General features: G+C 61.4%; 3 protein-coding genes across 3 annotated transcripts; 1 reads left to right on the top strand and 2 right to left on the bottom strand.

The window, feature by feature from the left end:
* Positions 1 to 26359: 26359 nt before the first annotated feature.
* SH2D6 (SH2 domain containing 6) lies at positions 26360 to 32260 on the bottom strand. Its single transcript, XM_065397623.1, has 13 exons — positions 32176 to 32260; positions 31994 to 32046; positions 31305 to 31386; positions 30740 to 30853; positions 29980 to 30008; positions 29171 to 29222; positions 28966 to 29041; positions 28474 to 28504; positions 28288 to 28312; positions 27748 to 27797; positions 27310 to 27393; positions 26751 to 26909; positions 26360 to 26476 (listed from the first exon to the last, which is right to left on the bottom strand). Exons 1-13 carry the CDS (start codon positions 32258 to 32260, stop codon positions 26360 to 26362), a joined length of 957 nt encoding a protein of 318 aa, XP_065253695.1.
* An 11605-nt stretch (positions 32261 to 43865) lies between these two features.
* LOC135873729 (N-acetylglucosamine-6-sulfatase-like) lies at positions 43866 to 57156 on the bottom strand. The gene is made up of 13 exons (XM_065398366.1): positions 57007 to 57156; positions 51350 to 51409; positions 50545 to 50748; positions 49331 to 49396; positions 48636 to 48734; positions 47496 to 47660; positions 47034 to 47116; positions 46398 to 46516; positions 46003 to 46106; positions 45570 to 45671; positions 45140 to 45250; positions 44465 to 44572; positions 43866 to 44009 (listed from the first exon to the last, which is right to left on the bottom strand). Exons 1-13 carry the CDS (start codon positions 57154 to 57156, stop codon positions 43866 to 43868), a joined length of 1515 nt encoding a protein of 504 aa, XP_065254438.1.
* Positions 57157 to 57833: 677 nt separating this feature from the next.
* POLM (DNA polymerase mu) lies at positions 57834 to 64917 on the top strand. Its single transcript, XM_065399591.1, has 11 exons — positions 57834 to 58015; positions 58757 to 58937; positions 59163 to 59252; positions 59488 to 59658; positions 60221 to 60292; positions 61475 to 61595; positions 62040 to 62172; positions 62463 to 62565; positions 62814 to 63047; positions 63478 to 63561; positions 64831 to 64917. The coding sequence occupies exons 1-11, from the start codon at positions 57834 to 57836 to the stop codon at positions 64915 to 64917; spliced, it is 1458 nt and encodes a 485-aa protein (XP_065255663.1).
* Positions 64918 to 67350: the final 2433 nt, after the last annotated feature.

Genomic DNA, 67350 nt, shown 5'->3' with positions numbered 1-67350 from the left:
GCAGGCGCAATGAGAGCCTCCCCCACGCCTGGCAGAGCTGCGACCCTCCCGCCCGCTTGCCGGGAACTTGGAACGGGAAATGTGGCTGCTGCGCGTGCGCAGTGTGCCTCGCGCGCTAAGGAAGCAGGAGGCCCGACCCGCTCTGGCGCCCATCTTAGTTTACTCCTTGTCCAATCCCCTGACCATTGTGACCCCCCGCACGCACACACCTCTCCTCCGGCTTCTCCCGCCGAGCGACCCCGCCATATGCCCCATAGCCCTGTACCCATGTGCCACATACCCTGACGGGCACCACCCTGCCGTATACCCCCATAGCCCTGTACCCACGTGCCCTGTACCCTGCCAGGCGCGGAGCTAATGTAGCATCTGCACTCGGTGACCAACCCACTGCCACCCAGCCCCTGCCTGGGACGTGACACCGCCTGCCCTGTCATCTCCCTCCCCACACCCAGGCACCCTCCACTGCCAAGGGGCAGTTGCTGGAGAACCCCCTGGGCCTGGCCGCTGGGATCCAGAGGGGTCTGTGGGTGCCTGGGGCGGAGTAAGGCCCCGATCCCCAGGATCTAGGCTTTCATGGTGGAAGCACAGCTTGGGCATGGCAGCGAGGCCGTGGGGGGCAGTGCCCAGCCGAAAGCCACCTGTTGGGTTGAACTTGGGTCAGTAGGCCTCCCTCCTCTTAGGGCAGGATCAATGACTCAGACGCAGGGGCAAGGCAAGTTTCCACCTGTGGAGGGGATAGGAGGAGGAGATGGCCTGAAGGGGGAGGGAGACTGTCCACAGCCTGAGCAGCTGCAGAAGATCCGGGCCCTGTTTATAACCTTATCACACCGCTGCAGCCCGGATGAGCCCTGTGACCTGTGTCTCTGAATTCAACACAGCGGTCACCTGGGTTGCACTGGTAGAACTCAGTGGATTGCATTTGGCCTGAAGACCATATTTTGGTTTCATCATGTGACATATGGGGCGAGCCAAGGGATTCCGGGTGAAATGCACATTAAAGGGCTGTGATCTGCATTGCTCTAGCACTTGTCCCCTGCTGACTTCACTCCTGTGCTTACTCACACACAAAATCCCATTGACTGGCCCTTTTTATAAATCTCTGGACCAGCCGAACAAATAACGTGTCTGGGCAAAGATAAGGCCAGTTTCTCACGAATTCATGAGGCTTCCACCCATAACGGATGACAAGGGGGACACACAGATACAGTCATTTCCACTGCCACACTCGTACACACAGAAACCCCAACTGGAGTTATGATGTCAATATTTACATCTCAGGCAGTATTTTTTTTTGAAAGTCAGATGTTGTCCTGATGGCAAAAATATTCAAAATCCAGCCAGAGATGAGGTTTAGGGCCAGGGCAGCCAAGTGGCTCCTCTTGCTGACCTATCCTTTCAGTATTTGACCTGCATCCCTAACTTCCAGGGACACTGTCAATTAGGCTGTGATGGGGTTTTTCAAAAGCACATATTCATAGAAATATTTTAATGTCATTTTTTAAACATAGAAATGAAATGAGTTTTTAAGGCAGGGTTTACCACACACAGCCTGGCCGGGCTCCGGACTGAGAAAGCCTCGTGCGGGCTGGAAGGGGTGAGCGCTTTCAGTTTGTTTGTTTGATATGTAGCTCAGGGCCTTCTGCTTCCTTGTTCAGCATTAGCGACAGTTGTGCCAGGTGAGCGCTCTGGTCCTTGCCCAGCGGCCCAGCAGGCACATGGAGCAGTGGACATATTGCCACCTTCAGGGACGAGCCGGGGGGATTTTCCATAATAGTAATAAATGTTGACGTTTGTGCTGGTAAAAGGGCTCTGCTCTCTTTATCTCCACATCAGGCCAGCTCTGCCAGCAGCTGCTGACCTTCCCAGCTGCTGTGCTGCCAATATCCCTCAGCCCTGACCTGGAGGAACCACAGAGGGATTCAGCATCCTGGTTGAGACTGCCAGGTGGAGTCCTGCTATGATGGTAGTGTTTGAGATGTGGGCACCTGTCTGCTAAGAACTGGGCTGAGACCCACCAACTCCAGAGCCACCAGAGACCTGCCAGCCATTCCCACCCTGGGCTGGACTGGAACCGGTGACCTTCAGGCAAATGTCTCTAAAAGCTCATGGCTGATCTCTGGAGCTTCCTAGTAGCTCAGCGGTTCTGCGGGCGACACCTCACCGGTCTCTCTTTAGGAGGAATGGGCATCGCTCATTGCTGAGCAGAAAGTCCATCCCGTTGGTCTTACTGAGCCCAGGGGGGATGATTCCCACCATGGTTATAACCTGTTTTGGAAGGATGGAGTGGGGGGAGGGGGAGAGCCACAAGAGTGATTAAAGAATAAGCCTTATAGCGATAGACTCAAGGAGCTCCATCTATTTAGCTTAACACAGAGAAGGTTCAGGGGTGACTTGTATCTACAGGGGGAGCAAATATTTAATACTGGGCTCTTCAGCCTCGCAGAGGAAGGTCTCACACAATCCAATGTCTGGAAGTTGAAGCTAGACAAATACAGACTGGAAATAAGGTGTAAATTTTTATCAGTGACAGATAATTTACCCAGGGTCGTGGTGGATTCTCCATCATGGACAATTTTTAAATCAACGCTGGATGTTTTCTAACAGATCTGCTCTAGGAATTATTGTGAGGGCAGTTCTCTGGCCTGTGTGATACAGGAGTTCAGACGAGGTGATCAGAAAGGTCCTTCTGGCCTTAGAATCCGATCTTCCATCTCCAACCCCTGCCATTATCCCGTTCTGGATTGTGGCTTCTAGAAACTTCTTTGGGCCAGATCCTGCTCTTGCTGAAATGTAAAGGGACTTTTGTCACTGATGCCAGATGGAGTAGAGCCACACCCAGGACCCATGTTTGTTTAAGTGTGTGAAGTATGCAATGATTTTGCCACTGGGAGAAGTGAGAGCTGGCTGAATAGATGTCATGATTATCAACCCCCTATTGATATCACAGATAGAGAGGTCAGATAGATTTCAGCAGTAGTCTATACCTAGCTAGCTAGATCCCCTGCATGTGATGGCTAGATTCCTCTGTTAATAGATCGATCAATCAATAATTCCCCCATATGAAATAGATAGAGCCCCTGTGCGCGATGGACAGACCTCTGTTAATAAATAGATCTGTGACGCTGCCCAGTAGAGGATGGGCTGCAAAGAGAATAAGGCATCTGCTACTAAGATTATAAGCAATGCCTCTGTTAGTTCAAACGGTGAAGGACAGACCAGAGCTCCACTCCCTGCGCCCTGAGTGAGTGGGATCTCTCCAGCCATTCTGTCTGTTGGCTGCAGAGGCTGGCTTTGCTGGGAGGACGCCCCTGGGGAGAGAGGGAGCTTATATCTCTTCCACCACCTAACCTTTCCCAGAGCCCTCCTGTGAGTGACTCAGCATTCTGGGTGCTCAGAGCGGGTCTGGACAGCGCTGTGATGAGAGACAGGTGCAGCCTGCAGGATGCAGAGATAGAAAGCAGCCGGCATCGCTCCTGAATGCTAATGGGATTATTTAAAACGGCATTTGCCAATAGGAAAGCAAAACACGTCTAATTGTTCGGAGGCTGAGTGACTGCCGACGTTTCAAAATCACATGAGGGTATAATCTTGATATTGTAATGGCTGGCGTGTCCCCTTCTGGAGAGACTCAAACCTGCTTGGCTGTGTGCCACCCTCCTATCCTGCCGGCAGCTTCTGGCCAGGTTCTGGTGGCAGGGCCGGGGCTGTGCTTTTGAAGCAGGGGCGAGTTCTGTCCCCGCTGTTGCTGTGATGGTCTGGGCAGCTAGTCTGTGACGCCCATCAGCGGGCGAGGGCCAGGAGGCACAGGGCAGGCGGGGGGTCACAGTAACAGTGGGCACAGACGCCCCCTTGAGGTTGATGGAATTGGGCAGGGGAAATCTCCAAACCAGGAGCTGAGCGTGCACACTGCAGAGATGGCACCAGAGATTATTAGGAGCACCTCACACCCTCGCACGCCCCTGCTGGGCAGTAGGGCTGTTATCCCCATTGTACGGCCAGGGACCAAGGCACAGCGGTCACACAGGGTCACACAGGAAGCCTGTAGCAGAGCCAAGGACTGACCCTAGGTCTCCCAGCTGCTAGGCTACCACTGTAACCACTGGGCCATCCTTCCCCTCCCCAGCTGGAACAAGGCTGGCACTGTCAAGATTTCCCAGGTAGCGGGCTCCCAATTCTCCATGTAGGGTTGCCAGTTTTGGTTGGACGTATTCCTGGAGATTTAATCACATAATCTTTAATTAAACATTCATCTTTAATTCCTGGAAACTCCAGGACAATCCTGGAGGGTTGGCAACTATATCTCCATATCACCAATGCCTAGTAAATTCACCCAATGGGGCTGGTTGGGGTTGAAGGGAGGAAGGGGTAAGGAGATGGGTAATTGCCACCATCTATTCCTTAGTGACACTCATGGGCCACGTCAGGGACGGGCATCATCCGCTGAAGCTGGGCCAGCCCCCATGCTGGGAAGGGTTAATCCTGGATGGCCTCAGGCCCAGCTCCCTTTTGTGGACATCTTGGTCGTGTTACACTGTCCTGCATGATGCAAGAAAGCCAAAGTCTTACCAGTGCTGGAGCCGACCCAACACAGCCCAGCAGGTCACAGCGTCCCGCACCCACGCCCAGGAGCGAGCTATTCTGCCAGCACACAGGTGCCTCCCAGGCCCTGCCCCTGCTCTCGGGGCCTCTGGAAAGCTGCAAGCCCTGCTCTCGCTGGAGGTCAGCATGGCCAGGCGTAGGCAGTCTGGGTGGCTCCTCCGCCAAGCTGATGTAAGAGTCCGTGGCTCTTTCCATGGGATGGGAGGGGCTGGGCCAGAGCCTCTTCACCATGGAGTCTGGGAACTTCTCAGGGCTTTGCAGGTTGAGGGTGGGAGGGACCCTGCGATCCTATGGGGGCAGCCCCTTCCTAGCCCCTTTGATGGTCTGTGCAGCGCTGCCTCCTAGTGAGGACCCTTCCCCAATGTCCTCTCCTCCTCCAGCCCCTGCCGGGCTCACACAGCAGCATGGAGCCCTATTCCCGATGGGTTGAGGCAGCACCTAGGTTTGGGTTAACTGCCCATCTGTGCTTCGAATGCCCAGCTCCCTCCCCCCGTGCGCCTGCCGCTCTCGCCTTCCTCCCCGTGGCTCAGGCAGCTGGCAGGGAGCACAGAGAGTGACCCGGCGGCCTCTGGCACAGCTGGGGACAGGGGGAGCCAGCACTGTCCCAGGAAGGAGGGCATCAGTCAGTGTTAATCCCAGCCAGCAATTCCTGGATGGCTCTGTGCAGAGCGTAAAGAGCAAACCCCTTTCAGGACTAGGAGCGGAGCTAACAAGCTCTGACAAGACCCAGCAGCTTCTGTTTGCTCTTCATTAACATGGCTTAGGCTCACACAGGGGCTTGGCCCGGTGGCCTGATCACAGCCCCAGGAGCCAGCAATAAACCAGGGGTGCAGATCCGTAAGGGACACGGTGGATTCACCGTCACTTGGAGATGGGGTGTCTCTTTCTAAAAGAGCTGCTTGAGTGCAGGCAGAAGCAACAGGCTGGGTGAGGAGCACTGGGCTGGGTTACGCAGGTGGTCGGATGGGATGAGCCAAATAGGCCCTTCTGGCCTTACCATTTAGGAATCAGGAACTAACGAGTTCTAATCCCAGCTCTGATGGCGTCTCTTGTGAGAGTCACAACGTGCCCTATCCAGGCCTCAGTTTCCCCACTTTTAAAACCGGTTGAAGGCTGTTACAAGGATCAAGGCGTGAGTGTATCTCCCACACTTTGAATTATGGCACACCACGGGTGAACCGTCAGAGGCGTTATTTCTGGATCTTTGTATCCAAAGTAGTGTGCAGAACTTGGATGTAATATTTGCATACAGGTATGATTTAGTAGTAAGACTTTGAAGAGTTATTGGTACCTAGGAAGTGTTATTTCGTGCTTTGAAGCATACTGAGGATTCTTTGCATGCTGGGTATTAATGCTCACCCAAGTATCATTATTCACTTCACTCACTCAATATTTGCTTTATTTCAGCCTCTTGGAAAGGGCTTACGCTTCGCTGCATGGACTGAACCATCCACCAGCTTCCTTGTAGTTTCGGCGCTTTCCAAGCCAGGTGCCTTTGCTAAGCACGTGATACCCTCCCACCAAGAGGCCGATCCACATCTCTGAGCCACACAAGGAGTCTTCCACCAAAACCACGGAAGACCAGATGTGGCATTCCTGATGTTAAGCCATTTCCGGCCTTGAGACCATCCCCAGGAAGGGGCACTGACCCACTTTCTGGGTCAGCTTCGCAGCACAGAAATGATGAGTCTGTCACCCAGTCACCTTCCTCCTGCCCCTCAGCTTCCTTCTGAGCTCCAGTGGGCTGCACAGCCTCCAAACAACCTCCAGCTTTGCACTGTGGGACGCTTCCCCTTGTGAACCGCACTGAGGAGACACGAACAGCGGACATCCTCCCCACTCCTCCTCACAAACGCCGATTCACCCAGACCTGGAGCTGAAGACCTTGCCCCAGGCGCTGGAACCAAGAAGTACCGCCGGCTCCGGCGCCTGGTAAACGCCTGGCACAGTGGGTGGGCATGGCTTCGGACTGGAGCTGCCACCGCAAAGCATCCAGGCAAAGGCTTCACCTCGGTGATCAGCGCCAAGGGGGTTATGCCGGGGAAGAGGTGAATGGGGTGGGGAACAGGGAGGAGGAGTCTGTCTGGTGCAGGGGGACTGGGAGGAAGACTGGGGATGGGGATGCTCATTCAGAGCTCTGAGGTCTTGGTGGATTCTGGCCCCATTGAGTTTTAATCACCCTAATGGCAAATGCAGCATCCTAACGTGCCTGGAATTGGGCTGGCATCACAGGCCTGATCCATAGCACACCGATGTCAATGGTGGTGGCGCTGGCCCGGTGCTTGTTACTCCCAGGGCAGGTGTCAGCGGGTGGTGCCTTTGCACAGTCTTCCCAGTTCTATTTCTTAGTGTGCGAGCGAGTGATGAGTCTTGGGAAGATATGCTGTGTTGTGGCTAGCGTGGGGCTGTGCAAGGTCCGGAGCAGAGGGAGCTGAGCGAATAGCAGGCATGGTCGCGCTCTGCTTTGGACACCAACAGGTCAGTTCTTGAGGCAGAGTCGCTCTCTGGGAACCCCACAGTCAGATCCGCAGAAGAAGCAATTGCCCTGCATGGTGTTTGTCCATCAAACAGCTCGGCCTGCTTGATACATTTACACAGGGGATTCTATAGTGGGGCTGCCTGCGACAGCAAGGAACTGGGCACGATGACCCAGAAAGTCCCGTGCCATCCTCTGCTCTGATCTCCGTGTAAATATACACGGGACGTCTCGAGTATAGCCCAGCTTGGCATCACGGATGTCTCCGTCACTGGGAAGCTGACCTGCAAGGCCCCGGACTCTTGCAGGGCAGAGGGGCGAATCCGATGCTGGTGGCAGAAAAAGGGGCAACCTCTCAGTCCGAGTGGATCCCAGAGAGTAGCATAGTCCCCAATCCAGCCATGGCTGTGGAGAGGGAGCGGGTGTTCTCCCGTCTGATTCCCAGGGGAAAGGAGATGGAATTCCTAACATCCTAGGAGATTAAGGCATTGAATTGGGGGGCAGGGGAAGTGCGCTCTCTGCCCCTCCAATAAGCCCCGCCCACACAATAAGCCCCACCCAAGGAAGTCCCCAGAACAAGACGCCGGAAATAGGAGTGTGCGGCTCTTGGGCTCCCATCGGTGGGGCGTGGATCTGCCCATGGGCTCTGCCAAGCTGCTCGGCTCCTTGACTGGGAAAACATAAGCAGTGGCCACCCCCCGTTCCACATGGTGCCACCTTGCGACCCGCCCACTCCTGTCCCACCTGCGGGATGAAATCGTGAACAGTGCTGGCCATCGCTGGGCACCCAAGTGAACCCCGCTCCGAGGTACATGGGCTGGCTCGCACCCCTCCCAGCAATTGTCCCAGGCTCTGTGCACACTCAGGCAGATGTCTTGGCATCGGTTCCACGCAGGTCACGTTTCTGAGGCTGTCGTCACAGCTAGAGGCTGGTAGTGTTTTAAAACAAAAGCTGAGGCTCCATGGAAGTCCCCAGCAGCAGGAGCGGGCTGCTAGTCCATGGTGCTGCCACATACCAGCTCAGTGCGAGCCCTCCCCCCTGAGTGGGGCAGCCAGGACCCCCGCTCTGCAACTGGGTGACCATAGGCAAGTCACTTAATTTCTGCCTCAGTTTCTCCAGCTGTAACATGAGGGGCAGTATGGTCCAGTGGCCTGAAACTCATGCCTGGCTCTGCCACTGAACTCCTGCAAGACCATGGACAGGTCACGTGCCCTCACTGTGCGTCAGTTTCCCCTTTATCGTGTCTATTTAGACTGTGAGCTCTTCAGGGCAGGGACCAGCTCTCCCTCTGCGTCTGCGCAGCTCCAGGCACGATGGGATCCTGATCTACGCCGATACTTGCCCAGCTGGCAGGGCAGTGCCAGTAAAGCGCTTTGAGATCCCGAGATCCAAGCGCAGAGCTTTGACGATCACATTCCTGGCTCTGGGAGTGGGGCACTGACAGTCAAGGCAAAGGGAAATACGACAGCTCCCATTTGAACAAGTAACCATAACCCAGAGGATCCTCCCAGCTGCTCCTGTGCCCAGGGGCGGCTCCAGAGTTTTTGCCGCCCCAAGCAGCCCCAAAAAAAAAAAAAAAAAAAAGCCGCGATCGCGATCTGCGGCACTTCGGCGGCAGGGCCTTCACTCCGAGCGGGAGTGAGGGACCCTCCGCCGAATTGCCGCCGAATAGCTGGACATGCCGCCCCCCTCTGGACTGGCCGCCCCAAGCACCTGCTTGCTAAGCTGGTCCTGGAGCCGGCCCTGCCTGTGCCCCAGGTGCCTGGGCGGGCCCCAGTCCAAAGAGCAGTCAGCTGAGGAGCACAGCTGTGCCTGCTCTCTTTGACGGGCTCTGTTGATCTGTGAATCTATTATTAAATCAAATAAGGCCAGAGAGGCTAATTATCAACCTGAGTGTGTGGCGCCTCAGCCAGTCAGAGCCTTCCTGGATTCGCACCCATTTGCTTATGGTGTCTCAAGGAAAAGAGCAGTGAGTGTATTAGGCCCTGGCTTAGCAGGAAGAAGGCCAAGACAGAGGCCCTGAATGTGCAGCAGGCCCCACTGGGGGTTAGCAGAGTGTTTTGAACCTGGGGCCTTTACCACCAAAGTGCTGATCTCTGCTGCTTGAGCTAAAAAGGGGAGCATATTAGCCACCAGCAGTAGTAGACTGTTATCCTCACTGTGACCAGGCAGACTTTACAAGCAGGCTATGCATGTGCAGCAGTGAAGGCTTCCCCGACACCATCTTGCCAGCATAGCTTCCACAGTGCTACAGAGAGATCCATTCCTCTGTGGGTGCTCCCTTTCACTCTGATTGCTCTGCTGACATCGGCCGCTGGGGTTAAGAGCTGGAACAAGGCTAGCTTGGGTGGGACTGGCTTGCCAGTGCCCCACTGAAATCCTGGGAACTGATGAGTGGGTGGCAAAGTAATAACCACCCCAGCTCTTCTCATCTCTCAAAGCTCTTTCCCAAGCTGGTCAATATCCTTACCCCTCTTTTACTGAGACCCAGCAAATCAGGGACAGACCCAGGACTAGCGTCCAGGTCTTCAGAGCACTACCCCTGTGTGCTAGCTACTAGGCCATTTATAGCAGACCCGTTGCTACAGCATGCTCAGCCTGCCAGCGACAATGACACTGTGCTCACAGCTTCCTCCCAAAAAAGCATGTGCCAGCCTCTGACTCAAAGTCCCCCCCTTGCTTCGCAGCAGGCCCTTGCGGTCGCCCGTTGCTCCTGGGGACAGCTGCGGAAAGGGAAAGCACCGAGCACCCCTGGTGCAAACACACAGCCACGTGTTTTGCACACCGACGTTCACAAGTGCCTTCCCCAGAAGCGCTCCCATGACCATCTCCGATGCTGTGGGTTGGGGAGTGGGAGAGCGCCTGGGAGGTATCTGTGGACATGGAAAGGGGGGTCAATTCAGTGAACCAATTGTTCTCCCAACTGTGCTGCAGAGCACAAGGTAACTGCCGCGTAGGCCTAGTCTGCCCTGGGAATTTTCCCTGATTCCAACCATTGATCCAGCTGCACTGTTTGCTCTAGTGCTGCACCTCCCTGCTTGAATCCGGAGCAGGCTGCAGCAGTGCGGCCTAGTGAATAGAGCACTGGACTGGGACTCAGGAGAGCTGGGTTTTATTCCCAGTGCTGCCACTGGCCTGCTGAGTGATTTGGGGCAAGTAAATCACTGCCTCACTCTCTGCCTCAGTTTCCCCATCTGTGAAATGAGGATAAAGATCCTGGTCTCCTTTGTGAAGTGCTTTGAGATCCGTGGCAGCTGTGTGCGGGGCTGCGGCAGAGCCGCTGCACTGGTGGCTGGAATCAGGGCAAATCCGTGGGGCAGACTGGGCCTTAGAAACCCACAGGAGCAGAGGGGCAGAGGCCAGCCAGGCCGGCAGTACAATGGGGCAATGACACTGAAGCGGGAGGTGGCGTGGATCCTGTGACTCCTCTGCAATCGTAGGCTTTACATGGGCCGAGCAGACCAAGCTGGGATAAGTCACAGGCCAAGGGGCCCAGGGGGCTGTAAACAAGGCTGGGAGGACGTTCCCTCCTGTCCTGGCCCTCGTTGCACAGCCCCCCTGGGCTGGCTGGGGCTGGCTGATAGCGTTGCACTTCCGTTCTCAGTCGCAGCGCCTCACAGCTGCGCAGGGGGCAGCCGGATGTGGGGCGAACAGGATGGAATTCGACAGCCCGCCCCGATGGAGAGCAGCAATTCCCCTCCCAGACACGGTCACCCCAGGACTGGTACTCTGGGGCATGACCCTGTCCCCATGTCCAGGCCACAGAGCCCAGCCCAGCCCCGGCCAGGGAGCCCTGCATCTTTAGCTCAGGCTGCGGCAGCTCCTGCTTTTCCCTCTGGAGGTCTGGGGAGAGTTGGCCGAGCTGTCGGCCGCTGCCAGGGAGGGCGTGGTGGAGGCACTAGGAAGCCAGCCGGGATTCTGGCCCTGTGAAACACCCTGCTGCCGTTTCTGGGGCACCAGCAGGGTTGCTAGCACAGACTGGACTCGGGCATCTCTGCACACACACACACAGCCCCACTCTATGGGGCCTCAACAGTGCTGCCCCGGGAGCCCTATGGCCAGGCTGGGAGATATGGGGAAAGCCCTGCCCAGCCTGCATTGGCTCTGAGGGGCAGGACCATGGGGCTCCCCACAGGCCCACTACTACAGAGGGGAATGGGTGGCACAAGCACATGGCAGGGGCTTCTCCACGTCTCCCACGCCAGGAATCGGGCAGGGCCAGAATCAGAGCTCGGGCTGCCCTGCAGCTGTGCAGTGTTTGCCAGCCCCTGGGACGAGCGCCGTGCAATCCCCAGCAGACAGCAAAACCTGGGACCGATCACGAAATGGGAACACCACTAGCTCTTGGCCAGTCTCTCAAGCCTTCCACCCAAGGATCCGATAGCACTTTGCCAGCATAAGCTACTCCTATGCCACAGACCTAGAGAGACCATATTCACCCAGCGGTGAATGCAGCCACCTCTGGGGCAGAACACAGCAGCTGGTTTTAATGTGGCCCAGCAACAGGAAGAAGATTGCTGGAGCTAATATGACCAGCAGGGTGGAATTCGGGTAGATGGGCTGGACCATTCCAAGCTGGGATTGGCCAGGACACTGGAGTTCACACCCCAGTTCTCGGTGTGTTAACAATGGGGGGACATCTGTTTCATGGCTCATAATAAACCAGCCTGGCTGGTAACGTTACTGATACGTTGAGGGCTGATCAGGTCTCGGTGAATGTCCGGCACCCCACACACATGCCTCACTTCTGGAAAAGGCACCCCTCCCCCAGGGATCAGCTGTGAGCCCCTCCAAACCAGCTGGAGGGACTCTCCCCGGCACGGAGCTATGGCCAGCGTGTCCCACCCCCATCACAGCTACCCCGGCGGGCAGGCTCAGGGGACCCACCCCTGTCCCATTGCATCAGTCCGCTGGGAGTACCTGGCCCCGCCCCCATCTCCGGGCCGGCCCCCTGATGCCACCTCCAGCCTCAGAACGTCATGTTCCGGCTGGGCCATGTGGGTTGCCAAGGCAACCAGTGATTTCAAATGCCATCTCAGGCGAGCCTGTGGGAGCAGCCCAGGAAGGGGGGAGGAAGTGGGATGAGATGGGGGTGGGGTGGGGGCTGGAGATGGGCACCAAGGGCCTGCTATTGTCGGCCCTGCCTCTTGCATGTGCCGCGGGTCACATTAGTCCAGGGCTGCAGCTAATCCTGTTAGTGCCTGCGAAATAATTGCATTACAAAACAAATGGCCGGTGCTCAGCCCACTGCCGGCTCCCCCGGCATTGGCATTTGGCCCAGCCCTCATTAAAGGCCTGCCTTGGCCCTCGCCTTGTGTTAGCGGCCAGCTCCCTGCAAAGCCGGGGGGAGACTCTGCCCCCCCGGGAGCCAACGTCACTGACGACACAAAGCATTTGGGGGATCAGGCCTGATGGGGTGAGGTTACTGCTGAGCCGAGGCTGCTGACCGCATTCAGGCAACCCCTCCTCAGGGCAGCCAGGACTCCTGGGTTCGATTCGCAGCTGGACCCTGGCTCGCTCGCTGTGAGGCCGTGGCAGGATCCCCTTCCAGAGCACCAAGCCTAAAGCACAGGCCTAAGCGAGCTAATGCCTCCCCTCCTGGCTCCCCGAGCGCTGTCATGTTTCCCCTGCTGTGCCGAGCAGCTGAGTGGATGCAGGGTGTGACAGGTTGAGGATCAGGTCAGGTATTTTCTTTGACACAACCTTGTTTATGTGCAAAGTCCTGGTTCCCCAAACACGGGGGAGCCAAGCCGCAGGAGGGTCTCGCTTTGCTTACAGCACCAAGACTTTTTTTCTCTCTCTCTCTCTCTCTCTCTCTCTCACACACCGCCCCCCCTCTGATCAACCAATAGCTCTTGTACGCCTCCATCCGGCTCGTTCACATTTCTGGGCAGCCAGGCGTTTGCCTGTGTTTTGGGTTTGGAGACCACTCTTGGGCCAAGGAAAGTCCTGACCTGGCCCCTGGGACCGAGACGTACAGTTATTTCAGTCATTTGTCCTGACGGAAAGGCACGGCGGAGGTTCCACCCAACCCATAGCCACAACAGTAGTGCTAGTCCAGGCCATGTCTACACTACAAGCGCCACAGATGCAGTGATGCTGCTGTAGGGTTGACCCTTCCCACGGCACCGGAAGGGGTGGTTCCACTGATATAGTGAATCCAGCGCTCCGAGAGGCAGGAGCTAGGTCGCCAGAAGAATTTTTCACAGCCGAGTGACATAGTTGGTTTAATTTTTAAGTGTGGATTAGGCCCTGGGGGTACCTAAAATTAGGGTCCCAGGCAGGACTAGCCCGTGCCACCACAGCCTGTGCTGCTGCCGCTGGGACTTTTAGCAAGCTGTCTCCAACGAAGCTCGCTCAGGGACATCTCCACACGCACCAGTCCCCCCAGCTGATTGCCGTGCAGACAGACCCATTGAGAGCCAATCCCTGCCCCAGAGCTTTCAACCTACACAGAGATGAAGGGACTTGCCCAGGGTCCACCAGTGGGTCGGTGGCAGATCCAGGAATAGATGCCAGCTCTCCTGATCCCACTCCAGTGGCCTGGCCTGAACTCCGCTCTGAATGCGGGGTGGGGGTGGAGTGTGACTGTGTCTGGCTCTGGATTCCTGGCCCTCAATCCGATAGACTCCAGCCCTGGGCCTCCGAGGTCTTTCTGTCTGTGGTCGTTATTCAGGCTAATGGGTTCTCTGTTGATTGAGACGTGCAGGGGAAGCGGGTGCTGAGGCTGCCTCTGGTAGCTCCCAGAGCCCCTTGCAACACGCTGACCATCTTCTAACCATCCGGAAGCCTCTTTGGGACCAGAAAGCAGCCAGCAGCCTGTTTTGAACTGGACAAATCCCACCCAGTACACGGCGCAGGCCCCAGGATCCCCTATTGAGCAGGTTTAAGTGGGGTCTCAGCTTTTTTCTGGCCTTCTGCCCAGAGGATTTCAGCCCTGGTGTTTGCTTTCCCTTTGTTCACAGGGTGCTGTGGGAAGGGGGGAGGAAGTGGGATGAGATGGGGGTGGGGTGGGGGCTGGAGATGGGCACCAAGGGCCTGCTATTGTCGGCCCTGCCTCTTGCATGTGCCGCGGGTCACATTAGTCCAGGGCTGCAGCTAATCCTGTTAGTGCCTGCGAAATAATTGCATTACAAAACAAATGGCCGGTGCTCAGCCCACTGCCGGCTCCCCCGGCATTGGCATTTGGCCCAGCCCTCATTAAAGGCCTGCCTTGGCCCTCGCCTTGTGTTAGCGGCCAGCTCCCTGCAAAGCCGGGGGGAGACTCTGCCCCCCCGGGAGCCAACGTCACTGACGACACAAAGCATTTGGGGGATCAGGCCTGATGGGGTGAGGTTACTGCTGAGCCGAGGCTGCTGACCGCATTCAGGCAACCCCTCCTCAGGGCAGCCAGGACTCCTGGGTTCGATTCGCAGCTGGACCCTGGCTCGCTCGCTGTGAGGCCGTGGCAGGATCCCCTTCCAGAGCACCAAGCCTAAAGCACAGGCCTAAGCGAGCTAATGCCTCCCCTCCTGGCTCCCCGAGCGCTGTCATGTTTCCCCTGCTGTGCCGAGCAGCTGAGTGGATGCAGGGTGTGACAGGTTGAGGATCAGGTCAGGTATTTTCTTTGACACAACCTTGTTTATGTGCAAAGTCCTGGTTCCCCAAACACGGGGGAGCCAAGCCGCAGGAGGGTCTCGCTTTGCTTACAGCACCAAGACTTTTTTTCTCTCTCTCTCTCTCTCTCTCTCTCTCACACACCGCCCCCCCTCTGATCAACCAATAGCTCTTGTACGCCTCCATCCGGCTCGTTCACATTTCTGGGCAGCCAGGCGTTTGCCTGTGTTTTGGGTTTGGAGACCACTCTTGGGCCAAGGAAAGTCCTGACCTGGCCCCTGGGACCGAGACGTACAGTTATTTCAGTCATTTGTCCTGACGGAAAGGCACGGCGGAGGTTCCACCCAACCCATAGCCACAACAGTAGTGCTAGTCCAGGCCATGTCTACACTACAAGCGCCACAGATGCAGTGATGCTGCTGTAGGGTTGACCCTTCCCACGGCACCGGAAGGGGTGGTTCCACTGATATAGTGAATCCAGCGCTCCGAGAGGCAGGAGCTAGGTCGCCAGAAGAATTTTTCACAGCCGAGTGACATAGTTGGTTTAATTTTTAAGTGTGGATTAGGCCCTGGGGGTACCTAAAATTAGGGTCCCAGGCAGGACTAGCCCGTGCCACCACAGCCTGTGCTGCTGCCGCTGGGACTTTTAGCAAGCTGTCTCCAACGAAGCTCGCTCAGGGACATCTCCACACGCACCAGTCCCCCCAGCTGATTGCCGTGCAGACAGACCCATTGAGAGCCAATCCCTGCCCCAGAGCTTTCAACCTACACAGAGATGAAGGGACTTGCCCAGGGTCCACCAGTGGGTCGGTGGCAGATCCAGGAATAGATGCCAGCTCTCCTGATCCCACTCCAGTGGCCTGGCCTGAACTCCGCTCTGAATGCGGGGTGGGGGTGGAGTGTGACTGTGTCTGGCTCTGGATTCCTGGCCCTCAATCCGATAGACTCCAGCCCTGGGCCTCCGAGGTCTTTCTGTCTGTGGTCGTTATTCAGGCTAATGGGTTCTCTGTTGATTGAGACGTGCAGGGGAAGCGGGTGCTGAGGCTGCCTCTGGTAGCTCCCAGAGCCCCTTGCAACACGCTGACCATCTTCTAACCATCCGGAAGCCTCTTTGGGACCAGAAAGCAGCCAGCAGCCTGTTTTGAACTGGACAAATCCCACCCAGTACACGGCGCAGGCCCCAGGATCCCCTATTGAGCAGGTTTAAGTGGGGTCTCAGCTTTTTTCTGGCCTTCTGCCCAGAGGATTTCAGCCCTGGTGTTTGCTTTCCCTTTGTTCACAGGGTGCTGTGGGAATGGATCAGACCAGGGGCCCATCGAGCTTGGTATCTGGTCTCCGGCACTAGCCCATCCCAGCTGAGTCAGAGAAAGGAGTAGGAAATCTCCATGGAGCCAGGCTTCCCCCCAGTGTCCGGCACCCATAGAGAGGGCTGGAAAAGCTGGTGGAGCAGGGAATGACGTACGGTTAGGGGTCAGGCCTTCCTGGCCTAGTGCAAACCTGTACAGAGGTTCCCCGTGTCTATGATAACAGCCAGATCAATACGTAGCAGTGTGGGGGCAGAGCACGGGGCAGGACAGCCGGAGATGTAGATTCACATCCCATCTCTGCCACAGACCAGATTGGGACTCGGGAGATCTGGGTCTGTTTCTGTCATTGCTGTGCTGGGTGACCTCAGGCAAGTCCTGTCCCTGCTCTGTGCCTCAGTTTCCTCATCTATAGAGGGGGACTAATGACAATGATCCACCTTTGCTCCCTAGGAGGGAGATGGCAGCTACTGGGCTATGTATACACAATGAATAGTCCAAAATTAGGATTTGTTTTGCTGTGGAAATCCCCAGCAGCACCTGAAAAGCGTGTCAGCCCACTCCACCCCCCACCCCCCCGCAAGGCTGGCATTCCTGGAGTGCGTGGTGCTGGCGTCATGATGGCCCTAGCAAGTCCCGGCACTGGGTGGGGGGAGGTATTGTGCAGTCCATCCTGCCCCAGTGTGGAATGCAGGTGTCCAGGAGCCAAGGCGCACGGCTCAGCTGGTATTGATAGAGCTGGGTGGGGGCGAAGCGGGGGTGCAGCCTCACCTGGCAGCCCAATCCAGAGTGTTCCTGCCTGCCGGGGAATGGGTGTGGGACAGCCCATAATATTGGTTATCTGAGCCCCAGAGCCCAGGGCTTATCGGGGCTGGTTATTACGAGAGGGGCATGGACAGAACTCCGGAGCCAACCCCAGTGGGAGCTAGTGAATGTCTCTGCCCCACGATGAGCTGGGCCAGAACCCTGCCCCCACCCCTGGCAAGGCCGCGGTGCAGCTCAAGCATTCTCACTGGCTAGAGCAGCAATGGCCAGTGCCCCTGCTCGTGCTCCAGGGTCATGGGAGTGAGCCTGGCAGAGTCTGACCCAGGAGCAGCCCCCCCAGGGGTAAACAGCCTGGGGCAGGGAGCCCTGGGGGGTGGGTTAACCCCTGCCATGCTGGGCTGGGCTGGGCTGCTGGGCATTTATTGGGACCCAGGGGGCAGGAGCCCAGCGCATCGGCTGATCCCCGTGCTCTCCCTCTCTCTGTCCCATCTGGTAGCCCCTGTTGCCCTGGTCTCTGTGGCAGTTAGCTTAGGCTCCAAATTTGGGCTGGTAACCAAAGGGGCTTTCCCAGCCATGCGATCCTCCACACCCTGGCCTGAGCTTTCCCACTGGGCTGGGCAAGCCCCACCCCAGGCCCACCCCTGCACTGCCCCCTGGGGCAGGACTGGAGAGTGAAACTGACCAGGGGGGACACAGTGTGAAACTGACCAGCCTCTGTGAAATGCTCCTTCTGCCTCTGCTCTCCCTGAAACTAGTGCAAATTGGGGGGGGGGAGGGGCAGTGGAGTTTCACAGGTGCAAAGTGGGGAGAAAAGAGAATCGGGGCACAGCGTCCTGGCTCCCATGAGAGTGGCCCTGCAGCTGAGCTCCGCCCCAAGCTCCGGGGCTCATCTCCTGTCAACTCCTGCTCTCTCCCACCACAGCTCGCTGCTGCTTAGAAGGCAGGAGCCCTAATGTGGCAGACATCATCCTCCCCCCATCCCTGGAGCTCCTCTGCCGGTTTCCCTGCTGCCCTGCACCTTGTGCAGCCGTCAGCGTCAATCCACACCTGCCCCCTTGCCCTGTCCTGCTCACCCCCTTCCCTTCCATGGCCCTGCTCCCTTCCCTTCCTTCCCATTTAGCTGATCTCCTCCTAGCTAACCCCCCACCCCCTCACATCCTGTTTGCTGCCATCCCTTGTTCTGCCGATGCCCTACCCCAGCCTCCCCCCCCTGCAGCTGTCTGGTCGGTTTAGAGCCAGCTCTCGGGGCCGGAACTGTGGGCACCCCTCTGGGGTCGTGCAGTGCCTGGCACAAGGGGGTCCTGTGATTGGCTGGCCCCAGACTCTGCTGTTGTGGGTAAGAATGATATGTAGGTTTAAAACACCAGCAGATCAGGACAGGATTGCATGTTTGGGTGCAGGATGGAGGATCAGGCCCTTGGCGTCTAGCCCCCTTCAGCAGGTCCCTTTGGGTCACTGGTACCTGAGGGCACCTCGCAACCCCCCTGCTGAGTGGGTCACAGAGTGTGCAGCCCAGGGGTTACTGCAGGGCAGGGCGTGGGCCTTCCGCAAACACAGGTGCTCCATTTGCAGAGAGTGCTGGAAAGTCGTTCGGAGCATTACATAATCCTGGCTCGGGTTCCTCGTGGGGATCTGCCGGCGGGTTGGGCGGGCGGGCGCTTGCCCTGGCGGCTGTCGGTGTGTAAGGGCTCAGCTGTTGTTCTCCCCAGAGACAGTGAGGAGCTCATTGGCCCAAGGATCTAGGTGTGTTTGTTGTTCAACATCCCCTGCTTGCTGCCCAGCTGCCTCTCACCTGCCTGAGCTGCCTCATGGGGCGGCCAGCGTGGCCTGACATTCCGGCCAGGGCACATTATCTCGGGAGAGCAGGGAACAGGCACGGAAAGACGGCCGCAGTTTGCATCATCCTGGGCTCCCAGCGATGTGGAGCCCGGGTGGGGACCTGCGCTTAGGGGTGGGGGGGACTGGAGACCGTGTGGGAAGCTGTGTGGGTGCTTAAGCCTCGTATCTGCAAAACGTGGCTAGAAAGCGCAGGTGCCAGAACAAGCTTTTCTGTCCCTGCTGGCCCTGCTTCATGCCGGCTGCATGGCCACTCCTGGGCTCTGTTCCCGGCTCAGATGCTGACTTCCCCACTCCGTGCCTCAGTTTCCCCAGGGACGATGACCCTGACCCACTTTGTGATGGGAGGTTGTGAGACTCAATGTGCCAGTGTTTGCAAAGTGCTTTGAGATCCCCGGGCCAAAGGATGGGCGGAGGGTGACCAGGGCATGATCGGCTCCCGGCGTCCCTGGGGCCTGTGTGGGAGGCAGGAGCCACCTGGGTGGAATCCAGCCATGCAGTGAAGCTCAAGGCCAGCTCGCCAGATGGAAGGCCTGAGTGACACTGAAACTTCAGATCTACCCAGCTCCATGGCTCAGGGCATGGGTTCTCCAGCGCTTCAGAGCCATAGTGTAGACAGGGCCTAAGAGTTGCCAGCTGGTCCCAGCCATTGTTCGGTTTAATCCCGTAGCCCCGAACATGGGAGGTGGCTGAGAAGGTGCCTGGGGAGCGTGTGTGGGGCTGGGAACATCACTGCTCTCAGATCCTGGCCTTCTCACCCCAAACTCCAGGAGCAATTTTAACTGGAGCCAGCGATGGTAAAGGGGCCTCATTCTGATCTCGCTCAAGCCGGAGTCAATCCAGAGTTACTGTCCTGAAGCAGGGCAAGTGAAGGAGGATCAGGCCCAATGGGAGCTGGGATACCTCCCAGATGCATTTCAGCTCCCTGCCCCACTAAGGTCTCTGAGAGCAGGTGCAGCCGGCTCTGTCCCTGGGAAGCTGCCCTCGCTATGTGATATCTCAGCTGCCCAGAGCAGACGCCTGCCAGGGAGAGAAGGCGGGACACACCCCCTGCCATGCAGCTCCTGATAGGGAGGGAAGGCCAGCGTCTGTCTGCACCCTGGCTGGATATGGGAGTGAATGTGCGTCAGGGGCTGTGTGCGGCAGGGGGATCCCTCTGACGGTGCTCGGGACCTGCTGCCAAACAGAGGCTGTGACCTTTCTGGGGAAGGTCCTGGTGAGCTGATACTCACCCTCTCTGATCCCTCGTCTCCCCATGCCTGGGGCGGGGGGAGGGCAGGGCTGTGCCGGGAGAGTGGAACAGTCTGTCGCCCTAGGGCTCTGGCCCATGTTTCCTGGCTGGGTGGTTTCAGGTCTTTGTGCATCAGTGAGAAGGATCAGAGCAAAGGCCCAGGCACCAGGACGCACCAGGGATCGGCCAGGCCCAGGCACCAGGTCACATGAGGGACTGGCCAAGGCCCAGGCACCAGGACGCACCAGGGATCGGCCAGGCCCAGGCACCAAAGAAGACACACCTGAGCCCCTAGGACTCAAGTGGGAGGCATGTGGTACATGGACCTTGTGACTCTCACCCAGGCTGCTTAGCTCGGCTGTAACAGAGAATCTGTCGAGGGCTAGTGACCAATTCGTGGACATCTGTGGTGGGAGCCCACATCCTTCCTCCACACATGGCCCCGGGGCATGTGGCAGCAGCAGGAAAAGAATCCAGAACCCCCTTGCTTCCACGAGAAGGAAGGAGAATCACTACCAGCTCTCTGCAGTATGGGGCCTAGGACACACATTGCCGCACACGACATTTGCTGCGTCACAGCAAAGCACTGGCTGTTTGGGGGGACAGACGCTGACTGCTGATTGGCCGGAGGGAGGCGGTCACACGTTAAGTGGAGGCTCTGTGTGTCATATGGCAACAGGTGTGAGGGACCTGGCCCAGCCCCACCACCTTCCTTTCCAGTTGGCTCAGCGGAATGCAAGCTGGGAGGCCTTGCCTTGCAAGGCTGCTGAAAAGGGGCTATTCTAGGCCGGCAGCCATGCCCTGCACCTGACCCCGGCAGCTGTGGCGTGTGGGAAAGATCCTTCCTAGTCAGTCCTGGGAGAAGGGGCTAAAAATAGGATGACTGTGGGAGCCAGAGTTCCGGAGCCAGTGGGATGCAGGGCCCTGGAGCTGTGGCCGGAGCTCAGGCGCCAGATCCTCAGCTGGTGCCAATCAGTTCCGTTGAACCGGATCTGCCACAGCGGCTCAGAAATCCACCCGGCCGGCCCAGCAAGCCCAGGGCCTGGGGCCTGACCCTGCTTCTTGTTTCCTATGGGCCCTGGGGCCGAGAACAATCACAGCACAGGGCCCCCGGCCACACCCCCGACCCACCCCCTATGGCCCTGGGGGGCAGGGAATAGCCCCAGCGCAGGGCACCCCAGCCACGCCCCCGACCCACCCCCTATGGCCCTGGGGGGCCGAGAACAATCACAGCGCAGGGTCCCCGGCCACGCCCCCGACCCACCCCCTATGGCCCTGGGGGGCAGGGAATAGCCCCAGTGCAGGGCACCCCAGCCACGCCCCCAACCCACCCCGTATGGGACCAGGGTCCAAGAACAATCACAGTGCAGGGCCCCCGGCTACGCCCCTGGTCCACACTGGGAACAGGGCCCTTCCTCCAGCTCTGCACTGGCCAGGGAGGACCCCGCCCAGAGGCTGCTCCCCCCCGGCTCGCTGCAGGCAGGCGCTGGGCACTCGCCTCACAGTTTGCTGCTCCGTGTGCCGGGCGAGGGACCAGCCCAGCCGGGAGCTGATGCAACCTGCCCCTGCGATTGGCCTGTTTGGTTCCTGCCTGGCATGGCTCCCAGCCCCGCTCTGTTTGCATTTCCAGGAGCACCTGGGGCAGTGCCGGGCCGTGGGCCCTGCTCCCGGCCTCCCCCAGCACAGGAAAGCGGCTGGGAGGGCTAGTGGTTAGAGCAGGGAACTGGGGCAGCCGGACGCTGGGATTCGGCTCCTATTTCTGCCACTGTCACCCCGCACCTCAGTTTCCCCATCTGCGATAGGAGGCCAATGACACCCCCCGTGTGAGGAGCTTGGTGCTGGGAGGGACGAGGGGCTGGGGGGGGAGCCGGGCCTGCTAGCGGGCGCAGGACTTGCCGCACTTGGGCACCTTGGCCTCTGGGATGGCAACGGGCCGGGAAAGCCACAGCTGAGCTGTTGGGGGAGGGGAACGGGGGCTCTGGTCTGAGGGACCCTCCCCCCCCAGGCTTATCCAGTGCTGCGCTCCTGCGGGAAGCTGGCGAGGGATGGACAGCCCCAGGCACAGAGCAGGGGCAGCGCCAAGGCCAGCTCCCCACACTGCCCTCTGCCAATGTGCCCCAGCCCAGCCCTGCTCTGCTGCTGCAGCTGGCAACAGGGGGCCAGTTAGTGCCTACGGGCCGGAGCTGAGAACGGCCAAACTCCCCTCCCCCCCCACGGTGGCCAGGGCTCCTCCATGCCATCATTCATGGCGGTTCCTCTCATCCCCCGCACTGGGCAGCGGTAAGAAGCCCCCAGAATCCTCTGCTCCTGCTCTGGCACTACCTGGGTTATATCCCAGAATCCTCTGCTGCCTGCCCTGGCACTACCTGGGTTATATCCCAGAATCCTCTGCTCCCTGCCCTGACTGTGACGGGTTCAGTCACAGAGACTCCCTTGGGACTGTCACCTGACGTGCTGAATTTAACTCTGAGCCCATTTTCCCTGCCAGCTTGGGACTCCAGAACCCTGTCTTGTTGAGCCAGACACGCTAGCCTGCTACAACACAGACCCGGGGTCTGAACCACGCCCCCAAAGCTGAAGACTTAAGTGAAAACGGCTCAGCAAGTCACCTGTCTCCAGCACCCAGACACCCAGCTCCCAATGGGATCTAAATCTGTTTTACTCTGTATAAAGCTTATACAGGGAAAACTCATAAATTGTCTGCCCTCTATAACACTGATAGAGAGATATGCACAGTTGTTTGCTCCCCCACCTATTAATCACTTACTCTGGGTTAATTAATAAACAAAAGTGATTTTATTAAGTATTAAAAGTAGGATTTAAGTGGTTCCAAATAATAACAGACAGAACAAAGTAAGTTACCAAGCAAAATAAAACAAAACAGGCAAGTCTAAGCCTAATATATTAAGAGCCTGATTACAAATAAAATCTCTCCCTCAGAGATGTTTCAATAAGCTTCTTTCACAAACCTGACTCCTTCCTAGTCTGGGCCCAATCCTTTCCCCTGGTACAGTCCTTGTTAGTTCCAGCCCAGGTGGTAACTAGGGGATTTTTCTCATGACTGGCCCTCAGGTATGCAGTGGAGGCTTGCAGGTAAACAGAGCCATTTACAGTCAATCGTCCTAGTTAATGGGAGCCATCAAGGTTTCAAACCACCATTAATGGCCCACACTTGCAATAGGACCAGAGAGTTATATTTCATATTTCTAGTTTCAGATACAAGAATTATACATTCATACAAATAGGATGAACACACTCAGTAGATTATAAGCTTTGTAATGATACCTTACAAGAGACCTTTTGCATGAAGCATATTCCAGTTACATTATATTCACACTCAGCATATTTCCATAAAACATATGGAGTGCAATGTCACGCCTGCCCTGGCACTGCCCGGGTTATATCCCGGGTTCCTCTGCTCCCTGCCCTGGCACTGCCCAAGTTATATCCCAGAATCCTCTCTGTGCCATGCTCCCGGCCCCAGCAGTGGGTGATAGATCTCACTCCCAGCCTCCAGCCCCTCCATGGCTGTGGCCAGAGGTGAAAGTAAGCTGGTCCGGTCCGGTCCGGTGTACCAGCAAGAGCCAGTACGCCGTGCCAGACCGGACTGACTTCCCCAGGCTGGCGATTTAAAGGGCCCGGGGCTCCCTGCAGCGGCCAGAGCCCTGGGCCCTTTAAATTACCTCCCGAGCCCCGCTGCCAGAGCCCCGGGGTAGCAGCGGCAGAGCTCTGGGGGTGATTTAAGGAGGCCCCGCCTCTTCCGGTTGAGGCCACGCCCCCTGCTCAGTAAGCCCTTTAAGTTACTTTCACCCCTGGCTGTGGCCTTGTCCCCGGCCTGGCCACCCAGCAGGTCCCACTTTGGCCCCTTGTGCCAGCTCCCAGGGAGGCTCCTAATGGGACTATGGCACTAATGCCTGCCCCCCCCCCCCCCCCCGAGCTTGACAGTGGCCCTAGGTGTCGTGGGGAACACTGCCCTGGTGTGAGCGCAGTCTGGGCACAGTCTTTGGCTGGCAGCTGGACAGTCCCCGTGAATGGAGTAGGGGGGACAGAGAGCTGGGGGACAGCTAAAGTGCGGGGTGCATGTGAACAATCGCACTGCATGTGAACAATGGCTGCGTGTGCACACGTGTGAACAGTCCGTGTGTGTGTGTGTGAGAGAGAGAACAGTCGCAGGGGTGCATGGTCAGTGTTGCTGTGGGGGTGTGAACAGTCACAGGGGTGCATGGACAGTGTTGCTGTGGGAGTGTGACCAGTCGCAGGGGTGCATGGACAGTGTTGCTGTGGGAGTGTGACCAGTCGCAGGGGTGCATGGACAGTGTTGCTGTGGGAGTGTGAACAGTCGCAGGGGTGTATGGACAGTGTCACTGTGGGGGTGTGAACAGTTGCAGGGTAGGTGTGTTCAGTGCTCATCCTACCCTATTGGCCTGGGCGCGTCCTGGAGGGGAAAGGCCCTGGCACGGTTTGTCTCCGCCAACGCTCAGCCCCGGCCAGGCTCCGGCTGGCCCCCATGGCATGTGCTTGGCTCGGCTGCAGCCCCCAGTCAGGGGCCTGGCGGGTTTCCCTGCCCCCCACCCCCGAGGGGATGGGCTGCTCAGGCCGTAGGGCCCGCCCCTGCCTGCCCCCTTCGAGCCAAGTGATTTCCACGTGCTGCACAGCCAGCCGGGGAGGGGGGCATGCGCCAGTGCCCCCACATGCAGCCACCTCTGGGGAGGGTGTACGAACCGACTCCACTCCACCGACATGCAGCCAGTAGGGGTCGTTTTCCCCACACCATCTGCACTGCCCCCAGTGTGGTGCTAGGGGGCAGGTGCTGCCAGGGGCCAGAGGCTGACGCAGGGGGCGGGGGGTTGCAGAGAGGACCTGGGGGCGCTGCTGCCCCCCGGTCATTGCAGGGTCCCCGGCTCAGCCCAAGGTGAGAGGAAGGCCCCCAAGGCAGCGGGTCCCCCGGGCTCCCCCAGAGCTGGCTGGGGCCTGCCAGGGGGCCCTGCCCCGCTACATCTCCCTGCCCCAGGCTCTAGGGGCCTTGCCCAGCAGCGAGAAGCCTGGCGGGCATCATGCGGGCTGGGGGGGGACAGGGCCTCCGCTAACGCCCCCAGGCAAGATGAGGGGGTAGGGAATGGGCTCTGGGGCAGGGGGAGATGCTGGATCCAGAGGCAGGGCCCGGGGGCTCTCTGTGGCCAGGGGAAGGAGCTGGGGCCAGGGACACCCAGCTCCTGGACGCCGAGGGTCCCTGGTGGTTTGTGTGGGCATTGCGTGGGGCTGCCCCACTCCGGCCCCCTTGGGGTCCCAGCCCGCAGCCCCTCTCCTGCCGGCCGCGAGCCCAGGAACGGGGGGGGGGGGGGAGGGGGGAGGGGGCGCGCGCTGGCCATGAGCCCAGGAATGGGGGGGGGGGCGGGTGCATTGTCTGCAGAGAAGGGGCTGCTGCACCCCCCCCCCCTTGTAGCTCATCACGGACTCTAGTGACTGGGGCCCCGATGGGTCGGGGGGCAGGGGAGGGGCTCCCTCTGGCCAGCCCTGACTGCCCCCTACTGAGCCCCTCACTCCGCTCCCTGCAGGTCTCCCCTCCACAACCTGCCTGGGCCCAGCTCTCCTGGGCTTTCTGACCTCACCTGCCCCCTCCCCAGGAGCCACAGGGCTGGGCCAAGGGTCTTCTGTCAGTGCCCACAGCCCAGCTCCCCGGCGCTCAGCCCCGCCTGGAGCATCCGGCCATAGCCCCATCTGCAACCCACTGGGCACCGGGTGGCAGAGCAGGCTGGGGGGTCTCAGGCCGGCAGGGGCCGACAGTCAGGCCTGTGTCCTTCAATCCCGGGGCTAAGGCCTGGAGGTCCAAAGGGGGTCCATGGTGCTGGGCACGGCCTGGACCCCTGGAGAATGAGCTCAGGGCCCTGTTGTGCTGGGCGCTGCGCAGCCACAGACCACGACTCAGGCTTGGAGCTGTCTGTGGGCGCGGCTAACTAGACAATGCTGGAAAGGGAAACTGAGGCACCGAGCGGGGAAGTGGCAGGAATCGAACCCAGCAGCCTCCTGGGTCCCAGCCCAGCACCTGATGCAGCTAGTCTCCCCCTCCCCCACACTTGTCTGGATTAGCTGCTGGGGCGAGGCCAAGGCCGGGGAGTCCCAGGCACAGAGCGGAAAGCTCTGGAAAGGTCCCAGCCCACGACCCGGGGGGGCCGATGGCAGCAAACAGGCTCCAGGAGGCGGCCCCAGGCGCGTCCCCCCGGTTACTGACACGGGCGAGCCCTGCGGGCTTGGAGATCCCACCGTGAGCAAAAGGCCAAGCGAGACCCAGAACAACCCAAAGGCTCCGAACGCCCCACCCCAGCAGGGCCCCCCCCAGAGGGGAAAGCAGGAGTTGCCACAGCGGGAAGGGGGGAGCTCCCAGCCCCCCAAGCCCTGTCCCCTGCGGGGGCTGCATGGCCCAGCACGAGGGACTCCTGCAGCGCTGGCGCCCCCTGCTGTCCGCCCCAGAGCGGCCAGTGCAGAGAACCTCGCGTCCCACATGGCAGAGCTGGGGGGTGGCCGCAGCCGGGCCCCCAGCCTGTCCCCGGCCCTCAGGGCTTGACGGGGAAGAGCAGGCAGGTGTGCGCCCTGGAGGCGGAGCTGCCCTCGATCAGCACCAGGGGGTGCTCGCGGTAGTGCTGGATGATGCCGGCCACGCTGTCGAACCGCTGGGGGAGAAAAGGGGAGATGGCAGCAGAGAGCGGCTGGGGGCAGCGGGACCAGCCCAACCCTCCCCGGGGCATCGTTCCCAGGGCTGGGTGTGCCCTGCTGAGTCCCACTCACTCCCAGCTGTCCATGAAGCGCCCTGGCCTGGCCCCCCAGGCTGAGCGAGCAGCAAGGGCAACCAGCAGCTTTCCCAGGGGTCCCCCCATTCCCAGGGCTCCCAGGGGAGATGCCCCCCCAGGGCTCCATGCCACCCCCCCCGCCCTCCCGGGCACCCACCTCCTCGCGGCTCTTCCCGTCCTTGCCCAGCGCGTACTGGCGGCTGCTCTCCACGTAGCGGATGGGGATGTTGTAGACGTAGCCCTTGTACAGCACGGCCAAGGTGAATGGCTGGTTCCAGCCCTGCCCCGAGCTCTGTCGCACCATGAACGCGCTGTCCTGGGGCAGAGGGGGGCTGCTCAGCACTGGGGGGGACCCGGCCTGGCATGGGAGAGGCTGCCAGGCCTGCCCAGGCCCCACCTGCCACAGACCTGGGGCAGCTCCTGGGTGCAGGAGGAACAACGACAGGGTCCCTACAGCCCCAGGGACGGGCTCTGGGCCCAGCCTTTCCCCTCTGTCCCCCCACCCCGACCCCAACCCCACGGGACAGCTGGGGACTGACCCGCTCACAGTCACAGAGTCAGCAGCAGAGCTGGGAGAGAACCCAGGAGTCCTGGATCCCAGCCCCCCCGCAACCACTCGACCCCGCTCCCCTCCCTGAGCTGGGAGAGAACCCAGGAGTCCTGGCTCCCAGTGCCAGGCCCTGCTCTCACCCTCGCCTGGCAGGTGCAGCCGGTACCTTATTGACCCCCTGCAGGATGCTCTCCGCCAGGTGCCGGTCGCAGCTCCCCGCATACCAGGCCTGGTCCTGCATGCCAGGATCCTGGGGAGCAGAGGGGAGACGTGAGAGCAGCTGGGGGGGGGCAGAATCCCTCCCCCCCATCCAAGGGGCCTGGCCTGGTATCCTCCCCCATGGCAACACTGGGCACTCTCAAGGTGAATCTTCCCAGAATGCACCTGGCTGCCTGTGTGGTGGGGTGGGGCTGGGGGGTGAAGCAGGGACCACCATGGTGAGGGTGGGGAAGGGAGAGTTCTCACACCTCTGCTCTGCCCCCCCCTTATATCTGCCCCCCAGGGACGAGCCCCTCCCAGAGGCTGTGCTGGCTACTCTGGAATGAAGGTGCCACCCCTCCTGCCCCCCAGGCACAGCGAGCCCACGGGCAGGGCAGGCGCTTACCTCCACCGGGGAGCCACTGCCCCTGGGCCAGGCTGGGGCTTTGCTCGAGGCTGAAAGAGGCAGGACACCGAGGGGTTAAGAGGAGACAAGGCAGACGTCCAGCCGGGCCATGGGCCAGATGGGAGCTCCCTCGGCTGGCAGCGGTAGCAGGTCCTTTATCCCCCACAGGCCCAGCCCCGGAGGGCACCATAGTCACCGACACTCAGGCAGGACGTAGGGAGATCACAGGCCTGACCCGCACCAGCTCCCAGCCTCACCTTCACTCCCTGACCCTCCACCAGCTCCCGGGGCCTGGCAGGGGTCTTTCCCGTTCAGTCCCTCAGCTCGCTCGCACCTTCCCCAGCACCGAGGGACCCCGAACAGGCCACACCCAGATGGGGAGAGACCACAGGTGCCTCTGCCCAGGGCCGTGATAACAGGGGCTGCGGGTTGGGAGTGAGGGGCACCAGCAGAGCTGGGAGTGGGAGGGAGTCCAGGGCCGGGATAACGGGCTGCGGGTTGGGAGTGAGGGGCATCAGCAGAGTTTTGTGGGGCACTCACCTTCAGGGGAGGAATCAGCCAGGCTCTGCAAAGAGAGAGCAGAAGGCACCTTCAGTGCAGTGGGGGAGGGGGGAGGAGCTATCCCTGCCCCCCAGCCCCTCCCCACCCCATTCACCCCACCCCAGGTTCCACCCCCACAACACCCCAGCCCCCTTCCCTCCCACAATCCCCAGCCCCTGCACTCACCTGGTGGGCCCCAGGCAAGGCGATCTTTGGCCTGTTGGAGAGACCACAAGCATCAGGGTCCCGCACCGCAATTCGCACCCAGAGCTTGGCCCGCATCTTGGCCGTGATACAGGCAGCTCCAGGGCCCAACTGGGGGAACCTGCTTCACCAGGCAGGGGCAGCTGGGCCAGGCAGGAACAGGGGAGGGCCAGGAGCCGGATCCCCCGGGCCTGGGTGGGAACGGGGCAGGGCCGGGAGCCGGATTCCCTGGGCTGGGGAGGGGAACGGGGCAGGTCCGGAGGGCCAGGGTGGGAATGGGGCAGGGCCGGGAGCTGGATCCCCCGGGCTGGGGGAGGGAGGGAGGGAGGGGGGGAACGGGGCAGGGCCGGGAGCCGGATCCCTGCGCCTCTGGAATGGACTCTTCACGGACGGGTGGGCAGGCGCTTGGGGTCCATGACCTGCTCTCCGGGGCTTGGCTGGGGGCCAGGCTGGCCCTGCGCGGGGGGCACTCACTTGGGCAGCTTTGGGGGCTGTGGTGGGGGCACCTGGCCGAGCGGGGGCATCGGGGCGCGAGTCATCCTGCAGGGAGCTGGAAGGAAGCAGACAAGCGTCAGGTGGGTCGGGGGCCCCGGCTCAGTGCCTGGGTGTCAGGAGTCCTGGCCGGAACAGGGTCTTGGGCCCCCAGGGGGCTGGAGCAGGGGAGGAGGCAGGAACTCACGTGGGCTCGGCGGCTCACACACCAGGTAAATCTGCTCCTCTGGGGGTCCCTCCTGGGAAGGGAAGAGACACCCCGAATCACTGGGGGGTGGGGCCCAGAGCCCCGGCCCCCAACCAGCCAGACACCCCCCAGGTGCCCCACACCCATGGTCCGCAGCGGGTCAAGCCACGGGCAGGGCCACAGGAACACTCTCCCCTCCCGCCATGGATGTAGGGCCTTGTTGCTGAAACTAGGGCCTGGGAGGGGAGGAGAGGGGGGTCTAGTGGTTAGAGCAGGGGTCTGGGAGCCAGGACTCCTGGACTCTATTGCCAGCTCCGCTGCTGACTCCCTGAGTGGCGTCCCTGCCTCGCTCCATGCTTCAGTTTCCCCATAAGTGGCATGAGGAGGCGGAACTGACTCGCCGGGTGCAGGGACGGTGGGTCAGTTGGTGTCGCCCGGAGCTCGCTGGGGATCAGGGAGGTGAGTGTAGATACATGACCCAGTCCCCGGCCGTCTCTGCACCCCTGCCACACTGGACCCTGCTCCCACGCACAGGGCATCCCCATCAGCTGTCAGCAGCACGGAGGCTCTGACACACGTGGAGCAGCTCTGACTCCACCCAGCAGAGGGCAGTAGGGTGCACAGGGGGCAGGCTCTCTGCAGCCCCCCATAGCTGGACGTGCTTCCAGAGGGATCATCTAGGCGGGTGAAGGCAGGGAGTGCCCTGCGGGCCCCGTCCCACCACCCTCCGGGGCAGGGAGCGCCCTGGGGTCCCTGTCCCAGCACCTACCGGGGCAGGGTGTGTATGTGGGGGGGGGGGCCTCTGGTACCTTGTCGTCCCACGAGGTCGGGCCGGGATCTGTGGGTGCAGGAACAAGGTGAAGTGAGCAGCAGAGGCTAATTCCCCCCCAAGCCAGCCCCCTCCCCATCCCCACTGAAAGGAGGGGGGTCACCACTGGAGTCCGGGGGGGGGGCCCTGAGACACGAAACCATGTGACTGGAGCTGCACCCCCCCCCACCTGCTACCTCACACCCCTCAGGGTGGGGCACGTCCATGGGGACAGGCCTGGGGGGGGTAGAGATTGGGGGGGAGGGGGACAGGCTGGGGGGGCAGAGATTGGAGGGGGGACAGGCTGGGGGCAGGGATTGGGGGGGGAGGGAGACAGGCCGGGGGCAGAGATTGGGGGGGATGGGGACAGGCTGGGGGGGATGGGGACAGGCCGGGGGCAGAGATTGGGTGGGGGGACAAGCTGGGGGCAGAGATTGCGGGGGGGAGGAAGACAGGCCGGGGGCAGAGATTGGGGGGGATGGGGACAGGCTGGGGGCAGAGATTAGGGGCAGATGGGGAAGTGGAATGGGGCTATGGAGTGGGCAGAAGCATCCAGAGCCCGAGCAGGACTGAGGAGAACAGAGGGACCCCATCTGGGGGCCCCCAGGAAAGGCCCTGGGGGGTTGTGAGGAGTCCCCTGCCAGCCCCCAGGGACAAGGCCCCCCAGCTGCTCCAGTCCTCCCCCAGAAACTCCCCCCACCTCCCAACCCCTCCCGCCCCTGCAGTGCCCAGTCCCCAGGAGGGTAGGACGCCCCACATACCCCGGGGTGCAGCGGGGCCGGCAGGCGTCAGCAGGGGCCTCGGGTGGGGGATGGGCAGGGAGACCCGGCGACTGCCGGGAGCTGGGGGGAGCTTCGCCCGGGTTCTGTCCTGACCTGTAAGGGAAGGAGGCGGCTCAGCTCCGGGCGCCAGGGGCCAGCCGGGGCAAGAGGCCGCGTGGCCAAGCCAGGCATGTGGGGAGCCCAAGGGGCCCCAGGGACCGCAGCAGGGCCCAGCCCCAGAGACTCAGCCCCCAGGACGCTGCCCCCCCATATCCCCCATGGGCCCAACACGGCTACCCCAGCACCTCCGCCCGCCCAGTCACCATGGTAACTGTCACCACGGCGATCACTGCCCGGGCAAGGAGATCCCCTCCCCCACGGGGACCCAAAAAGTGGACAGGGAGCCAGGCCGCCCCAGCTCTGTGGCCAAAGCCAGCCTGCATGGGCCCGGGGGAGGCTCCAAGCGGCTCTGCCAGGCTCCCAGGCTGGGGGGACTCGGTGTCTGTGGGGAAGGGGGTCACTCCACAAAGCAGCCCCCCTCCCTGCCCCCCCCCCAGCCCCTCACCTTTCCCGCAGGCCAGGCCCTGGGGCATCTCCTCTCCATTGCCAGCGTCTGTGCCAGGCACCAGGCTGAGCTTTGACAGGAACTGTGGGTTACAACGGGCTGGTTACCAGCCAGCCAGGCTCCCCATGGTCTCCAACCCCCCACCCTACCCCCCTGAGTAACTCCTGGGCCCAACCCCTGAGTCCCCAGCTTCGGAGACGGGCTGCGTGGGGAAATGGTGGGATATGGGGCTCTCTGGGCTCTCCTGGAATGTAGTTGGCCACACGGTGCCATGTCATCACGTCCATTGAGGGTGCTGGGGGAGAGGGATTCGGGGGGCACAGGGCACGGTGTGGGGGCGGGATTGGGGGTGCAAGGGGCACGGTGTTGGGGGAGGGGAATTGGAGGTGCAGGGGGCTCGGTGTTGGGTGTGGGATTGGGGGTGCAGGGGGCACGGTGTGGGGTGCGGGATTGGGGGTGCAGAGGGCTGGGGGTGGGGTGCAGGATTGGGAGTGCAGGGGGCTGGGGGTGGGATTGTGGGTGCAGGGGGCTCGGTGTTGGGGTGCAGGGGGCTCGGTGTTGGGGGAGGGAGATTGGGGGTGCAGGGGGCTTGGTGTGGGGTGCGGGATGGGGGTGCAGGGGGCTCGGTGTTGGGGGAGGGGGATTGGGGATGCAGGGGGCACGGTGTGGGCTGCGGGCGGCTCACTCACCTTGGCCGGCAGGAGGGCGAAAGGCTCCGAGCAGCGCCGGGCAGTGGCGTGATCTGGAGGCAGGGACAGGGTGAGATGGGCCCTGGGGGCCTCACTGCCCCCAACCTTCCAACCCCGCCAACTCCGCCCCTCCCCACTCCCCTCCCCCATTGCCAGCCTCCCATTCTCCTGCCCCCCGTTACCTAGGTAGGTGCCGTCCGTGTCCTCCTGCCTCTTGGCTGGAGCCACCTTCCAGGCCTGGCTCTCACAGGGGGGCGCCTCGTACATGTCACCCTCCTCGGACTCCTCCGCCGCACTGGGGCCCTGGGGAGTGGGATGGGGGTAGGTGGGTAGTGCCCTGGGGCGGGGGAAGGGGGCAGAGCAATGGCTGGGGGATGCAGTGGGTCGGGGTGAGAGGTTGCATGAGGGGTTCAGTGGGTGGAGCTGTGGCTAGGTGGGGGCAGGATGCATAGGGTGGGGTGGGGCAGGGAGCAGTGTGGGGTCAGGGTGGGGGGATGCAGTGGGTGGGGCTGTGACTAGGTAAGGTAGGGGAGAAGTGGGTGGGGTGGGGAGCAATGGGCGGGGCTATGGCTATGGGGTGCAGCCCGTGGGGCGGGGCAGGGAGCAGTGGGTGGGGCTGTGGCTGGGTGGGGGCGGGGTTGTGGCTGGGCCATACTTACCGCATGCTCCCAGCGCTCTGTAACACACATGGGGCTGTCAGTGGCTCTGCCCGGCCATCTATGGACCTGCCCCACCCCTCAAGCCTCCCTCCGTGACACTCTGTACCCCGCAGGAGCACCTGGAACCCCATATTCACCGTTGTGATGTGAGGACCTTGTGAGGCGTCATTTAAAAAGCCTCGATTTGTTGAACATTAGCATCCTGTTGAAGTGCGTGTACTCGCATTGTATTGCTCTGTGTGTTACTGAAATACCTTGTGAGGTGGGGAGAGGCCCACAGCTGACCCGAGCGGCCATCACCGGCCAGACAGGCATTGCAGGCCCATCAAGAACAATCCCCTCTCCCAGAGGCTCCTCGGAGAGGGCAGGTACCTATGGGGGCTGCCTGACCCCACGTCACAGCTGCTAGAAAGATCCTGGCTGGATGAAAGTGGCAAAGAGGTCTCTCCCCTCCCCCATCTCAACAGCTGGAAGATCGTCTGGAGGACAAAGACTTTGAACTGGGGAGATGGGGCCCAGGCTGAAAGGGAATCCAGCCTGTGTATTGAGAACTGTGAGCAGCCTGTAACATCTGTTAGGGCGAGAGGCTGCTTGATTCTAATCCTGCTTAGTTTGCAGAATTTAGACTGCAAATTTATTTGTATTTCTTATGGTATTCACCAGATGGTATCACCCAAGAGTTCTGAAGGAACTCAAATGTGAAATTGCAGAACTACTAACTGTAGTTTCAAGTATCAGAGGGGTAGCCGTGTTAGTCTGTGTCATAACTATAAAGGGAAGGGTAACAACCCTCCTGTGTACAATACTATAAAATCCCCCCTGGCCTGAGGCACCAAAATCCTTTTACCTGTAAAGAGTTAAGAAGCTCAGGTAACCTGGCTGACACCTGACCCAAAGGACCAATAAGGGGACAAGATACTTTCAAATCTTGGGGGGAGGCTTTTGTTTGTGCTCTTTGTTTTGGTGGGTGTTCGCTCTTGGGACAAAGAGGGACCGGACATCAATCCATGCTCTCCAAATCTTTCTGAACAAGTCTCTCATATTTCAAACTTGTAAGTAACAGCCAGGCAAGGTGTCTTAGTTTATCTTTGTTTTTCTCAACTTGTAAATGTTCCTTTGCTAGAGGGAGGTTTATCCCTGTTTTGCTGTAACTTTGAAACTAAGGCTAGAGGGGGTTCCTCTGGGCTCTTTGAATCTGATTACCCTGTAAAGTTATTTTCCATCCTGATTTTACAGAGATGATTTTTACCTTTTCTTTTTAATAAAATCCTTCTTTTAAGAACCTGACTGATTTTTCCATTGTCCAAAGACCCAGGGGTTTGGGTCTTTGATCACTTTGTACCAATTGGTTAGGATATTATTCTCAAGCCTCCCCAGGAAAGGGGGTATAAGGGCTTGGGGGAAGAGGAACTCCAAGTGGTCCTTTCCCTGTTTCTTGTTAAATCACTTGGTTGTGGCAGCGTACCAGGTTTTAACCTAAGCTGGTAGAAATAAGCTTAGGGGGCTTTAATGCGGGTCCCCACTTCCATACCCTAGAGTTCAGAGTGGGGAAGGAACCCTGACAGTCTGGATCTGTAAAAAGCGACAAAGAGTCCTGTGGCACCTTATAGACTAACAGACGTATTGGAGCATAAGCTTTCGTGGGTGAATGCCCACTTCGTCAGACACATGTAGTGGAAATTTCCAGAGGCAGGTATAAATATGCAGGCAAGAATCAGTCTAGAGATAACGAGGTCAGTTCAATCAAGGAGGATGAGGCCCTCTTCTAGCAGTTGAGGTGTGAAGACCAAGGGAGGAGAAACTGCTTCTGTAGTTGGATAGCCATTCACAGTCTTTGTTTAATCCTGAGCTGATGGTGTCAAATTTGCAAATGAACTGAAGCTCAGCAGTTTCTCTTTGAAGTCTAGTCCTGAAGTATTTTGCTACAGGATGGCTACCTTTAAATCTGCTATTGTGTGTCCAGGGAGATTGAAGTGTTCTCCTACAGGTTTTTGTATATTGACATTCCTAATATCTGACTTGTATCCATTTATCCTTTTACGTAGGGACTGTCTGACAAAGTGGGTATTCACCCACGAAAGCTTATGCTCCAATATGTCTGTTAGTCTATAAGATGCCACAGGACTCTTTGTCGCTTTTAACTGTAGATTGTAACCTATCATTTAAATCAGCCAATTTTTAAAAAGGGCTCCAGAGGTGATCCCGGCAATTACAGGCCGGGAAGCCTGACTTCAGTACTGGGCAAACTGGTTGAAACTATAGTAAAGAACAAAATTGTCAGACACATCAATGAACATATTGGGGAAAAGTCAACATGGTTTTTGTAAAGGGAAATCATGCCTCACCAATCTACTAGAATTCTTTGAGGGGGTCAACAAGCATGTGGACAAGGGGGATCCAGTGGATATAGTGTACTTAGATTTTCAGAAAGCCTTTGACAAGGTCCCTCACCAAAGGCTCTTACGCAAAGTAAGCTGTCATGGAATAAGGGGGAAGGTTCTCTCATGGATTGGTAACTGGTTAAAAGATAGGAAATAAAGGATAGGAATAAATGGTTGGTTTTCAGAATGGAGAGAGGTAAATAGTGGTGTTCCCCAGGGGACTGTTCTGGGACCAGTCCTATTCAACTTATTCATAAATGATCTGGAAAAGGGTAAACAGTGAGGTGGCAAAATCTGCAGATGATACAAAACTACTCAAGATTGTTAAGTCCAAAGTAGACTGCGAAGAGCTACAAAGGGATCTCACAAAACTGGTGACTGGGCAACAAACTGGCAGATGAAATTCAATGTTGATAAATGCAAAGTAATGCACATTGGAAAACACAACCCCAACTATACATACAATATGATGGGGGCTAATTTAGCTACAACTAATCAGGAAAGAGATCTTGAAGTCATCATGGATAGTTCTCTGAAGACGTCCACGCAGTGTGCAGCAGCAGTCAAAAAAGCAAACAGGATGTTAGGCATCATTAAAAAAGGGATAGAGAATAAGACGGAGACTATCTTATTGCCCTTCTATAAATCCATGTACAGATGTGGTCACCCCATCTCAAAAAAGATATGGTCTCATCTCAAAAAAGATATACTGGCATAATCCCAACTATACCTATAAAATGATGGGGTCTAAATTAGCTGTTACCATTCAAGAGAGGGATCTTGGAGTCATTGTGGATAGTTCTCTGAAAACATCCACTCCATGTGCAGCGGCAGTCAAAAAAGCGAACAGAATGTTGGGACTCATTAAGAAAGGGATGGATAATAGGACAGAAAATATCATATTGCCTCTATATAAATCTATGGTACACCCACATCTTGAATACTGCATGCACATGTGGTCACCCCATCTCAAAAAAGATATATTGACAGAGCCAGCTCCGGGCACCAGCCCAGCAAGCAAGTGCTTGGGGCGGCCCATGGAGAGGGGCGGCACGTCAGGCTTTTTGGCGGCAGGTCCCCCGGTCCCTCTCTGAGCGAAGGACCAGATGCCGAATTGCTGCCGAAGACTGAAGCGGCAGCGGTAGAGCTGATCGCGATCGCGGCTATTTTTTTTTTTTTTTTCCTGCTTGGGGCAGCAAAAACCCTGGAGCCGGTCCTGTATATTGAAATTGGAAAAGGTTCAGAAAAGGGCAACAAAAATGATTAGGGGTATGGACCGGCTTCCGTATGAGGAGAGATTAATGAGACTGGGACTTCTCAGCTTGGAAAAGAGGCAACTAATAGGGGATATGATAGAGGTCTATAAAATCATGACCGGTGTGGAGAAAGTAAATAGGGAAGTGTTATTTACTCCTCATAACACAAGAACTATGGGTCACCAACTGAAATTAAGAAGCAGCAGGTTTAAAACAAACAAAAGGAAGTATTTCTTCACACAACGCACAGTCAACCTGTGGAACTCTTTGCCAGAGTATGTTGTGAAAGCCACGACTATAACAGGGTTAAAAAAAGAACTAGATAAGTTCATGGAGGATAGGTCCATTAATGGCTATTAACCAGGATGGGCAGGGATGGTGGCCCTACCCTCTGTTTGCCAGAAGATGGGAATGGGTGACAGGGGATGGATCACGTGATGATTACCTGTTCTGTTCATTCCCTCTGGGGCATCTGGCATTGGCCACTGTCGGCAGACAGGATACTGGTCTAGATGGACATTTGGTCTGACCCAGTCTGGCCGCTCTTATGTTCTAACCAACTCTGATCTCTCTGCCTGCTACTTCTAATCCCTCACAATCGATCTTTCTGATAATAAATCGATGTTATATTTCACCGAACACAGTGGGGTTTTGGTTGACTCTGAGCTCAGGTTAACAGGGACTGATGCCTGTTCACTACCCTTTGTCGAAGTGGTGAACTGATGAATGGGTGTGCACTGTCCAAGGGGCCCTTAAGCAGAGGAAGACAGTGCAGTTCTGGGGAGCGAGGCTGGGGGCTGGGTGAGGGGCTGGGGATTAGTGCGAGGCTCAAGGAGCGTGCGGTGTAGCTGGCTGTGGGGCTCCCCATGCTGGCGGTGACACTGATCACGGGCTGGGGTTGCTGTTTGTCACGGGCAAGGCTCTGCGAGGGACAGCTAGGCTGGCGAGCTGGGCCAGGGGCTCAGGCTGTTCTGGGGGATCCCGTCACACCCTCCACGTAGGGCAGGCTGGGGGAGCAATGCAGCCACAGCAGCCCCGGCTTAGCCGGCGGCTGCCACCGACCCCCCAGCTCCTGGGGCTAGGACCATCACTTACCCGGCCGCTTGGGGGGTGGAGGCGGGTTCTGAGGCCTGTGGGGAGGAGACACAACAGGAGCCCCATGAGCCTCCCTGCTCCATCCCTACTGTGCCCACATCACCCCCACCCTGCATAGCCCCCCATGCCCACATCACCCCACTGCCCCACCCCCCACGTCACCCCCACCCCGCATAGCCCCCCATGCCCACATCACCCCACTGCCCCCCACGTCACCCCCACCCTGCATAGCCCCCCATGCCCACATCACCCCAGTGCCCCACCCCCACATCACCCCCACCCCGCATAGCCCCCCATGCCCACATCACCCCACTGCCCCATCCCCCACGTCACCCCCACCCCACATAGCCCCCCAGCCCCCACATCACCCCCACCCCGCATAGCCCCCCATGCCCACATCACTCCACTGCCCCCCATGTCACCCCCACCCTGCATAGCCCCCCATGCCCACATCACCCCAGTGCCCCACCCCCATCACCCCCACCCCGCATAGCCCCCCATGCCCACATCACCCCACTGCCCCACACCCCACGTCACCCCCATGCCATATAGCCCCCCATGCTCACATCAACCCACTGCCCCACCCCCCCACGTCACCCCCACCCCTCATAGCCCCCCATGCCCACATCACCCCACTGCCCTGCTCCCCCATGTCACCCCCACCCCCACATACCCCCCCATGCCCACATCACCTCACTGCCCCGCCCCCCCACGTCACTCCCAACTCCCATGCCCACATGACCCCACTGCGCCACCCCCTCACATCACCCGCACCCCGCATAGCCATGTCCACATCACCCCACTGCCCCTCCACATCACCCCCGCCCTGCATAGCCCCCCATGCTCACATCACCCCACTGCCCCCCCACATCACCCCCATGCCGCATAGCCCCCCATGCCCACATCACCCCAGTGCCCCACCCCCCCACCCCCGCATAGTCCCCCATGCTGACATCACCCCACTGCCCCGCCCCCCACATCACCCCCACCCCGCATAGCTTCCCATGCCCACATCACTCCCATGCCGACATCACCCCACTGCCCCACCCCCCCACGTCAACCCCACCCCCGCATAGCCCCCCATGCCCACATCACCCCACTGCCCCGCTCCCCATATCACCCCCACCCCGCATAGCTCCCCATGCCCACATCACCCCACTGCCCCCCCACGTCACCCCCACCCTGCATAGCCACCCATGCCCACATCACCCCACTGCCCCCCCACGTCACCACCACCCCACATAGCCCCCCATGCCCACATCACCCCACTGCCCCACACACCATTGCACCCCCACCCCGCATAGCCCCCCATGCCCACATCACCCCACTGCCCCCCACGTCACCTCCACCCCGCATAGCCCCCCATGCCCACAGCACCCCACTGCCCCCCACGTCACCCCCACCCCACATAGCCCCCATGTCGACATCACCCCACTGCCCTGCCCCCACACCCCCACACCCCGCATAGCCCCCCATGCCCACATCACCCCCATGCCAACATCACCCCACTGCCCCGCCTCCCATGTCACCCCCACCCCGCATAGCCCCCCATGCCCACATCACCCCCATGCCCACATCACCCCACTGCCCCCCTCACATCACCCCCACCCCGCATAGCCCCCATGCCCACATCACCCCACTGCCCCACCCCCTGTCACCCCTACTCCGCATAGCCCTCCATGCCCACATCACCCCCATGCCAACATCACCCCATCACCCCCACCCCGCATAGCCCCCCATGCCATCACCTCACTGTCCTGCCCCCACATCACCTCCTGCCTGCATAGCCCCCCATGCCCACACTGCCCCACCCCCCACGTCACCCCCACCCCTGTATAGCCCCCTCATGCCCACATCACCCCACTGCCCTGCCCCCCCACATCACCCCCACCCCCGCATAGGCCCCTGTGACGTTATTGACATAAACTGTAACCGTTTACATCAGGGGTCAGCAACCTACGGCACGCGAGCCGATTTTGAGTGGCACGCTGCCTGCCCGGTGAGAGGAGGAGGAGGAGGGGTTTAGGGACCAGAACTCACCAAGCTGTGGGAAGAAGCGGGTGAGGGGGGAAGCTTGGCTGCTGCAGGACCAAGCTTCTGCCTCCTGCCTCCACAGAGATCAGTGGGCGGGGGGGCTGATTGGGCGGGGGCCTGGACCCCCCCCCCCCCCCCACCGCTCTCCCCTGCGGAGGCAGGAGGCAGAAGCTTGGTCCTGCAGCAGCCAAGCTTCCCCCCTCCCCCGTTTCTTCCCCCAGCGCGGTGCTTTCCGGCTCCGCCTCCTCCCCCTCCCTCTCCCTGCCGGCGATGGCCCTTGCGAGGGGGAGGGGGAGCGGAGCCGAGCGGCAGCGTGCTCGCTGCTCCGTAGAGGAGGCAGAGAGAGGTAGGGACGGGCCTTGGGGAAGGGGGTGGAACAGGGCATATCCCTCCCAGCCCCCTGCCATGAGCCGCTCAGGGCAGGGGGCTGGGAGCACCCCAGCCTTCTGCCCTGCACCCCCCCACATCTCCCCCAGCCCTCTGCCCTGACCTCGAGTTGCCCCCAACACCCAGCCTTCTTCCCTGCACCTCCACACCCCCCAGCCCTCTGCCCTGACCTCGAGTCGCCCCCAACACCCAGCCTTCTGCCCTGCACCTCCACACACACCCCAGCCCTCTGCCCTGACCTCGAGTTGCCCCCAACACCCAGCCTTCTGCCCTGCACCCCCCCACCCCCCCAGCCCTCTGCCCTGACCCCGCCAGCCTTCTGCCCTGAAACCCCCACATCCCCACTGCCCTGACCTCTGAACCCCCCCCCAGCCTTCTGCCCTGACCCCTGAACCCCCCCCCCCCCAGGTCTCGGGTCCCGGCTGCCAGCCCCTTGCCAGCCAGCGTCCCGGCCACAGGCCCCGCTCAGCCCGCTGCAGGCCTAGGTGAACAGAACCCCAGGCTGGAAGCGGGCTGAGCAGGCTGGCGGCATAAGATCAGCATTTTAATTTAATTTTAAATGAAGCTTCTTAAACATTTTGAAAACCTTGTTTACTTTACATACAACAATAGTTTAGTTATATAATATAGACTTATAGAGAGAGACCTTCTAAAAAACGTTAACATGTATTACCGGCACGCGAAACCTTAAATTAGAGTGAATAAATGAAGACTCGGCACACCACTTCTGAAAGGTTGCCGATCCCTGGTTTAGATCATTGTTGCAACCACTGTTATATATTTGCAGCAAATATTGTACAAAGGTTGTCGTGTAAGGTGTCTATGGAAAGGTTATGATTTGCTGATTATGATTATGCTATCTGTATGGGTGTATCATTTTTGTAGTTGATGTTATGAATATTGGCTGTGTACTTGTATCTCAATGTGTTTTGATTCTAAGTAGCCTCAGTGAAGCATTTGGTCAGCTTCTTGAGAAAGGACTATTCTCAGGGCTAGTCTACACTACCCGCCCGGATCGGCGGGTAGAAATCGATCTCTCGGGGATCGATTTATCGCGTCTCATCTAGACGGATAAATCAATCCCCGAATCGACGCGCGTACTCCCACCTCGTCAGGAGGAGTAAGCGCCGTCGACGGGGGAGCCACAGCGGTCGATTTGCCGCCCTCACAGCAGGGTAAGTCGAATAGGATATGTCGGTATCTTAAATCGATCCCTCCCCCTAGTGTAGACCTAGCCTCAGTAAGTGCCCAGTCAAGAAACACTTAACTGATAATGGACTTTGGGAGATGCCAATCCACATCTGAGCTTTCCTGGGAACGTTCAAACTAACATGTAAACAATGGCGTCAGCCTGTAAAGAACTGAGTCATGCATGGACATGTGACTTGCCCATGTGATTCCAAACTCCATCTTGCTGCTGTAATTTCCACAGTAAGAATAAAGGGGTGTCCTTCCACATTTCAGAGGAGATAAAAGGCCTTGGAAACCCCTCCATCGTCTTCAATCCTGCTTCTTGCCTCTGGAGGAACCTTGCTACAAACGGAAGCTCTGAACAAAGGACTGAATGACCCATCCCAGCTGGGGATGTTCCAGAGACTTGATTTGAACCTGCAGTTTATTCTATCACTGCTACAAGCCTGAACCAAGACTTTGCCATTACTTTATGGAATTTGTTCCATGTAACCAATTCTAGCTCTCATCTGTATTTCTTTCTGTTATGAATAAACCTTTGGATTTTAGATTCTAAGGATTGGCAACAGCGTGATTTGTGGGTAACATCTGACTTGTATATTGGCCTGGGTCTGGGTCCTTTGGGATCAAGAGAACTTTTTTTTTTTATTTTACTGGGGTATTGGTTTTCATAACCATTCATCCCCGTAACGAGTGGCACTGGTGCTGATACTGGGAAACTGGAGTGTCTGAGGGAATTGCTGGTGTGATTTGTGGTTAGTCAGTGGGGTGAGACCGAAGTCCTCTCTGTCTGACTGGTTTGGTGCCTTGGTGTGCAAAGGACCCCAGCCTGGGGCTGTAACTGCCCTGCTCTGAGCAATTTGTCCTGAATTGACACTCTCAGAAGTGTCCCACCAAGGGCAGCATCGTTATAGCCCCCCATGCCCATATCACCCCACTGCCCCCATCATCCCCAGCCCCTCATAGCCCCCCCAGGCCATCACTCCACTGCCCCCCCCCCCGCATAGCTCCCCCAGGCCCACGTCACCCCCTGCCCGCACATTTTGCCCGCAGCCTCCCTGCCTAGGCTGACCAGACAGTGTGAAAACTCGGGACATTTTCATTTTCAGGGCAGGGTGGGGTGTGTGGGGGGGAGGGGATAAGACAAAGCCCCCAATATCAGACGTCTGGTCACCCGATCCCAGCCCCCCACGTGCCCGTCCGGCCTCCAGGGACTGATCCCCCGGCAGGGACAGGGATGAGCCCAGAGGGGGCAAAGGGCTGGTGCTCCCTGGGCTGCCCCTCGCCCGGATCAGCTGGGGCTGCTACTCACGGGCTGCGGCTCCTCCCGAAGATGTTCTGCAAGGAAGCCAGAGTGGGGTCAGGGCAGGAGGGGGGCAGTGGGGAGCCTATCCCTGAACCAGCCCCCAGCATCCCCCTCTTCCCTCCCCATGGCACCCCCACTCCCCATGGCGCCCCCTACTCCCCCTGCCCCACTCCCCATGGCACCCACCACCCGCTACGGCATCCCCTGCTGGATCTAGTAGCCAGCCGTCTCCCCCGCCCCCAAGGTGGGACCGGTCAGCCTGGGGGTGAGGCCGGGGCTGCAGGAGGCTCAAGCTGATGTTTATCACTATGGGGAAGCAAAAATGTAACAAAAGCTGGGAGCTTTCCCAGGAGAGCCTCAGGGCTGGGCTAGCAGTGGCTGCGGGTCGGGAGTGAGGGGGGAGCCCAGGGCCGGGCTAGCAGGGGCTGTGGGTCAGGAGTGGGGAGCACTGGTAGAGCTGTGGGGGGGCCCAGGACCAGGGTTTAAGGTAACAGGGGGCTGCAGGTCAGGAGTGAGGGGCACCAGAAGTGAGGGGAGACCCCAGGGCCAGGCTAGCAGGGGCTGCGGGTCGGGAGTGGGGGGCACCAGCCGAGCTGGGGGGTCAGGGATCCCAAAGTGCTCACACCCCTAAGCCATCCCTGCATGGAGCTGCCCCCCGCAGGCCCTGCTCTCTGACCCCCAAATCCCCCAGCGCTCCCTGGACTCACCATGCTGGGAGACGCAGACCAGCCCTGCCAGCCCAGCAGCAGTACCGATGCAAATGGCCCAAAGGGCACAAACCCGCATTGTGCTGGGGATTTGCATGAGCAATGGGAGGGGGGAACGAGACAGGAAGGAGCAGAATCTGCCCCTCCCCCCGCGAGTCCCTTTCCTCCTGCCCCCTCCCGAGCCCCAGGATCTGGCCTGGGGCAATGGGGGAGGAAGAGGGGAAAGGTGCTGGAGGGGTCTGTGGGGGAGCTAGGGAGGCTGGTTCCTGCTCCCTGATGAGGCTCACGGGGGATCTGATGTCTTGCCAGCTGCCAAACTGGGGTGGCAGGGCCGAGACCCCTCCCCCAGGGGCCGAGCCCCCAGGGAGGAACCCACAAACAAACAGCTAAGCCCCTTCTACTAATCAGAGTTTATTTCATCTTCATGTCACAGGGCGGGGGGAAGATCAGAGACGCCAGCAGCTTCCAGGGGGAGGGGGGAGAATCAGCAGGGGAGGGGCGGAGAGGGGGGCACCAGAGGCAGGGGAAGGGCCAGGATGTTGGGTGGAGCAGGCACAGCTACAAAAGGGTGAGGACAGAAATATCCCTGAGGGCAGAGCCTGAGTCTGGGGCAAATACTCCTGCCCTATGGGGGGCAGCAAATGGGAGGTGGCTGCTGAGACCCCCTGTCCAGGCTCAGGCTGGGGGAGCCCCTTTATCCAGCCCCGGGGCCCCCTGGCATCCTGCGCTGGGCTCCGGGCAGCCTTTGAAGGGGCCAAGGTTGGGGGGCAGGGCCCATCCAGCCCCGGGTGTTTGACGTGTGCTGAGTTGTTGGCACCCGCGGGCGGGTTCCTGGCACAGCCGGGGGCGGGCGCCCCTAGCCCCGGCAGCTGGGCCCCTCGCAGGCCTGGAGCTTGATCAGCCGCTGGTTCAAAGCCTCCAGCAGGGTGGGGTCCACGCTCCGGGCCACGTTGTGGAGCTGGTGGGGGTCGGCGGTCAGGTTGTACAGCTCCACGAAGGCCTGCAGGAGCCGCACTGGTCAGTGGGAAGCCCCCACCCCACCAGGCCCGCCTAGAACACCTGGCAAACCAGGGGGCTCAACGAGCCAACGGCCTCCCTGGGGGCAGGAACCAGGACACCCTTGGAGCCCCAGATCCCCCGCCAGCCCCGGGATAGGCCCAGCCCTGCCCGGCTCCCCCAACAGGGGACAGGCCCAGCCCTGCCCAGCTCCCCCCACCTCACCAGGGGGCAGAACCTGCCCTGCCCGGCTCCCCCCCCGGGGGACAGGCCCAGCCCTGCCCAGCTCCCCCCCCCGGGGGACAGGCCCAGCCCTGCCCGGCTCCCCCCTCACCTCGCCAGGGGGCAGAACCAGCCCTGCCCGGCTCCCCGCCCCGGGGGACAGGCCCAGGCCCATGCAGCCTAGGGGGCTGTGGCCGGGGGTACAGGGCTGGCTGCAGCGCTGGGCGCCCGGCTCACCTGGCGGTCAGCGAACTCGCAGTACTGCAGGCTGTGGGGGTGCAGGGCTCGGACGCAGGCGTAGGTGTTGTTGAAGGCGTCTTCACACACGCAGTCGGGGAAGCATTGCTGGGGGCCAGGGATCACCGTCAGCGCATTACAGCCTCTCCCGCCCCCGCTGACCGCCCCAGTCCCCCCGCGTCCCCGACACCTTCTTCACCACAGACCCGCCTGCCACTGATATCCCATCCCCCGGCCTTCTGACCACCACTCCACAGCGGGGGGCCCAGCCCCCCCAGCCAGCTGGGCTGAGCTGTGACAGGCCATCCTTGCGGGGTGCAAGCCCTCCCCCCAGTGTCCCGCAGCCAGCGGGGCCCCCAGTCCATGTATTAAGGGCTGGGAGCCAGCTCTGGGCACAAGGGACTAGCGAGCCCTGGAGAAGGAGGAGGGAGGGGTGATGGGAGCCGGAGGGGGGAGGGAAGGTGCCTGAGGGGGCACCCTGGGCACTGGGGTTCTGTGCAGGGCCAGGCAGGGTGCCAATGGGCGAGAGAGTGCAGGGGGGGTGGTGGTTTGTAAATGACATTGTGGGGAAATCAGCTGCTTTGCATGGCACCACAGGCGGGGGGAGGGGAGGCCTGGCCCTGACTGCTCCCCCGTGGGCCTTGGCAGCAATGGGCTTGGCCTGCACAGACTCACCGATACCCCTGGGCCCAGGGCTGGGCAGGCTGGGTCCCCATCCGGGTGCCCCTCCCCTGTGTACTGCACCAGGAAATCTGCCCGCCACGTGCTGGGCTGCGCCGGCGTCACCTGGGGCCAAGCACACGGTGGTTAGACCAGCCCCCCTGCACAGAGCCCCACCCAGCCAGAGGCTGCCCCGCTCCCCAAAGCGCCCCCTGCTGGAAGAGGCCGGGGCTGGGGCCGCCAGGAACTCCCCCCCAGCCAGTGCTCCAGCCCCGCTCCCCACAGCGCCCCCTGCTGGGGTTGCCGGGAACTCCCCCCCAAGCCAGCGGCTTCCCCGTTCCCCACAGCGCCCTCTGCTGGGAGAGGCCTGGGCTGGGGTCGCCGGGAGCTCCCCCCAAAGGTTTGCCCCTGCCCCCCACCCGCCCGGCGCCCTGGGCAGTGTCACCAGCAGCGGCAGGAAGGACTGCCCGTCCATGGCGGTCTGCGAGACGTTGAGGCCGGCGATGTCCAGGAACGTGGGCCCCAGGTCAATATTGAGGATCGGCTCCTGGGCAGGGGAGAGGGGCACAAATCACCATGAGTCCTGGGGCTGGTGGGGGGAGGGCGGGCCCTGGCCTGGTCCCGGCTCTGGCTCCAGCACGCCCGCCCACCCAGCTCCCACCCAGCCCAGCTCCGGCTGGCCTTGACGAGCAGGGGCTAACCCAGAGCAGGGCCGACAGGACCCAGGCGTCCTGGTTCCTGAGGAGGGCAGGGCCGTGAGGACAGGGAGGGGACTCTGCCACTCCCTGGGCACATAAAGGACCCCCAAGGGGCACAGGAACCCAGATTTCCCATGAGCCTCGGTGGCAGCATTGCCCACCGGGAGGGGGGGCACCTACCAGTCGGGTCTGGTTCGCTTTGATGCCCGGCCCCCGCACCAGCAGCGGCACCCGGATGTCGAACTCGTACAGCTGGCGTTTATCGATGGGCAGCGAGAACTGGCCTGTGGGGAGGGCAGGGGTCAGCGTCAGCCCCCACCCAGGCAGCCCCCTCCCCCACTGCCTGCAGGGACCCCGCAGGGGGACCCCACCCACCAGGACCAAGGTCTCAGCTGCCCTGGCACTGGTGTGACACTGGGCTCCGGGGATGGAACCAGCGACCCCTAAAACCGGAGCCCCTCCGTGCTGAGCCCACAGGCCCGGCTCCAGGGCCCCCAGCCTGGGTCCAAGGCCAGGCCGCGCTGGAGGGAGCCCGGGCGTGGCGCTACCCTGCAGAGGGGTGGCCGGGGGCTCACCTGCATGGTAGCCATTGTCCGAGGTGTAGAAGACGTAGGTGCTGGCCAGCAGGTCCAGGGCCTTTAGTCGGCCCACCACCCTCTCCACCAGGTCGTCCACCGAGAGCAGAGTCTGCCACCTGCAGGCACACGGGGGTTAATGGCCCCAGCCCCCAGCCAGGGACCTGTTCCCACACGGGCTGCTGCACCCCAGGCCAGGATCCCTCCCCCTCCTGCCAGCACTGCCCCCCCGGGTCAAAACCACCACCATGGGTCCCTCTGCCCTTAGAGCCACCAATCTCTGACCAGACCAGACCCGTGTCCTCCCGCCAGATATCCCAGCCCTGCCCATCCCAGCCCAGACCCCTAGCCCCCCCCCCCCCCCCGGCTGGTACCCCCCCGCCCGTCCCAGATCAGACTAATGCAGTCTCTTCCATAAATCCTCACCCCCCACACACAAGCCAGGCGGGGTCACCCATCCCTGGGCAGAAACCTGGGCCATCTCCTAACCCCCACCCAGGCCCTCTATAACCTCCCAGTCCCCTCCCCCAATGAGTCTCCCCACCCTGCCCCCTCCCAGCCAGCTCAGCTGCCTCCGGCTCTGACCTGTGCTGCACTGGGCTCCCTTTGACCCCCCGCGGGGTGCACCCCCCTCACCTCTCCCTGTAGGCCTTGTCCAGGAACTCGATGGACGTGTTGGCCATGGGACTCCTGGCCTGTCTCACCAGCCAGTGCTTGTCCTGCAAGGAAGGGAGGGTTATGGGGGAAGCATCTCTGACTCCCCAGCCCGGGGCACAGCCTGGGAATGAGGCTCAAGTCCCCGCAGGGCCAGCTCAGCCCCCCCTCCCCCCATAACCTCATCTGCCCCGAGGGGCCATCACAGCGCAGGGGACTGCATGGCCGCGGTGCTGGGGGCAGGGCTGGAGAACAGAGCGTGGGCTCCTGGTGCCCAGCCCCATGATCACACCACTAGCCCACGGCCCCCTGTGACAGCAGGCGTTTGCCCGATGGGGCATCGGCCACGCCAGAGGAGAGACCCACCCCCACCCCGGCCCAGCGTGGGATGGGCAGGGCTGTGGGAGGCTGGCACGGCGTGGCGGGCGCCTCGTCCCCACTCACCTTGCCGTGGACGTTGAAACTGCCGTTGCGGGGTGCCTTGGTGGTGTTGTAGGCCGTGGCGTAGCCTGGCGCTGCGGTCCAAGGGGAGTGGGAGGCGGGCGGGGCCAGCACCATCAGGAAGGGTGGGTGGGACCACTTCTGCAGGAACTCCAGGCTCCGGTTGGTCTGCAGGCAGGAGGGCAGAGACCTCGCTGTGGGGGAGGGAGGACGGCACCCTGGGGGCTGGACAGACGGACCCACCCAGGGAGGGGATGGAGGTGGAGAGCTGTGGGCCAGTGGGGGCGGGGTGGAGCTGTGGGGGGAGGCTTGTGTCACCCCTCAGCACCCGCTCCAGCCAGGGATCAATGGGGTTCTGCGGAGGCCTCCCCCACCCCTACTGGGCAGCCATGAGAGGCGGGTGGGGTGGGGCAGGGCTGGGGAAGGGAGGTGGGAGGAGTGCGGGGGAGGGGGCGTTCCTAGGAAATGTCAAGTTTTGTCAAAAAGCTGAAATGGGGAATATTGCCCACGGGCGATGCCACCGCCGTGCCTCCTGGGAGCTGCAGTTCAGGCACCCGTCCTCCCCATGGGCTGGGCTCCCCGGTTGGACTACATCTCCCATGATGCACCACGGCCTCCTCTCTTGGCGAGGGGAGGTGGCCATGGTGACTGTTGCATAGGCACGGTGCATCATGGGAGATGTAGTCCGAGAAGGATGGGTAATATGGGCAGCTCCGTCCGGTCCGCCCCTTCATGCACTGATCTAGCGCCTCCCTGGGGCGGCTGCACCCTTCTCACCTCCAGCCCGTTTACCCCTGCGTGGCCCTGTGCCCGTGCCCCGCGCTGGCGATCGCCCCCGAGGCGTTCACAGCCCCCGGCGCCGTGTTAGGCTCAACAAGCCCAGCTCTCTGGGCTCCCCTGCTAAGATCCTCGCAGCCCTTCTTCACTCCCTCAGCCAGGATCCCCCTGCCATTTTCATGCCCCCTCACCTTGGCAACTCGGTTATCCCCCGGTCAGCCCCACACCCAGCCGAGGAGCCCCCGTTTCAAGCAGAAATCCTGGGTGGGAATGACAGGCCCCCGACCAGCCCCAGCTCCGAGCCCCTGCCGAGGTCAGCGTGGCAGCTTGGCCAGGCTGCCCAGCGGGCGCCGGGCAGAGACTCACAATGAGATCCGTGAGGTAGTCGTCCTGGTAGCGCTGCCCGTGCCGCTCCTCTCGCCCGTTCGCCGACAGGGTGTAGTTATAATAGCGGGAATTCCCTACCTGCAGGGCAGCCCAAGGGGTCAGCCGCACCCAGCCTACCTGCAGCCCCCACTCCTTCACCACCCAGTGGCCCTTGCCTTGCTGCACCCCAGCCGCCCATGCACCCTGGGGCGGGGAGACTAGCTCACCCCCCCATGCAACCATAGTGCGGCCACTTCTGGGGTGACGCATGGCAGCTGGTCTGACAGTGAGCACAGGGACGCCGCAGCGGGGCAGGAAGGAGAATCCTGGGCCGGGGGGGGGGGGGGGGGAAGACACCAGAGAGGCACTTGCTCCTTCTCTCATCACCCTCCGCCCCCCACCCCCCAGGTTCCGCCCACACCTTGTCACGCAGGCTGGGAGCTCTTCAGGGCAGAGAACAGATCTGGGCTAAGCCTCCGCAGCTTGGGCTCAGTCCTGGGTCCCCCCAATCCCGAGGTTACGGACAGGGTCGACTGGGGGTTACAGCGACCTGGGGCCACCATCCACCTCCCCAGACTCGGAGCAGGAGCCCTGGCCAGGGTCCCCGCAAGGCCCAGCAATTCCCAGGCCTCTCCAGGTCAGAGCAAGCCGCGAGCCGCAGCCCGAAGGCTGCCAGGGGCAGAGCTGACACTCACCAGGCCGTTCCAGTAGCTCCAGCCCAGGGGCACATGCTGGACGCCCCCGGCCGCGGGCTGTCCGTACTGCAAAGGGGGAGAGGCCCCGGTTACACACGCTCACTGCTCAGAGGACAAAGGAAACCAAGCAAGCTCCTGTCTCTGCGCCCCCCCCCGCTCCCCCAGCAGCGATGGAGAAGCCCCAGCAGCCAAGCACAGCCCGGGGCCATCGGCCTGCTGGTTCAATGCCCAGAGAGTCCACCCAGACACCTCTATGGCTCCATCCACACAGCGTCCCTCGGCCTCCCAAAGGTGGATCCATTTACCCTCACGGCTCGGCTCATGAGGCAGGGCTGGGTCACTAGCCTCATGTTTCACGGGGGAAACTGAGGCAGAGAGGCCCGTGCTATGTGAGATCTCACACATGCGGTCAGCAGCAGAGCTGGGAGTAGAACCCAGGCGTCCTGACGCCCCCTGCTCTAAACATTAGCCTGGCATGGAACCCAGTAGTCCTGGCTCCCACCCACTAAAGAGCCCTTGGGAGGCAGCCCTGATCCAGCGCCCAGCCCTGGGCTCATCCCTCTTGCTGCACAGCTCTCTCAGTTCGGCCTCCACCGGCCCCCCAGTCCCCTGGGACTGTCCGCTCAGAAGCCCCTGGCTGGCTCTCGCGGGGGCCGACTGGAGCCCTACACTGCGGCTGGACAATGGGAGGTGCCGGGGAGCTTCTGGCTGTTCCCTCTGCCCCAAATAGCAACATCCTGTTGGTACTGGGCCAGATCCTGAAATCAGTGGCAAAAATCCCATTGGCTCAGCGGCTGCAAGTCCCAGGCCGTTCAAACTGGAAAGTGGCCCCTGCCCTCCCCTGGAGCTGGGCCCTGGGATCCCCTGCCAGCCGCCCGGGCTGAAGTGGGGAGGTGTTCCCCAGGGCATGGCCAGCCACAGCCCCTGCCGAGCCAGCCCCACCCGTAAGGGGCCCCGGTAACAGAGGTGGCAGGCGGCAAACTCCCCCCACCCCAAGGACTCTCCATCTCAAGCAGGCTCAGTCTAGGGTCTTCCAGCCCCCCTGCTCTAACCACTAGACTCCACTCCCCTAGCAGAGCTGGGGATAGAACCCAGGCGTCCTGGCTCCCAGCCCCCCTGCTCTGCCCACTAGCCCCACTCCCTGCCCAGGCATAGCACTCTGCCCTGTGTCACTCAGCGAGGTCTCTCGGCACCAGCAGGGGGTGCCCCGTTACCTGGTTGAGGTATTTGCCGGCGTAGAAGGTCTGGTAGCCCTGCCTCTGCAGGTAGCTGGGGAAGGCCAGTGGCTCCTGGTTCTTCTGCCAGGCCGGGCTGCTGCAGTTGCCCTCCAGGGAGTTGTTCCTCACCAGGTGGTTGTGGGGGTAGCGCCCGCTCAGGAGGCTGCTGCGGCTGGGGCAGCACAGGGGCGTGACTGTGAACTGGGCAAGAGACGAACGTTCAGCCCTGGCCCCCAGCGGCTCCCCCCACCCCGGGTCTTCAGGTGCATCCCCCGGCCCAGGAGGGGCGGCCTGTCCCCCGCTCCCTTTCCTGGCATCAGTGCCAGGCAGTGTTGGGCAAAGGCTGTTGTCCCGGACACTTGGCTGAGGGCTGGCAGGCCCCCCCCGGGTGCAGGCAGAGCAGTGGGCTCTGGTCAGGCAGCCAGGACACTCCTGGGCCTTGAAAAACTGGGGTAGGGGGATTGAGTGGGGTCCCGGTAATCGGGCCATGAGGCACCCCCAGTCATGCGGCCACAGGGGACACCCCTCTCAGAGCCCCCCAGTGGCTCTGACCTCCAGTGCTAGGGAGCCCATCTGCCCCCCCAGCGCTGTCTGGGCTCCCCCTTCCTGCGGTCTCAGCTCCTGGGGCAGCTCTCTGGCTCTGACCCCAGCCAGTCCCCCTGCCCCGCACGGACAGGAGAGCAGAGGAAGAGCCATGTGTGGCCCGGCCGTGGCACATGCAGTGTGGCCCACGAGGGGGCCAGTTTGCCCAGTCTCCGGTACGCGTGTCCCAGGCCAGTCCCCACAGCGCCGTGGCACTCACCGCATTGGGGAAGGAGACACCCGCTTGGCCGATCAGGGCTTGCGTCTTCTTCATTGGAGTCTGTAAGGAGACACAGAACCAGTCAACAGCCGCGAACCCAACGTGGCAGGGACAGAACAACGCCCGCCCCTTCAGGGAGACAGAGAACATACGGACCAGTCCGTAAGGAGGCGAGAGAGGCATATAAAATAGTGGAAAGACTAGAGAAGGGGAATCAGATGCTCCCATCCCCCTCTTCCATAATAGCAGCACAGTTCATGAATCTATGAAATAACCTATGGGACTCACTGCCACTGGATATCATACAGGCCTCAAACTGTAGCCGGATTAAAAAAAAAAAAAGAATTAGCCATTCTCTGTGTCTGAACGACACTGATGGCTTCGTTAGACAGAACACACCTTTACAAACCCGCATGCTTCAGGGCATATGCCAGCCACTAACTGCCAGGGGTCACAGAATCACAGAACTGGAAGGGACCTCAAGAGGTATCTAGTCTGCTCCCCGGCACTCATGGCAGGACTGAGTATTATCTAGACTAGACCATCCCTGACAGGTGTTTGTCCAACCTGCTCTTAAAAATCCCCACTGATGGAGATTCCTCAACCTCCCGGGGCAATTTATTCCAGGGTTTAACCACCCTCACAGTTCGGAAGTTTTTCCTAATGTCCAACCTAAACCTCCCTTGCTGCAATTTAAGCCCATTGCTTCTTGTCCTGTCCACAGAGGTTAAGAACAATTTTTCTCCCTCCTCCTTGTAACAACCTTTTATGTACTTGAAAACTGTTATCATCTCCCCCCTCAGTCTTCTCCAGACTAAACAAACCCAATTTTGTCAATCTTCCCTCATAGGTCACGTTTTCTAGACCTTTCATCATTTTTGTTGCTCTTCTCTGGACTTTCTCTAATTTGTCCACATCTTTCCTGAAATGTGGCACCCAGAACTGGACACACTACTCCAGTTGAGGCCTAATCAGTGTGGAGTAGAGGGAAGAATTACTTCTCGTGTCTTGCTTACAACATTCCTGCTAATCCAGCCCAGAATGATGTTTGCTTTTTTTGCAGCAGCGTTACACTGTTGATTCCTATTTAGCTTGTGATCCACTATGACCCCCAGATCCCTTTCCACAGGACTCCTTCCTAGGCAGTCATTTCCCATTTTGTGTGTGTGCAACTGATTGTTCCTTCCTAACTGGAGTACTTCGCATTTGTCCTTATTGAATTTCATCCTAATTACTTCACACCATTTCTCCAGTTTGTCCAGATCATTTTGAATTTTTATCCTGTCCCCCAAAGCCCTGGCAACCCCTCCCAGCGTGGTCAGGAAGGAATTTACTCTACAAGAGGCTCCTTGGAGCTAGGCCAGATGGACCCTGGTCTGATTCACTGGAGTGATTCCTCTGGAGCTACCCTTTGCTCTGGAAAGTGTCACTTTGACTGTCAGTTGTTTAGGAACCTGGCATCACCCTCCCCCCGCCGCATTGTGCTGTATAAAGAACAACTCTCAATAGAACATGGCAATTAGGATTAGCGATAAATGTGGAATCGTTAAAGGGGAAAGACCTTAAACCTGAGAGCTCTGAGACACCCCCGGGCATTTTGGAATGCTCAGGCTTTCCCTTGGCGTCTCTGTCTGCTACGCTCTGCCCCAGAGTTGGCTGCATTTCAGAGACGCTGCAGCTTGGTGTGTATCATTTGTGCTTTAGGAACCCTCATGATCTGTAGAGTTTAAGGCCAGACTTGGCTGGGCCCGTTGGTCACAGGCCAGACAACCTTGCCCTGAGCCCCAAAACCTGTGTCTAACTAAAGCACATGTGGCTGACAGGTGGGTGCAACTGGGGCTGTTCTGCATCAGAGGATAACAACCTACTACTGCTACCAGCTAATTAGCAGCTAGCTCAAAGGGTAGATGCTTTACCACTGAGGGCCTGGGCTTTGACCTCCACTGAAATCCATGGCACAGGGGGGCTGACAGACCAGAGCAGAGAAAGACCCATCTGGAAAAGGGAATCTCCCTGTGACAAAGTGGGAATTTTTCATATTTTGCATGGATAGTGTATGTGCCTCAGTTTCCTCATGTGCTGCATGGTTACTAGGTGGTGGGAAAAGGTTGTTTGCAGAGATCCAGGCGTGACTGACCCCTGGCTGGCTGGGGCCTAGGCCCATGGAGAGCCCAAAAGGACAATGATCACTCCAATTCCCTGGACATTTGGTACCTAGCAACTAAGGCATGGACCGACACCCTCCCCCTCCCCTGCAGGAAGCTAGCCGGGTGGGAGCAGCTGGAGAGCAAAGGGCTGCGGAGGGGCCAGGTGGGGGTGTTAAGTGCGGGGCTGCAGGAAGCAGGCGTCTCTCCTGGACTGGCACCAAGGAGGGGGCAGGCAGAGAGGGCTCTGGGCTGACCCTGCTGGACCAGTCTGTCACTTTCTGCTCCCTGTGCTAACCAAGGACTTTCTACCCCGTGTTCCAGACACCTAATAAACCTGACTGCTTCTACCACGCTGGCTGAGCGGGACCGCAGTCTAGGGAAGGTGGGGTGCAGTGCTCCCTTTGGGGGTACAAGTCTCCCTCAGGTTCCAACCCAGGGGACTCGACTCGCTGCAGGGAGCTCGTGCTGTGACCCAGGGGTGCTGACGGCTCCGGGGGTCGGTCCCAGGAGGCGGGGAAGCTGAGAGGCTGGCCCCAGTGAGAGTGTGACCCTGCGGGGGCTGACACACCGAGGGGGTCCTGCAGCGACTGTTCCAGAGCCGTGGAGAGCTTCCCTGTGGAGCCGGGACACCCCCAGCTCGGGGAGAGCTGGGGTCGGGAGGCGAGGGCCGGGGCTGATCTCTTGACCCCTCTGCTCAACCCAGCGTTTGCACAGTGGGAAGGGTGGGGGTTGCACAAGGCTGGCTCTGGAGGCACGTGATGAGGGCGATACTAAACAGCAGCTCTGAGGGCAGGGCGGGCTCAGAGCCCGGCCTGGGCTAAATCCAGAGTCACTTCAGATTGACACCGGGATCCAAATCCGACTCTGAGATCCGACTTGGGCCCAGCCACTGTCCCCTGCCTGGTCCTTGGAGTGCAATTCCCCTCTCCCACTGGCTCTGCTCCCTTGATTCCCGGGCTGTCACTTGTGATTCACCCCAAGGGCAGTGCACCAGAATCAGACCCTGGCCCCCGGGCTCGGAGCTGGACCCAGAGGGGCCGAGAGCGAGAGAGGAGGGAGGTGACTGCTGCTCCCCCAAGGCTGCTCTCCCCTGCTCTAACCCCCCAGCCCACACACCTGGCACCTCTGGATCGCACCCGGCGCCCACCAGCGGATCTCCACTAGCCGACCATGCTCTGGCACCGAGCCCCACGGGGCCGCTCAGTGCAGGATCGGGGCCTCGGAGCAACGTGCGTAAGGTGCCAAGGCGAGAGAATCGCGTACAGGCCCCTACGTAACCCAGGCGTCACAGCCCTCTAGGACTAGAGATCGGGGGGCAGAGCCTCAGCTGTTGTCACCCAGCACAGCTCCAAGCTGAGGCTGCGGCCCCTGGTTGCCACATTCACCCTGCGGCGCCCAGGGCAGGATCGGTCCCTCCAGCACGTCCCCTCATGCTCTGGCCTCCAGAGGTGTAGGCGGTGTTAAGGGGCTGGAGCTGCCAGGCTGGAGTGGCAGTGAGGGCAGGGCAGCGCCCGAAGGGTTAACGTTCGATCGCCCGGCATAGAGGTGACCTGACACTCAGCGCCCCGGATCAACCACTCTCCCCGCAGCTCCCAGGTGGGCTCTGGCTCAGCTGGACCCGGGGGAAGGCTCCCATCCCAGACGGCAGGACATCGGGTACTTCCCCTTGGAGTTCAGCTGGCTCGGCCCTGGTAGCCCAGGAGCAGAACCAGAAGTGGAAGGAGGAAGCGGCGCGTGTTGTGCTGCCTGGGTCACGAGTGACGGGTTCCACCAACTGAGGGCGTTTACACCCCCCGAGCATATGGGAGTGGGGTCTAGTGCTTAGAGCAGGGGGTTGGGAGCAGGACGCCTCGGTTCACAGCTCTTTCACTGACTTACTGTGCAAGTCCACGGCCAAGTCCCTCTTTGTGCCTCAGTTTCCCCTCTGTAACACAGGGATAACGATACTGACCCACCTTTGAGAGCCCCAGGTGACAGCGTCCGGGTGAGGGGGCCAATGGCTAGGCACAAAGGGGGAGGGGGGGCGGACTCCAGGTGTGTTTGACTCAGAGGGGCAATTTCCCGCCCTCCAACGCCACAGAGCGCGAATTCCAGAAGCCTCTGTCGACGCTCCAGTGAACCCTGGAGTGGCTCTGCACTGCTAGCCCTGAACTGCTCACAGACATTCGCTCATGGATTAGCGACCATCAGCTGCCTGCCAAGGGGAAACTGAGGCACATGGCGGGGAAGTGACTTACCCAGGATTGCTCAGTGGCTGGGCTGGGATCAAACACCAGGTCTCTAGGGGGGCTGTGAGGTTAACCATGAGACCCGCCCTTCCCACCACGACGGTCGGACAGCCCCCTCCCTCCATCATGCCAAAGCTCCCAAGCATGCCAATGATGTTGTCATCAACCCTGCCCAGCTGCAGGATTTCCGTGCCTTCCCGGGGCAGACAGACCCCACCACGCGCCCACGCGGAGCACCGCGCTTCGGAGAGCGATTCAGACCCCACTTTTCTTCCAAATAGGGGCGACCCCCTGCCCCCTCCCCCTGGGGTCGGCAGAGCTGCCAGCTCCGAGTTTGAACCGTCAGCTGCTTCGGGGTTAACCACGCGTTAAGTAAACCCTGCGCAGCTGCACAGAACGCGCCAAACACCCCAGCTCCTGTCACACACCAGCGACTCGAAACAACCGCCAGGCTGGGACCGACCAGTGCCCTGACTGGGATTAGGACGGACACAGCCCCCCTCTGGGAGACAGCCCGACCCTGAAGAGCTCACAGTCTGAACAGGTGAGAGGGGAAACCGAGCCGGGTCGGTGAAGTAACTTGCCCAAAGCCACTGGCAGAGGCGGGATTAGAACCCAGCTCTCCTGGCTCCAGGACAGTGCCCTGGCTAGGGGAAGTTTGGCACTATCTGGGTCAGTCCCACTGCGGCGGGGGTAGTAGGTTTGGCCGGGCGGCGGGCCAGGCAGTCCCACTGCGGCGGGGGTGGGCGGCGTGGCCGGGCGGCGGGCCAGGCAGTCCCACTGCGGCGGGGGTGGGCAGCGTGGCCGGGCGGCAGGCCAGGCAGTAGCATTGTGTTTTTACTGTGTCCCCAAGGGCCCATGACATGCCTAAGCCATGGCGTGGCCATGCAGAGGGGCTGGGCCCCGATCGGTGCCCCCTGGGCCTGTGACGTGGGGGGAATGTGGCTCTATCTAGCAGCGTGTATAGAACCGTGTCAGCTGCACCCCCAGTCTTAGCTCACAAGAGGGGTCCCACCAGCTCTCACAGGGGCCCGGAAGCCACTGATCCTTTGCAAAGGGGGGCGACTATGGGACCATGCCATGGCTGGGTGAGCAGTGCGACAGGGGCAGTGACACGGGGAGCACACGGGTGGGTCTGGCAGCATGGATGGGACCGTGGCATGTGTGACCATGTTACAGGGCCCGTGACATGGGGCGCACACGGGTGGCTCTGGCAGCGCAGCCCGGGTAACGGTGCCCGCGCCCTGTGGCCGGGGAGGGGCTGGTGGCCCCGGGCACTTACCATGCCCCCGATCTCCGTGTCCTGGTCATCGGTCAGGATCAGCACGATGTTGTGCGGGCTCCGCCGGCCCCCTCCTGCTGCGTCCCCCAGCACCAGCTGCCAGGCGGCGCTCAGCACCAGCAGGGCAGCCCAGCTCGCCGGGTGCCCCATGGCTGGGCTGCGCCCCGCTGGCTGCACGGCTCCGAGCCCCCTGCCTCGAGCCCACTGCCCAGCCCCTGCCCCCGAGCCCTCTGCCCCCTGCCCAGCCCCCAGCGCACTTTCAGGAAGCGCAACTTTGCCGGTCATATGAGAGTTGCAATTGCACAAATCACCACATGCCCGGCCCCGGCCCCGCCCCCTGGCAAGCCCCGCCCAGGCCCCGCCCCTGACGGGGGAGGGGCGCAGGGGAAGCAGCGGCCCGGGCTCGCACCCGGCACCCCCGGGAGCGTGGGCGTGGCTATATTTGCATAAGGGGCGCGGCTGCTCCCGGCCCTGACCCACGTGGGGTGGGGGCGTTTCCGCCTCAAGCTCACGCGGCGCTTATGAGCTGGGGAAGTTTGGCCGGGGGGGCACACAGGACCCCTCCCCCCCATAGAATCCCCCATTGCTCCCTCCCCTTGCCCCCAGCCCCCCATAAACCCCCATGCAATCCCCTCCCCCCGAGCTCCCCTTACAACCTCCCCCCAGCCCCATAACCTGCCTGTTCCCCACAGCCCCGGCCTGCCACCCCCCCCACTCCCTGACCCTGCTGAGCTTCCAGGGGGCCCTGCTGTGTGGGGGATCCTGTCACTGACCCCCACCCGTGTCCCCCCAGCTCCCTGCCTGGCCTGCCCGGGGTCCTGCTGGCCATGGCCCTGGTGCCCCTGAAGAGGAGGCGAAGGGCCCCGTCCCCACCGGCCGGGCCCCCGGACGCTGGGCGCTTCCCCGCCGTGGTGCTGTGCCTGGTGGAGAAGCGGATGGGGGCCAGCCGCCGGGCCTTCCTCACCCAGCTGGCCCGGGCCAAGGGCTTCCGCGTGGACAGGGCCTACAGGTGAGAGGGATCAGCCGCCCCGGGCCGAGGGGGAGATGGTTCAACGCCCATAGACCCCAGAGCTGTTGCCAGCCCCCCCCCCCCCAGCCTCACCTCGTTGACCCCTTGCAGCCCTCCGTAGCCCAGGGAGAGCAGCTGGCCAGCCTGGGCAGGACAAGGCACCTGTGACTCCAAGGCCTGGTAAAGCCCATATGGGCCGGGTGGCCCTGGCTACGCCCCTTCCCCCACTCACTCGTCGGTGTTGCCCATCACCCCCCCTCTCCCAACCCAGGGTTCCTGGGGCCAAGAGGGGAGGTGAACCCTGATGGCGCCAGGCTTGGCCAGTGCCGCCCCTGGCCTGATCTCCCCTGGGCTGAGTGGGGTGACACGGGAGGGGGATGTGACCTGGTTGGGACACCGGATCTGGTGCCTAATGGATCCAACTGAGTCTGGGCAAGGCACTGGTGGGTCCAGGTGGGTTGGATCCCCCTTAGCTGGTACTGAGAGGTGTTTGGAAAAACCTACTGGGTCTCTTCCCTCCCCATGAGATCCCAGGGCTGGGACAGCAGGGGCTGTGGGTCGGGAGTGAGGGGCACCGGCAGAGCTGTGGGGAGCCCAGGGCTGGGGTAAGTGGAGGGGAGAGCCATGCTCTGTCCTAGCCTGAGCCCCCCAGATTCACGTTGCTCCCCCGATTCCCTCCTGGGGTCCCAGCCTGACGTCCCCTCTCCTCCCTTTCTCCCCCGCCCGGTGGCGGCTCCCCAGCGCCGCAGTGACCCACGTGGTGTCGGAGCAGAACTCGGGGGATGAGGTGGCCTGGTGGCTGGAGCAGCAGCGGGAGGAGTGCGGTGCCGGGGGGGACCCCGCCCTGCTGGACATTAGCTGGTTCACGGAGAGCATGGGGGCCGGGCGGCCCGTGGAGATCGAGTCCCGGCACCGCCTCAGGGTGAGCTGGGCCTGGGGGGAGCCAGGGAATGGGGTGGGGGGATCCCATAGTGAGGGCACAGACAAGAGTAGCCCAGCAGGGGGCACTGTGGGGAGCAGGGCGGGGGCTGGTTATGAGGCGCTCCTGGCCCCTGAGCAGGAAGGGGAGATGGGAAATGCTGGGGGTTGGGCAGGGTGAGGGTCTCCTGGGTTCCTGGCACTGACCCCCCCACACTCCCCTCCCCAGGTGACCGCGCTGGCTCCGCTCGGGCAGCAGATGGCACCGTATGCCTGCCAACGCCGGACCCCGCTTCTCCACAGCAACCAGCCGCTGACGGTACAGGCTGCCCCCGGGGCCGGGGAGGGGCTGGGACCCCAGGACTCCTGGGCGGTTGAGGGGGCACGTTCTGGGGGTGGGAGCTGGGGCAGTACGGGCAGGGGAGGCGGGAGTTGAAGCTGGGGGAGGGGATTGGTCCTGGGGGCGCTCAGAGGCACTTGGGGTTCCCCTGGCTGCCCAGGGGCTGAGCTCTAGTTCCCGGTGCCCAATGGGGGGTGACTCTGCTCTGTCCCAGGAGGCACTGGAGACCCTGGCGGAGGAGGCGGGTTTCAGCGGCAGCGAGGGGCGCAGCCTGGCGTTCACCAGGGCAGCCTCGGTGCTGAAGGCCCTGCCCGGCCGGATCAGCGCCCTGGAGGAGCTGGGGCCTCTGCCTGGCATTGGGGAGCACTCCCGGCGGGTCATCCAGGTAACCCCCCCGACACACACAGACTAGCTCCACGGGGCCCCCCCGGGAGCCAGCCCTGGGGGGTGGCCTGATCTGGGGGTACTGAACCTGAGAAAGCCAGAGAGATCCTGCAGCTCCCCTGCCATCCCTGCTCCCCCCAGCTCTGCCAGTGCCCCTCACCCCCGACCCGCAGCCCCCTGCCATCCCAGCTCCCCCCCAGCTCTGCCAGTGCCCCTCAACCCCGACCCGTAGCCCCCTGCCATCCCAGCCCCCCCCAGCTCTGCCAGTGCCCCTCACCCCCGACCCGTAGCCCCCTGCCATCCCAGCCCCCCCCAGCTCTGCCAGTGCCCCTCACCCCCGACCCGTAGCCCCCTGCCATCCCAGCTCTCCCCCCCCCCCCCAGCTCTGCCAGTGCCCCTCACCCCCGACCTGCAGCCCCCTGCTGTCTCAGGTCGGATTTGGCACCAGGGTGTCCTGTCCTGCAGCGAGGGGCTGGGGGAGGGGCTGGGCTGAGGGCACGGCTCAGGCCCCATGGGAGGGGGCAGGCGCTGGGCTCAGGGCTGTCTCTCTCTCTCTCGGGCAGGATGTGCTGGAAGACGGCGTCTCAGTGGAGGTGGAGAGAGTGAAGCTGTCGGAGAGGTACCGGACTATGAAGGTACCAGAGCCGGGCGGGGCTCATGGGATGTGGGACCGGGTGCTGTTGGGGGGTGGCCTGGGGGCCTGGCACGGGGGCCTGGCTGCTGCCCCCTGCTGCTGGGAATGAGTGTCTGATGCCCCACGCTGCTCGTGCTCGGTGGGTGGGGCAGGGAGGGTGGGTTCTGACCCAGTGGGGCGTGGTGCCAGCCTGTGCCGCGGGGCTGGAGCTGGGGATTGGCTCGGACTCGGCAGCCCTCAGATTGATGCTGGAGTCCGAGTCTCCCGGCTCCATCACGTTGCTTGCCCCCTGGGACCCTCTCCTGGCATCTCTATCACTCTCTCTAGGCTCCATCGCCCTTCCCAGCCCCGAGCTGCCTCATCTGCCTGTGTGGAGCTTCGTTCCACCCTGTTGGCACCGCTCTGCCAGCGCTGCCCACCCCGTCTGCCCGCGCAGGTTCCCCCTGAGCTCACACGCCTCTGCCCCCGGGAACCCTGGCTGGTCCAGCGGGGGCTGGGCTAGGCGATCTCTGGAGGCCCCAGCCCGGGGCAGCTGGGGCTCAGGTTCCCCTTCGATCCTGAGCTCCGAGTGCAGGGGGTTGAGCTGGGGGCTGGCGTGGGGCACACACTGGGCTGGGCACACGCTGTGCCTGGCTTCAGATGTGGTGGTCACTGAGCTGGGGATTCGGCGGCTGCTCCCTGCTGCCCTCTGGTGGCTGCTTTAACCTCCTGCCGGCTCCAGTGGATTTATGGGCTCTGGCCATGGTGTTGAAAAGGCTTAGACGGGTTCCCTCCTGATGGGACTGTGGGTCAGCCATGACTAGATCCCATGGCATGTCTATTTCACCCTCTCGGTGAGGGACCTTCCCGGTACAGGCTGGAGCTATAAGGTGTTTGATTGACAGGCTAATTATATGGTAGAGATGCCAGCTGAGCTGAAGGGGGATCCCCGTTAGCAGTATAGGGCCCAGGACACACACCTGAGCAATTACTAGATACATGAAACACTGCTGGGGAGCTGGCACTAGCTCCCAGGTCTCCCAGCTCCTCTGACTCGGTTTCCTGAGCTAACGGAGCGCTCCTACGGCTGCCACTGGTAGTAGCTGCTTTATCCTGGCTGCGAGTGCAGCCACTAGGGGGTGACATTGCACTGGTTCACGCACAGCCAGCACTACCTGGAACCGTCTGTCTCCTGTCTCCTCAGCTCTTCACCAAGATCTTTGGGGTTGGGGTGAGGACGGCCAGCCGGTGGTACCAGGAGGGGCTCCTGACGCTCGTGGATCTGCAGGAGCGGAACACCAAACTGACCAGGCAGCAGCAGGCAGGTGAGGAACTGCGGGAGAAGCACAGGACGGGCTGTGACATATCGAACGGGGGCTCTGCCCATAGGCTGCTGGACACGGACACATGCTGTGGGTCCCTCAGGCTTGTTCCTGGCCTGCACTGCCCGCCATTGTCCCACGGGCCCTCTGCGCCCTGGCCTGGACTCTGCAGACCTGGGAGGGACGAGTCCCCTGGGGCAGGGAGACATGAGCTGGGCTGGACCTGGGGTGCGGCTAGTTCGGTATTTGGGGCCCCCAGTCGCTTTCCGTGGTGGCTGTTAGCTCCTGACGCGAGGCACTCACCCCGGCAGCCTCACAGCCAGCGCCGGAGCAGCCCATGCAGCGGGGCTTGGGGCAGACCTAAGGGAAGGGAACCTCGCACCCGTCTCCCGGCCGGTACCTCGTGCCCTGGGATCCTGAGCGATGGCCCCGGCGGTTCTCCTGCAGGGCTGCGGCACTATGAGGACCTCAACACCCCGGTGGAGCGCGGCGAGGCGGAGTCCATCGGCCGGATGGTGCAGGAGGCTGTGCAGCGGTTTCTGCCCGGAGCCTCGGTGACGCTGGCCGGCGGGTTCAGACGGTAACGGGCTGGGGGCCTGCTGCCTCCCAAGTGGCAACGGCAAAGAAAGAACCAATGTCAGGTCTCCCTGGGAGCATGCACGTGTGCGCGGCCATGCTCTCCCCAGCATGCACGGCCTGTGGGGGGGGGATCCCAGCCCCAAACCAGACAGGCCCCCACCTCTTAAACCCCCTGGGCACGGGAGATCCCTGCCGGCCCTGGGACGTACGGGGCGCCCGCTGGAGCTGACCTGGCTGCTGCTGGGCTGGGCTCTACGTGCTGCTGAGCGACCTTCCGTTTCTCCCCCGCAGGGGGAAGCCACGCGGCCACGACGTCGACCTGCTCCTCACGCATCCCGAGGCCGGCAGAGAGGCGGGGCTGCTGAGCCGCGTCGTCAGCTGGCTGGACAGCCAGGTGGGGGAGGGGCAGGATGTGGGGGTTCAGATGGGGGGGGGGGAAGATCCCAGCTCTGGGAGGGGAGTGGGGGCTGGTTGTTAGAGGAGGGGAGGCTGGGAGCCAGGATGCCTGGGTACTCTCCCTGGCCCTGGGAGGTGAGTGGGGGCTGGTGGTTCGGGGTCGGCACTAGGCGGGTGGGGTGGGCGGCCCTGGAAATACCCCGTGTGCCCCACGCGGCTGAGGTGCTGTCTGTCTCTCCCCACCAGGGTTTGATACTCTATCAGCACAGCCAGGAGAACAGCTTCGCGCTCCACAAGGGCCCCGAGCCGCCCGGGGGCAGGGACGTCCTGGACCGATTTGAGAGGTGCTTCTCCATATTCCGCCTGGAGGCGCAGGGGCGCCCGGGTGCTGCCCGAGGCTGGAAGGCCGTCAGGGTGGACCTGGTTGTGGCGCCAGTCGGTCAGTTCCCGTTTGCTCTGCTCGGCTGGACGGGCTCCCGGGTAGGTGACTGGCCAGGGCAGGGGGAGCTGAGAGACGTGGGTGAGGGCCGGACCTCCGGATCCAGGCATGGCAGGTGCCAGAGATGAGCCGGCCCCTACAGGGGAGGCTTTGGGTTCTAGATCCTAGCCCCGCTCCGGGCCGGTTCTAGATTTGAGCCCGTCCCACCCTATGGCAGGGTCCTGGGGGGGGGTTAGATCCCTGCCCCGCCCATGCTGAGCTCTGAATCCGGATCCAAGCAGCCCTTTCCAATGGGCCAAACGCCCCCTGAGTCCAGACACCCCACGTGCAGGGGAGCGGAGATCTGAACCTGGGTCAGCGCTTCCCAGCTGGGTCTGAACCAGACCCTTGGGGCCCTGAACTCGGACTCAGAGTCCCTCGGCCTGCCGGAGCGACCGGCGCTAACTCCAGGCTCTGCGCCCTTCTCCCCAGCACTTCGAGCGCGAGCTCCGGCGCTTCGCCGGCCACGAGAGGAAGATGGTCCTGAACAGCCACACCCTGTACGACACCAGGCTGGTACGGCGCTGCGCATGGGTGGGGACGCGGGGCTGAATGGACGGGGGTCCGGGGAAGCCTGGTCTGGGGTTTGATCCTGCCCCTGGTGGTGATGTGCCTGCAGAGACCTGGCCCCCATAGGAGCCCACCCCAAGGCAGGTGGTTGCACCCTATGCTCTGCAGGAGGGATCCCCAGGCCCTCGCTACCCCTCCCGAGGGGCACCAAGGTGCTGGGCCCTACCTACAACCCCTGCATGCCCTGGCACTGTCCTCTCCCAGATGTCCGCTCCCTGCCGGGCCTGGCATGAACCGACTCCCCAGGCATGGGCAGCCCAGCGATCGACCGGTCTGGATGGAGGGTCCCCGACCTCGGGGAGCAGCGAAACCCACAGTCCCTCTCACCCGGTCCAAGGGGGCAGCAGCCCCGGTACGCCCGGGGTAGCCCCAGCCCGGCTGAGCTGACAGCGCGGGAAGCACTGGCCCCAGGAAAGCGTGGGGTGCATGTGGTTTGGTGGATCCTCTGATGGTTGGGGACCCCCCAGCATGTGGAGGGGGAGAGTCGTGTGGCCGGTCCTGCGTGGCTTGCAGCGCGAGGGGGGTGACAGTGGCCGTGGCCGGTGCTCGCCGGGACAGAGACAGATTCTGGCCCCCCCCAGGGGCTCTCGCTGGTGCTGGATGGCACCTGGAGCTTCCAGCTGCTCCCCACCCCCGACGTTCCCATTCATTAACTCTGCCCCCCTCACCCCTCGTTGCACCTCTGCAGCACCAGGGTCCTCGCCCTTCCCGGGGGGAAGCGGGGGCAGGGTCAGACTGACCCATTGGTCACAGAGGGAAGAGGGGGTGGAGCCACCCAAAGCTGCTGGTCTTTCTGCCCCCTCCTTCTTCCCCTCCCCCCGCAGAATGATGCCAGCTGTTCCCCTCCCCCTGCCAAAATACTCCTATAGCTCGCAAAGGGTGGTGGGGCAGAGCTCTGCCTGCCTCCTGTAACCATCCTGATTGGCTGCCCTTCCCCAGGAGGTGGGGCAGTGGGGAAGGCAGCCAATCAGAGTGGCTTTCCCTGCACAGTGCTGAACTCCCCTGGCACAGCCCCAGTGGCAATGAGGCACTGGGAGCCGGCGGCACATGGTGGCTCCGGGGTGGGATGTCGGTGTGGGGGGCTGAGCAGTGCGGTAGCAGGGTCTGCATTAGCCCGGCTCCAGCTGCTGCGTAAGGACCCCCCCGCCTGCCCTGCGAGCTGGGATCGCCCCGGGGAGCTGCTCTCAGCTCGGGCACTGGTTTCTTTCCTTCCAGAACCTCTTCCTACCTGCTGCATCCGAAGAAGAAATCTTCCAGCACCTGGGCCTGGAGTACGTGCCACCCACGCAGAGAAATGCCTGAGCCCGGGGCCTGGGGTACGTGCCCCCCCAGAGACCCTTCACTGCACAGGAATCCCCTCTCCAGCCCCGGAAACACCCCCTACTGCCACCCGTGCTGGCTGACTCGTGTGTTCCCCGAGTGACCCATGGGCTGATCAATAAACCCCTGGCCCCGCGTTCCCCGCACTCCTGGCTGGCTGGTTGCTTGGTTTGGGGGAGGGGGGCGCCAGCAGCTCTGCAGGTTGCGGTTCCTATCTGCCCCCCACCCACCCCCACCAGCAGGGCTCTGTCTCCCTCCGCGGCAGCAGCAGAGGGATGGGGTCCCCTGGGGGTGAGGGTAGGGCCAGGCGGCTGGGTGCCCGGGTGAGAGGGGAGTCCAGGGGGCAGTCTGGGGGGATGGGGGGTTGAGTCCAGGGGGTGCGTACAGCTGGGGCACAGCACACAGCTGGCTCCCACGGTGCAGGACGAGGGCCCGCAGTGGTGGTATGGGGGTGCCCAGGCCCCCTTGCCGAGGAGTCGGACAGGCAGGGTGTGCCATGTTGCGTGCCAAGGCCCGGGAAGCTACGCTGGCATCTCGGTGTCTCCTGCCAGGGCCCAGCTGTCTGGGCTCCGTGCCAGGCATGCAGCGGGGCTATGAATATTTCATGGTGCTTCCTGCCATGACCTCACCACAAACTGCCCCCCCATCACACTCAAGCCTTTCTCCTGGGGGACTGTCTGCCCCCCAGGGTCCCCGCTGGGGTGAGCCAGGGTTCAGCGCCTCTTGCCAGCGCCGCTGTGCGGGGGGGAGGTGTTGGCGGGTCCCTGGGGCCTTCACCCCGCTGGGGGTGAGGGCGCAACCACACGGTCCCCGACCATGTCTTCAGGGTGTGAGGAGCCGGGTGGGAGTCAGGACTCCTGGGTTGCAGCCCTGGGAGATGGTATAGGCTGGGCGTGCGGAGGGGGGCTTCTGTCCCCACCCCTGGGGGGAGTGGGGTCCAGGGGTGGGATTGCACGTCCCTCCACTGCCCTGTGCCCCCTTGGGGCCTCTGATAGGCCCATGGGCCACTGGGCCTTGGCTCCCAGCTGTGCAGGGGAGTGAGCCAGGCGATCAGCGCTATCCATCCATGCCTCAGTTTCCCTGCCTGACACTGCTGAGGTGGGGGAGGGGCTCAGCCCCATGTGGCTGGGTAAGCAGCTGGCTGCCTCTCTGCCCCCCTCTGCGGCAGAAATGACAGATAACGAAGTGTGAAAAGCATCACCTGCGAGCCGGCCTGGAAGCTGCTCGCCTGCATGACTGACGAGGTTGGGGGGTCCCAGCCGGCTCCTGGGACGTTTCCATTAGCGGGGTACAGGGCCCAGGCAGCAGCAGGAGCTCAGCAGGGCGGCAGCGAGCTGCAGGGGCCAGGCTGGGCGCAATCCGAGGGCAGCTGGTACGTAGCGGGGCCTGGGGGTAATTGCAGGGTGGGGGCTGGGCTTGCTGGGGAAGGCAATTTGTGCAGTGGGGAGATCAGCAATTGGGGGGGGGCATCTGGCTCACTCCTGTCCGTGCCGGGCCCACCCCGGCTGTGCCAGGCCGGCCTTCCCCGCTCAGTCAGGGATTGTCAGAGCAGGGCCACATCTGGGAGTTTCCCAGGTGGGGGAGGGGGCTCAGGAGCCCAGTTCTTGGAGGGGCTGGCACCCTGTACACCCAGCCCCCCCCCCCCCTCCATGGGCAGCTTCAGCCCCCTTCCTGCCCCATAGGCTGAATGAATGGACCCCCCCCCCCCCCCCGGGATCCTGCTATTTATGAGCGTGGGCCCCAAGTCCTTAGGCAAGGGCTGGCAGCTGGGCTGGGCACTGGCAGCTGGACTCACGCAGTGCTGTGCCTAACCCCTAGAAGTGCTGGCACCCAGGGACCCCTGAGTTGTGTGCCCAGGCAGCCCCCCATGCGTGGGGAGAGCTGGCACGTGGGCCAGAAAACCAGCTGCCTCTGCCAGCCAGGAGTGAAACGCAGGGAGGCGGGGAGCCTAGGCCCCCTAGGTTTTTAGCTCTTGCTGGTCAGGGCCTCCAGGCAGCTGCCAGGCTGAGGGCGGTGCCTGTCTCTGCCCAGCGTTCTCAGCCAGAGCGAGCGACACGCCAGGTTGCAGCCAGGGCATCTCCTGGGACGTCAGCTGGGTTCATGGCCCCGATCTGGGGCAAGGACTTGATCCCACGTGCCCCATGAGTGCCCGATTCCTGGGCCGTGGGCTCTGCGGGGGTGGGGAGCTCAGCCGCTCCTGCTGGCACCGTTCTGCTTTGTATAAATAATCAGCTGGTAGCTGGGCCAGGCTGGGAGGGTTCCCAGGCTGTGTCTGCACTCGGCACAGGACCATGCTCCCGTGGGTGTGGGAACAGGCCGCAGGGCTGAGGCGTGCTCCTAGGCAAGCCTATGGGGGTGGGCACCGGGGGGGGAGCACCTTCTGTGAGAGCCCCACCTCGGGGGTGCCTGGGCTCC

Source organism: Emys orbicularis, chromosome 2 (assembly GCF_028017835.1).
Source record: "Emys orbicularis isolate rEmyOrb1 chromosome 2, rEmyOrb1.hap1, whole genome shotgun sequence".
Classification (NCBI taxonomy): Eukaryota; Metazoa; Chordata; order Testudines; family Emydidae; genus Emys; species Emys orbicularis.
This window is presented reverse-complemented; position numbering and strand designations above follow the sequence as displayed.

Bases quoted from the DNA above. Each gene is read 5' to 3' on its own strand.
- SH2D6 (XM_065397623.1), bottom strand. From the start codon at position 32,260: ATGTACGAGGCGCCCCCCTGTGAGAGCCAGGCCTGGAAGGTGGCTCCA. The intron at 32,047-32,175 runs GTAACGGGGGGC...CCCTGCCTCCAG, and splicing joins CACGGACGGCACCTACCTAG to ATCACGCCACTGCCCGGCGC. The intron at 26,477-26,750 runs GTGGGTGCCCGG...TTTCTCCCCCAG, and splicing joins ACGGGAAGAGCCGCGAGGAG to CGGTTCGACAGCGTGGCCGG.
- LOC135873729 (XM_065398366.1), bottom strand. From the start codon at position 57,156: ATGGGGCACCCGGCGAGCTGGGCTGCCCTGCTGGTGCTGAGCGCCGCC. The intron at 49,397-50,544 runs GTAACGGGGCAC...CCCCCTTTGCAG, and splicing joins CCGGCAAATACCTCAACCAG to TACGGACAGCCCGCGGCCGG. The intron at 44,573-45,139 runs GTGAGTCTGTGC...CCTGGCCCCCAG, and splicing joins CCCTGGGCCCAGGGGTATCG to CAATGCTTCCCCGACTGCGT.
- POLM (XM_065399591.1), top strand. From the start codon at position 57,834: ATGGCCCTGGTGCCCCTGAAGAGGAGGCGAAGGGCCCCGTCCCCACCG. The intron at 58,016-58,756 runs GTGAGAGGGATC...GCGGCTCCCCAG, and splicing joins CGCGTGGACAGGGCCTACAG to CGCCGCAGTGACCCACGTGG. The intron at 62,173-62,462 runs GTAACGGGCTGG...TCTCCCCCGCAG, and splicing joins CTGGCCGGCGGGTTCAGACG to GGGGAAGCCACGCGGCCACG.